Source organism: Microcebus murinus, chromosome 2, assembly GCF_040939455.1.
Source record: "Microcebus murinus isolate Inina chromosome 2, M.murinus_Inina_mat1.0, whole genome shotgun sequence".
NCBI classification, from domain to species: Eukaryota; Metazoa; Chordata; class Mammalia; order Primates; family Cheirogaleidae; genus Microcebus; species Microcebus murinus.
In genome coordinates, this window is record NC_134105.1 from 112,636,912 (window position 1) to 112,708,833 (window position 71,922).

The following is a 71,922-nucleotide window of genomic DNA, read 5'->3' on the forward strand; positions in this document are numbered from 1 at the left end:
CGCTATCCAGGTCATGGAAAAGGGGCTCTGCACCTGAAATGGAGAAGAAACACCAGCATGAGGGTCTGGAAGAAGAGACCGATTTCAGCGTGAGAAAATTCAGCTGAATTCAACAAAAGTGTTGCCCGAGCACCCCTCCCCCTCCCCGTGAAACTTTCTACTGGGTTCTGGGAAAAGAGTGGGGGTGGGGTGGAACTGCATAGAAAAGTAGGAGGGGGCACAGTCCCTGCCCACAAAACATCTATAGTCTCTGTAGGGGTCTCACGTCCAAAGTGCAACAAGTTAACACAATATAAACTAGGATATGACACAGTGCTAAATTGAGTGCAGCATAAGCAAATGTCAGAGTGTCTAGACAGGGAATGTGAGGAGCAGGCAGGACATGTCGCCAGGGGCTGGAGGGACAGAGACAGGGCTATGGGACTTGGGCCTCAAACATGGTGCTGGAAGGAGGGAAAGTAAAAAAACAAACATCGGCTCTTGGAGTGAGGCTGATGAAACCTCCCATGATATCATTTGTCTTTTCAAACAGCAAGCAGACACTCAGTGTACGCTGTTCCCCAAATATGCACTGCAGAGAAAAGGAGGGCTGGGACCCCACCCTCGACTGATCACAGGCTTGACAGAGAAGTCTGCAGGGGACACCGTGGAGCAGCTCAGGGACTGCTGCAACCTGCATGCTTTGCCCCCACTCAAGTCAAAGCTGGGAGAGGTGACAACTAGAGTTCATGGCACTTGTAATGGGGCTTTAACTATTCGTTTTACTAAAGGACTCATCACAGGCATCCTTTATGTGACAAGACCCCTGAGACCCTGAACATGTGAGAATCTGCGAAACATTCATCTGCTCCGTTTTCCCATAGCTGTGGAGAAAATTGTGATACAGACGTGACCTGTGTCTTCCAAGGAAGCCGAAGGGTGGATGTCACCGGAACGTGCACGTATATGCCTACAACTGTATCAGTGAATGAGGGGGGCCAATGAAGGCCCTGCAGAGGGCCGGATCTTAATAAAGATGTTTGCTTGCATGTGTGGCATGGGGGGGGTACGGGTGATTTTAACAACCGAGTTTTTTTTAATGAAGGCAAGAAAGAAGTCTCGAGACAAAGTCTGTGAGCTGAGGCCTGTAGCTCTGATACTAATGTTTTGAAGGCTTGCTGAATAAAACTTTGTTTTTTAATTATTAGGATAATCTGTCACAGACTACACATAGATCGATGCATTACACGCACCACTGGCCTTTCTCTGTTTAAAAAGGGAGCAGCCTGCATTTGGCGCTGAGGGTGAACTTGAACGTTCACTCCCGAGTTCACCCCACCCCACCTGGCTCTCCTGGCCCCCCAGCCTGTCCATCGGCTGAAGCAGCAAGCTGGGCAAGTGGGAAGGCTCAGCCACCCACACAGCATCCAAATCAACCCCAGTTTGGGTGAGATGGGTATAAGGGAGATACTAACAAGTCAGTTTATGTTTCATGAATTAAATTAGAGCACCTACTAGTATCCATAGTAGGGTAGTCCAGTTAGAAAATTTGTTTTCTATGCTTTTTATGTATTTTCTTTCTTTACATAAATGTTTGCTTAATTAAGGCCTTCTGCCTGTACCAGCCCCGATATTGCTTGCAAATCTGTCAGTGTGGGATCTGGCATGAAACACAAGACTGTGGAATCCAGTGACAACAAACAGGGGCCAGGATGAAAGTGCAATGTTCCATATAAAAGCAAGAGACAAGAAGCTTTGAAAACAAGAATAGACGGAAGCATCACTAACGAATATGCCACGTGGCTCTTCCTTCTGCAGTCACTGGCTAGGACCGCTAGGTGAGTCAGGTGGTATTTCGTGGGGTGCTTATTCTGCTTTGGGGCTTCGGCGCGTACGTGTGCCTGGGAGGAAATGAGAAACCCATTCGTGAGAGGGCCCGTGCGGCTTGGGTCCCTCTTACCATAGGGGTGCATGTGGTCTCCAGGCATCTGGGGCGGGGTGAGACCCTGTCGGAAGGGATCCGAGCTGTAGACGCTCTGCTCGATGGCCAGGATCTGCTGCGGGGTGGGCAGGGCCGTGTAGGGGTTCATGATCCCTTCCATGCCGGCACTGCCGCCACCATTCGTCTGAGCTGTGGGACAGAGAGGAAGGCAGGTCATTCTCAACGTACAGCCCAGCGTGTCACTCCCCTGGGTCCTGGTTTCCTCACTTACGAACTGGAAGGGGATGAGGGGGACATCGGTGGGAGCCAGCCTGTGCCCACCAAAGGCCATCAGGGATCACCTTGGAGGGAAGGATGGGTGCGGGCTGGGCAGCTAAACCCTGAGAACATCCTTGAAACATGCCATTTAAACAAAGGGCTGTGACGCTGTGCACAGGTTTGGCAGCCCCTGGGGCGGATGAATATGAGGATCCTTCCTGCAAGAACCCACTGTGAGCCTACCAGGCAAGTGGAAATCGTGCCGCTGGCCCAGCTGACCTCAACGGCCGATCTGAAGATTCCCTAAGCTCGTGCGGACGGGCTTTGGAACCACACCTTGCTACACTCGCGCACAGAGGGTTATGAGAAAAGGAGGACTGGGTTCTTGCCTCCACATCTTGTTCTGGTCCTCTAAACATGAGGAGAATAGAGACTCTGTTTCCTACCACCCTCTGCTTTCTTGAGTCCACCCTAGTACCTGCTCTTACAGTTCTTTAAATAAAGTCCCAAGCACTGTGAGTTTATGTTCTCAAACACCATGATCCCAGGTAATTTACATGCACGTTAAAATGCGAGAAGCCCTGCTCTGCAAAATAGACCACTCGAGGAATTCTCCTGGATGGCTGAGTTCGGGGGCATATCTTTTTAAGAATGGCATTGCTCTAATATAGTTATTCCTGGTTTTATTTTCCTTTTAACTTCCTTAAAGACTCCCACAACCTGTCCTTCTTCACCCTTCTCCATGATCTTCACACCACCTTTATTTATTTATTTATTTATTTATTTATTTTAAAGGGTCCGCCTGGGTAGAGGTGAGTTAAGGGAGAACAGCCTAGGGGAACACAGAGTCAGAGTTCTAGTCCCGGCCCCATCCCTTACTGATACAGGAATGTATTCGGTCTTGCAGAGCCTTTGTTTGCCCATCTGTGAGGTGGGCATAATAATAACTTCTCCACTCGCCTCAGAAGGCGGGTGCTATAAGAGTAAAGTCAGCATATGTGCTAACACTGTGTGAGCTATAAACGTGCTCCACAAAGGAGGGGAGTATTATTTTGCTATCATTATTTTTGCTATTTTTATATTATTTTTGAAAGGGATACATCATAGCACTGTGTCTTCTTTTTTTTTTTTTTTTAATTCTTTCTAGAGACAGAGTCTCACTCTGTGTTGGAATGCAGTGGTGGGATCAGAGCTCACTGCAGCCTTGAACTCCTGGGCTCAAGGGATCGTCTTGTCTCAACCTTCCAGGTAGCTAGGACGACAGGCACATGCCACCACGCCTGGCTAATTTTTAATTTTCTGTAGAGACGGGGTCCTGCTTTTTGCCCAGGCTGGTTTTGAACTCCCGGCTTCAAGCGATCCTCCCATCTCGGCCTCCCAAAGTGCTAGGATTATAGGCATGAGCCACCGTGCCCAGCCAAGTGATGTCTTCTATTAAACTGATTGGCCTTGAAAAAAAACTGAGCAAGGCAAGAAATTGGACATGTCTATGACTGCACATAGCCCTGACACACTCCCCTGACTCTGTGGTGGGACCCAGGCACAGGGGGCTCCTCCAATCTGCAGTTCTGGGCCTGCAGCCCAGGCGCCCCCAACCCCCTCAGGAGTTCCTCATGGCTCAGTCCTCGCTTGAAGGCCTCATCTCTCCAGTGGGTGTGAACTGGGCTTCTCTGAGTCCAGACATGTCATTCAAAGAGCTGGGTGGTGGGAGACCTGTGGTGGCAGGAGTGGCCTGGACTCCAGCAGGGACCAGCCGGGGAGGAGCTGCCAGCTTACCAGAACTCAGCCTCTGCGTGTTCTGTTGATCTTGCTGCTGCTGCTGCTGCCGCCTGGCCAGCTTCTTCATCTGGTGAGGAGAGGACCACAGGATTAGAAGTCAGGTGACCTGTGGCAGGTGCACGCGGTAAGGGGGAAGCCGGAAGTGACACCTTCCCCATGCGAGGGCTGGTGTGTAAAGCAGAGGGACGATTTCCCTGGCTTTTACTCAGTAAGGGAGCCGCATTTGAGCAGTTCAAGTTTAAGGCATCTCAGCTGACAGCTCCTCTACCTTGGTGGTGCAGCTTATCTTAGCAAGAACAGGGATTTCCTTCCCCCAAGTAAATAAAACTTGCTGCCTGTGCTGTGACAACGTTACATGAGGGAATAAGTGTGTGACTATGGGGTCTGCAGCCCAGCCTAGACTTACAGAGCAAGGGGCTGCCAATAGGGTGTGACTTAGGATACACTAAGAGGCTGTTCCCCTCCCATCTCCTGTCTGCTGGCCCTTGTGTTTGACATGAGCCTACCTAGAGATTCATGCCTCTGCGTAAGGAGCTTTGTCTCCCAAAGCACCCTGTTAACACACAAACTTCCTTGAAGGAACATTCTAACTCAATGTTTCTCAAACTGTGTTCCATGGAACACTAGGGTTCCATGAGATGCTAATTTATATTTTGAGTGTGTGTGTGTGTGTGTCGAAAACATCAGATTTTTCTTAAATTTCTTTATTGCAAGATTTCTCAGAGCTATAAATGTGCTCCTCTGCTGTATGAATCCATAGGCTATAGGGCCTCTCAAATTTATTGCACCATGGAGTCTTTTTCTGGTGGGCTAACACATCAATAGCCCTATTCTGAGGAATTCAGTTGGGGAAATGCTACGTTAGCCAATCATGATAAAATAATGAGATAGTAATTTATCAGCTGTGCTATTGTAAAATATATATATATATATTTTTTTGAGACAGAGTCTCACTTTGTTGTCCAGGCTAGAGTGAGTGCCGTGGTGTCAGCCTAGCTCACAGCAACCTCAAACTCCTGGGCTCGAGTGATCCTTCTGCCTCAGCCTCCCAAGTAGCTGGGACTACAGGCATGTGCCACTATGCCCGGCTAATTTTTTATATATATATATCAGTTGGCCAATTAATTTCTTTCTGTTTATAGTAGAGACAGGGTCTCGCTCTTGCTCAGGCTGGTTTTGAACTCCTGACCTTGAGCAATCCGCCCGCCTCGGCCTCCTAAGAGCTAGGATTACAGGTGTGAGCCATGTAAAATATATATTTGGTCTTTAACCCTGTTTCCTGGCATACAACTCCAAAAGTTTTTGCAATCTCCAAAGTGATATCTTCTTGTATGCTAATGATTGACTGATGGCTGGCAGCCCCGAGATAGCTTAAGGATGGGTGCTGGTCACCAGAAAGATCAAGGCAGGATTAGAGGATTGGAACTTTCAGCCCCACCCCCAGCCTCCAAGGAGGGGAAAGAAGGCTGAAGGTTAAGTTGATCATGAATGGCCAATGGTTTAATTAATCATGTCTATACAATGAATCTTCCATAAAAACCCAAAAGGACAGGGTTCAGAGAGCTTCCAGATAGCTGAATACATGGAAGTTCTGGAGGGTGGTTCACCTGGGGAGGGCATGAAAGCTCTCCACCCCTCCCCCTACTTCTCACTCTATGCATCTTTTCATCATTTCCTTTGTAATGCCCTTTATAATAACCCAGCAAGTGTAAGTAAGTGTTTCCTGAGTTCTGTGAGCAGCTCTATCCAATTAATGGAACCTTAGGAGTGGGTTGTGGGATCCCAATTCATAGCCAGTGGATGAGAAGCACAGGCCACAACCCGGGTCTTGCAAATGCCAATTGGGGTTAGGGGGGACAGTCTTGGGAACTGAGCCCTCAACCTGTTGGATCTGACGCCATCTCTGGGTAGATGGTGTTGGAATTGAACTGAGTTAGAGGAAAGCCAGCTGGTGTCGAAGGCAAAATTGACTGCTTGCCTGGTGTGTGGGGAAAGACCCCCCACCCCCCAATTTGGTCACAGGCGTGTTCTGTGTCGATTGTTGTGTTATGAAAACAGAGTGAAAATAGAGTTTGTTTTTCCTCACATCACCCACTAAAGATCAGAGCCCTAGAGAAATAGGCCACAGGGCACACATAATTTTAGAGGTAGGAAGAAAGATGAGTAAAAATTATAAAACAAAGACTGTGATGCAGGAATACAGCCCGTGGTAGGGGCAAGAGGGCAGTATGACAATTGGCCTAGGGTGGAGAGGGCTGGCCTGGGAGAGATGAGTGAAGGCATTCATTCCACCACCACCAAGTCATAATGTTATCTTAGACCTATCTATGTGTGTGACTTGGGTTTCTCTTTGAAATGAAGAAAAAAAAAAAGAACTTTGATATCTGGATTAAATAAATGTGAATTACAGAACATGCTTTAACCAAAAGACACAGAAAATATTCATACAGATGGCTGGCCAGATTCACAGTCATGGCCACTAGGAAAAAAACAAACAAACAAACAAACATTTAACTAAAACAAATGCCTAGTCTCTCCCCTTCTGCAGGGCTGCTGTGGCTGAAATGATTGTTGATAACAGAATTTTTGAATCAAGAGAACTATTCTATCCAAAGAGTTCAGATTAGAAAACCTGGCAATGAGTACAATGTCCTGCTGCAATGTCCCCAGCAACAAAGGGACAGACAAAAAAGTAATAAGCGGGTTACCTTAGCTCTCTGGTTCTGGAACCACACCTGGACGACGCGGACGCTCAGCCCTGTCTCTGCAGCCAGAGTCTCCCTCACCTTGAAAACATTGAACATTAGAAATATGGAAACATTGCCATCTCAGGGTAGGAGGCAGAACATTTTCTGTATAGTGTACGGGGAGGCCAACAGACTGTGTCTCATGTAGGCGCTGGCTAGTGTTTAATGTCCGGCATAAACTCAAACACAACGATGCTTCCCTTCCAGTAGAGAGCCTTTCACCAGGTAAACAAAAAAAAGAAACGGTCATGGTCATTAATTTAGATGCTCATTACCAAAAGGTGTTTCTAGATTTCTCTTACTCTGGAAATTAGGGAAGTCTATTGCTACGCTTTAGCTATAGGCCACGAATAAACATTAACCTACTTAAGGAAAAATGAGAGTAAAAATCACCTTGCCAAAACAAATGGTTCTCTCTTGCTCTCTTCTCTTTCCTAACTTCATTGACTTATCTTTTTTGGTTCTGTCTCTAGGTGACTTTGGGTGTTTCAGGAATATTCATATTCACTGTTATACTGAGTAAGCCCTGCCCAAGGAGAATAAGACGAGAATAATCCGGAATGTGGCAGAGCCAGGTTGTCAGCTCTGATGCAGACACAGGTACTGGGGCATGCAGAGACGGGACAAGTGCGATCCGGCTAATAAAAAGATGTGTTTAAACATCTGCCCACCATACAGGCGCCTAGTGAGGGGCTGCTAAGGTGTCGAGAAGAGATAGGGCAAGAAGCACAGATTTTCAAAGGGTGGGTCTAAGAGACACTGCCCCCTTTTGATTAGATTCTGGGATGGGATTGAAAGAGCTCCTTGAATAAACACGTGAGCAGAGCAAACCGGAGGCCTTGGGAAATATGTCGCCTTTGTCATGACGCTTGGGCTGAGGCTTAGGAGCAGTGGGATGATTCGAGCAGGTTTTTAAAGCACATCCTTCTGCTAAGCCAACTAAAATAGGAGTGCACACAGGGGCCCGCCTCCACCTGCTGAAACCCTATCCATTCGTCGGAGGCCCAGCTCAAAAGCCACCTGTTCCACAAAGCCTTGCCTGATTCCCCAGACCAAAGTGGCCTTTCCCTTCCCTGCGGCTCCCAGCTGCCCCTCTGCTGTGGTCCTCAGAGCTCTCTCTCTCTCTGGTGTTACAGTAAACGTATGCCCCTGCATCTCCTCCTTGCTGGCTGCCTGGAAGCTTCCTGGAGACGAGCACCCAGCACAAGCCCATGCTGACGCTGAGAGTTCAGTACACATGGAATAAGTAAGCAAGTGATGAAGGCTATAATTTGTCCTGCAGCAAGCCCACCTTGGAGTATTTCACTTTCTGCCAGTACCTTCCTTGGAGCATAGAGAGCTGCAAGCGTGGGGAAGCAAAGAGTTTGCAGGTGAATCTTTTCAAAGGTCAGCAGTTGTGGCAGACTGTACTATTGTTCAACAAGTATCTATCCTTCCCTCCTCTGCTCCATGAAGGGTGTATGTTTCACCACCACACCCACGTCGGGCTAAGCCCATGCCTTGCTCTGGCCCATGTGATACCCAGTGAGAGGTTTCCAGTGGGCCTCCTGCTTTGGCTTGGCCTCCTGCCATCCTCAGGAGAACAGCATGCATCAGGAGGGCGCTGCTCTTGCAGCCTGGACCTTCGAAGGAGAGGCAGGCGGAGGGGCCTGAACCTGAGCCCTGCTGGGCCACAGCCAATGCACAGTCCCAGAGAAGGAAATAAATGTTCGTTGGGAGCCACTAAGACTTTGGGTTGTTTCTTAATCACAGCCAAAGCTGACTACTACAAATAGGGATGCAGACAATGCTAAAAAAATTTTTATAGTGTATTTCCCTTATGAATTTCAATAAAGAATATTCTTTCTCTTCCTTTTATTGTGTAAAAGGTAGTACCCAGCATATGGTAGGCAATCAATAAATGGCAAGTACTCAATAAATGGGCACAGCTATGTGTGGCAGAGACAGCTAATTGTCCCCAATATCCATTCTCTCCTTCCTCCAATCGGCAATTGAATCCCTAAGTATTAGCAGGCCATGTGGTCACCTAGATAGACTCATTTCCCAGCTTCCCTTGCAGGGGTTGTGTCTACAGGATCAAATTTTGGCCAATACATACGAGTGGAAGTGATTTGAGTAGTCCCTGGGTATGTCCTTAAAAATGCAGCTGCACTCCACTTCCTCTTTTCACACCCTGGTGGCTGGAAACATGGTGACAACTAGAGCAGGCCTTTGGACCCATGTGAGGGATGACAGAGCCACCCCACCAGTCTTGACCTGCTCATCTCCCGACTATGACATAAGAGAAGAATAAATTCCCATCTCATTGAGCCACTGTATTTTTTTTTACACAAGTGTTCACAGCAACCCTATTTTTAACAGCCCCAAATGGATACAACCCAAATGCCCATCAATAGGTGAATGGAGAAGCCAACCATGGCATGTCCATACAGCACGATACCATTCAAGAACAAAAAAGGAATGAACCACAACTTGGATGAATCCCTAATTCACTCCACCAAGTGGAACAAGCCAGACAAAAAAAAGAGTACATACTGCAAGCCACTGTACTTTTATAGGCTTTGTTACAGCGTCTTGGTCTACATCATGACTGGTACCTATTATCATTATTACTATTCCCACGGCTCTCCAGGAAATAAAGGTGTGAGCCAGGGCCATCTGGAGTCGGGATACATGCATGAAAAGCATGAGGAGACTCCAGTACATCCCTGGCCATAGATTAACGATCCCTAGAGTCTCCAACGGGGCTCAAGGCCACCTGCACAGGCTCCGTCTGAACAGCCCTCCTTACTTCTCTGACCCCCACATGCCCACTGAGATCCCAGAGGAGAAGTGGACCCAGTTCTCCTTCCTCCCCTCTTCCCTCCTGTACCTTCCTGCAGGGCTTGGAGGACACTTCAAACGAGGCCTTGAAAGCTCTCCTCTGCTGGGTTGTCAAGATGGTCCTGGGACGTTTGGGGCGTTTGTGGTCCTTGCCATCCTCAGTAGCTCCTTTCCCTGCCCCATGGGCTGACTTGCAAAGACTTTCTTCATCGTCACTTTTACCTAAAAGGAGCAAAAAGCAATGCTGTGAATCCCAAAATCCACTTCCTAGAGCTATATGTTATTCCATAACAAGGCTCTTGGGTCCACATTCCTGGGATGGCTTTATGTAAGAGTACAACAACCTGGCCGGGCGTGGTAGCTCACGCCTGTAATCCTAGCACTCTGGGAGGCCAAGGTGGGAGGATTGCTCGAGGTCAGGAGTTTGAAGCCAGCCTGAGCAAGAGCGAGACCCCGTCTCTACTAAAAATAGAAAGAAACTAATTGGCCAACTAATATATATAGAGAAAAAATTAGCCGGGCATGGTGGCGCATGCCTGTAGTCCCAGCTACTTGGGAGGCTGAGGCAGGAGGATTGCTTGAGCCCAGGAGTTTGAGGTTGCTGTGAGCTAGGCTGACGCCACGGCACCAGCTCTGGCCTGGGCAACAAAGCGAGACTCTGTCTCAAAAAAAACAAAAGAGTGCAACAACCTATGTGCACTGATTTGGAAGCTTCCAGGAAGGCTCTTAGAATAAGCTTCTAAAACCCAAAGGCAGGAACCAGAACACCTACGTTACACCTCAGGACTTCAACACAGTATGACATCCTAGTTCAGAGGTCCTCAAACTTTTTAAACAGGGGGCCAGTTCACTGTCTCTCAGATCGTTGGAGGGCCGTTGGAGAGTGCGGCACACATTTCACACATGCGCACTGTGGGCCCAGGACGAGTTGGCTGCTAAACAGGACAGGCAGTGGCAGCAAAAACACCCAGCAGGCCTGATAAATGTCCTCGGCGGGCCGCATATGGCCCGCGGGCCATAGTTTGAGGACACCTGTCCTAGCTCCACTTTAACCAGCTGTGTGGCCTTGAGCAAGTTACTTAATTCTCTGACTCACTTTACTCATCTGCAAAATAGTGACATAGGACAACCCACTCCATTGGAGTTGTTGTGAGGATTGAATGAGTTTATACCAATAAGACACTCACAGTGCTGCTTTGCTTATAGTGAGTTCTCAGTAAGTATTGGTTATTAATATTATTTCTTAGATTATCATTTTTCAAGACTAGGCCTGGAGAAGTTACTTGTAACTTCCTAGATACTACGTCTGAAATTCTGGCCACTGGCAGGTGGTAGAAAATGCTACTGTTTAAAAGGCCACAGAGAACAAGCATTAGAGCACCTACAGGTGCAGACAACTGAGTAGGGACAGATAACTCTAATAATTAGTCAAAATTTCTTATCTGTAAAGTAAATAACTCTCTGTTAAAGTGACTACAATTATGTGAATTACTTCAACTCTATAAGCAGTAAACAGTGTCAGGGGTAACTTCTAAAGGAAATGAAGCCCCCAGTAGGCACCACCTTCTTTTCCAGGGTACCTTGTGCAGCCCACAGACGTCTCACCCATGAGGAGGAGCTTCTAGGGTCTGGGAAACACCCTACTGAGAGAGACTTCTTTTTCCCTTTGGCGTTAAAAGCCGTAGGTAGTTGTATGCCCAAGTGATCCTAAGAAGACCCTCATTTATCTCTGGATCCTCACAGAGCTCAGCTGTCCTCCTTCCTCCAGTGAAAACCTTCGCCCAAGAGCTTTCCCTGTGCCAGCCCCGCCCGGCCACCTCGAGAAAGCCAAGATGAGGGACCCACTGCGTGTGAGCTACGCATCCTTTTCCTTCACTCCCGCCCTGCTCGGTAAAAGATGCTCATTTGCACGTGCTGTTTTAGTTTCGACATTAGCTGAGTTCTCATTTCTGGCTCCACCAGAGCCCCAAAGCTTATTTTTATCTGAAAGGACAATGGCTTCTTCTTTCTAGGAACATTTAAACATACAAGTTTGAAAGTGAAAGGAACACCACACTGTGAGTTCTTGAGGACATGACTGTTTTAATGTAATTGAAAATGGGCTGAGGTTTGCAGACCTGGGTTTCCATTCCAGTTCTGCCCCCTCGTTATAAGTACAGCCCCATGCAAGTCACGTCATGTCACTGACCCCCCCCCTCACCTGCATGAAGAAGACAAGAACACCCAGCCCGTGGGTGTCACAGAAGTAGTGCTGTTATATGGGTCCCTCATCTTGGCTTTCTCGAAAAGCAGCTAGCATGGTCCTGGCACATGGACAGCTTGCAATTGAGGTTGGGAAAAGGATGTCTTTTCCCTCTACCCCATCCTTCTCAATAGCACAGATTAAAAAAAACCCAAAAGATTAAAGAAGAGAGTAAACAAGAGTCCTCATGATGAGGCATGGCTACTCTGGCATCTCACTCTGAGGTTGCCTTTTTCCAGGGGTGATGCAATAAGAGGATCTCAGTCTCACCTGGGCAGCAAGGGTTGCAAAATCTTTCTGGAAGGAGGTTTTCCAGAATGGCCAGGAAAAAACAAGCACTTAAGAACTAAAAGCCTCAGGAAAATAAGAAGATCTCACAAGAGGATAAAAGGTAGAAAAAAGAAAGCCACGGGTAGGCCCTTAGTAGGCCCACCCATCCCACTAGTGGGAGACTCCCCAAATCCCAGTGTGAGGCCAAGAATTCTCAGGAAGGTGGACTCCCCAGAGTGAAAAGGATGTTCCTTTGGCCCTGGTGATGCCTTCAGTGACATTTCTGAGGAAATAGGGCTAACACCCCACCCTGAGGATCATGCGGATCTCCAGCGAGGCAGGTGATGCAAAGAGACTGAATAGCAAGTGAGGGCTGAGCAATGCCCAGTGTAGAACACACTTGCAATGTAAAACATAAAGTGCAATTTTATTATCTGCAAAAACCTCATGTCTTTTGCTGGTTTTGTCAACAAAATGGTACTTGCAAATGTCTCAGGAAGTCAGTCTGATTCTTTTACAGTCATTCCTCCAATAGTTTGACGCCAATGTATAGGCATAAGTGGGGATAATGTAACTAATGAAAATGTAAAGTCTAATATAATGATCATGGTTTGGATGTGTTGACACCATCTAGGAAAGCAATGTGACATGGCACATACAAGCGTGAGTTTGGAGTCATATAAACTCAAGTTTAAATTCTGGTTCTAACAGTTAATATGTGTGATTTAGAACACATTCTCAAAACTCAATTTTCCCATCAGGGAAATTAACAGTGTTATTGGAATTATTAAATGAAATGATGTATGTAAAGGGTTTGGCACCATCCAGAAGAGACTGGTGCTCAATAAATAACAATCATCATCACTATTATTATTCCAACATAAAAGATGTATTCTTGGTCCTAGACACACGTTTTCAGTTAATGGCAATCTCCTATCAATGGAGGATCTGAGTTAAGTTTTAACACTACAAGTGTTCATTTCCCTGTCTTGCAGAAATAACCCTGGCCAATACAGAGAGCCAGTGCAATGTGAGTGTGTGAGTGCTTGTGAGAAGACAGAGAAAGAGAGGGAGCTAGGGCTTGTTCTAGAAGGAAGGTATGATTTCTGCAGTTTGTTCGGAGCCCCAGAGGCAGGATGGCTGAGGGCCAACTGGGGTCCTCCTGCTGCTGTAGCTGTACTCGGCCTTGCCCGGGACGTGTGTGCATCTCCAAAGAGCTGCTGTCCCATCATGAGCCGATGGAGAAGTGGGAAGGAGAACCACTTTCTAGGCTCACCATCGGTGCCCAGTTTTGGAGGACATAGAGAGCTGCTTCTTCATCCTCTCCACACCCTTGTGAGAAGAGAGAGAGGAAAGTGTATTTGTTTTTAGAAGGAGGAGCAGGAGGAGGGGAGGGAAAGAAGAAGGGGAAGGAGAAAGAAAAGAAGGAGGAAGAGAAAGAGAAGTGGTAGCTGTAGTGGTTCGTTTGTGGAGCGTTTCTGACAGTTTCATGGTACATTTTCTCCCTCTGATTCCTCCTTTCTGCTGTTCAATATCTCATGCTCTCTTCTATTTCTTCAGGACCCCCATTTTGCATTCTAAGAAGCACTTCATGCTCTATAGCAGGAGCCTACAAATTTGCTCTGTAAAATGCCAGAGAGTTAATAGTTTAGTCCTTGCAAGCCTTATGGTCTGTAGTGCAACTACTCCACTCTGCCATTGTAGCACAAAAGCAGCCGCCGCAGACAATATGAATGGGCATGGCTGTGTTCCAATAAAACTATATTTCAAACACAGGCACCAAGCCAGATTTGGCCTGCATACCATAGTGCGCTCACCCCTGCCCTAGACCTCTCCTGACCTCCTGCTCTCCATCAAAACTCACACAATCCCAAGTCCCATTCTTTCCGGCTCTGACTGCAGGCAGGAAGCACTGCTCCTCTGATGCACTGCGGAGCCCGTGGTTAGAACGGTCTGATGTGTTCTCTCCCACGGTCAATAACATATAAACATTTAATAGGAAATGCATCTACCCTAATAGTCACCAACGTGGAATTTCAGGTGTCCTGGCTCATCCTAGCAAGAGAGACTCTGAAGATAGAGGGATGGGAGAGCCTCTTGGCACCTCTCAAAGTACAGACAGCTGCCACTAGCCAGCTGCCACCAGGCATGCGGACCGTCACCGACCATCACCCAGCTTCTGTCCACTGCGTTGTCAACATCGTGGGCATAATGGCATGCTCTGCCTCTCTTGGGGAATTTCCAAGCTGCTCCTGGAGTGTTCAGGCTCCCGTCTTCTCTTTCGGCAGGGGCAGGCCCTGCCTGGCTTGGATCCCGACTTCTGCTTGAAAACACGCAGACCCTAAGATATGCACTTATCAATTTGCCCAAGAGAAAGGAACATTCTAAAAGAGCTGGGAGATTTCTCTCAGAATCAGCAGGAGAACTGGAGGGACGGGGGAAAAAAAACTTACAAGAGCAGAGATGCACAGCGGAGGGAGGGAGCGGCCCCTCTGCTGCGGAGACTCCCACACCCAGATGCAGGCCGCAGCGATCCCTCATAATTTAAGCTGACACCCCTCAGCGGAGATGAAAGGAACACCACTCGCTGCTCTCTGACAACAAATGTCAGCATCCCTGGAGGCCATTTAGGCACAGACGCGGCATAAATCTGACTCCTAGCGGGGAAGTCCAGAGATCAAGTCTCCACGCACAGCCTACCAGAGTGAAATGAATTTGCTTGGTGCAAAGTTTGGACATGTTTCTTAGGGCCTTTTTCCCCCCTTTCTTGTAAAAAAAAAAAAAAGAAAAGAAAAATCTGGAATGGTTCAGGGCTGTTGCTCTCCCCTCGCTGTTCCTCCCACTCGTTTATGACATAAGCAATCGCAGATGAAAGACCCAGCCGTGGTTTATGGCTTGGAGATGGAGCTGCACTACCTGTGGGGCCTTGGAGATTCATCTCAGGTTGTTGGAAAAGTCCCAACGGCCCATAAACAGGGCAAGAGATAGCTGAGCTTGGCCCAGGAGGCGATGGTGAGAGAGGGGGACGAGAGACCCTCATGCTAGGGAAGGGAGAGGCAGGAATGGGCCTCAGATGCTTCCCCAGTGACGAGGCTCGTAAATGTCTTTCAGATTCGGGGAGCAGAGGAAGGATCTGGGATTTGTTGTGGGTGGAGGGAGGAAGGAAAGATACAAGGGAGGAATTTGTGAAGACAGGATGTATAGGAAGCTGTTTCAGCCACTGCCCTGCATGCACTACAGGACTGGAATTCATTCTCCCTGAGAAGAGCAGTGGTCAGCTCCGGACACAGTGAACTCAAAGCAGCATTGAAAATCCAAGGGGCAGTAAGTGCAGTTCTTTAGAAAAGCAAAGTCCATGCGGCTACCGTTTTGAAACTGTCTTATGCATAGTACTTCAAGGAGATCTCAACTCAGACCAAAAACAGTTTCCAGTAAAAGATCGGACTTGGAACCTGTTCACCGAATCTTGCACTCAATAAATATTTATTCTACAGGCTCTTGGGTGGGGCACTGCACAAGGACAGTCCTGGGGTCCCGAGATGATGAAGATGCAGCCTCTACTCTCACAGAGATCTCAGACTAGCAGAGAAAGATCCAGCAACAAAATAATGATAATAATAATGATGATAATAATGAATAGAGGAGTCAGGGGAGGAGACTAAGGGAGGGCACACAGCACCAGATGTCCCCTGGGCTAAAAAGGAATAACACAAAAGATGAGCAGAAGTTGCCAGGTAGAAAAGGAGAGAAGAGTATTTTATGCCAAGAGCCCAGGACATTTATGGCATGGGAGCAAGAGACCAACCTAGGAAGGCGGGCTCCTCAAATATAAACACTCCCTGCATGCCACTAAACACTCAGCACTGTCCTGTACACTGTGAGGGGATCATAAAGAAGAACCCCTTGCTCTTAAGGAACAGAAAACAGAGTTAGAGAGAGGTAGCATTTAGGAGGCAATAAAGAATATAAAATAGTTAAGTTCTTCGGGCATGGTAAAAACTGAATATAAAAATATGAGCATTTAGAAAAGAGGAGTATCAATTAGCCAAAGAAGTTAGTGAACGAAGGGGCTTACAGGTAAGGGATGAGTGGATTTGGAAAGCCGGAGGGGAGGAAGCAGGTGTTGCAAAGGGCTCAGCCCACCTGTGGACTGGAGGGAAGGCAAGAGAGTGCATGCATCAGCAAATGACAGTCACCTGTGTATGCCCTGGCCCAGCTGTGGGGAAAATGAGATGCTCTGTCTCCCAACAACCACTGAGGGATCATTCTTTATATGGGAAGGGCATTTGGATGGAGTGGTAGAAAGTAACTTTGACCACAAAATAGGAGACTTGGATTCTATCCCTAGTTTTTTTTACTAAACTGTGTACCCTTGAATAAAACTCACATCTCTAAGACTCAATTTCTTCATCTACAAGATGATATAAATATTCCTTATACTTGCCTAATACTTGGCATGGCATCATTTTACAATTGCATTATTTCACTGTTTCTACTACAACCCTATAATGCAGGAAATGCATTGCTATCATTTTTTTGTTTTTTACAGATGAGTAAACTGAGGCCCAGGAAGAAAGTGAGGTGATCTTTTGCCCAAAGGCACACAGCTGGGATACTCTTTCTTCTACCCCCACTCCTCCTGTGCCTGCCTGACCTGCCTGGCAGGGTTGTGAAGATCCAAGGATACCTGGTGCTTGCAAAACAGCAGGTGCTATCCAACTGTGGTGGTGTTGTTATTAAACAGTGAGGAAAGAAGGGGAAGGGGAAGGGGAAGGGGGGGTATGAAACATCTAACTTGAGTGCCTGCTGGAAAAGCCATTCTTTTCAGTCCAAAAGGGACAAAGCTTAGTTTAAATCCCCATATGTCTCCAGACCCTCCCTTCTCCCCTCCCTCCCCACACTAGCCTGGGCTGCCACTGCAGGCTCCACCAGGGCAAGCTCAGGGAAGGTCTCCGATCACTGTGCACTAAGCATGTCGAGAGTGGAGCGGCCAGAAGCCAAGCTGCACTCCTGAGTCAGGCCGCAGGTAAAGTGTCCCAAGAAAGACACCTTTGTTCAGAGATGTCCACTGCAGATGCCGGTTTCTGTGCCATGCAGAGGGAGGGGCCAGGCAGGTCAGAGGCAGGGCGTTCCAGCTCAGGCGCCCAGGCAGGCCCCAAAGGGGAGCCCTGTGTCTCCACTCTGCAAGTGCTGGCAGCCAGCCACAGCCTGGGTGCCTCTTTCTTCGCTTTCCTCAGCTGGCTGGTGCTCGAGAAGGAAGACCTTGTGCTTGCGAGGCATGCCGGGGGAAACAGGACGGGATTGGTGCTGATTGGTGGAATTGCTATTGCATTGCATCGGTTTCAGGCCTTCTCACTTTGACTAGATCTTAAGCTAACACCTATCCTGCCTCTCTCCCTCCCCCTCTACACACACACACACACACACACACACACACACACACACACACACACATTCTCTCTCTGTCTAATAAAAGCACAGCCACATGTGGTCCAACTGATAAGTGCAGGTATAAATGCTGAGTGTGCCTATGAGGAGACTGTCATACACTGCAAACACTGACAATTGGAACAGCAGAAGATTCCTCTACAGCCACATCACTGCACTCAAATCAATCATGGCTAAATATACTACATGAGAAGCCTATCGTGTTCTGTTTTGCTTTGCCTCCCTCTGAGAGGGAGCCTGTGAAGTTCATAACAAGCTGATTCAGACATTTGGGGCTCGGAGCCCAGTCTAGATAAAAGTTCATTAATCCTGCTGCCCTATAGTTCTCCAGGCCTGGGGTATTACATGCACGGCATTGTATTAGGTTTATATTAACAAGGTTTGACTGTGTGTGCTCCCATTTAGGAAGTGACTTGAGTGGGTCGAATACCCTCTCCCTTTAGTCCAATTTTGCTGTATTAATTACTAGTCTTTTTGAGGTTAAATCATCTGAGAAAATTAAATTGTTTCTAGGCAGAATTGGAAGACAAAGGGTGAATTATCCCTCAATATTGAAAAAACCAGGATAACAAGCCTCTAGGTGGCTAGGGAGTTGGGGTGATTGGCCAGCACTCTAAATGTTCTCATTGCAAAAGTGAATCCTCCCTGGTCAAATTCACTGTGGCCATAATTATAGAGAGAAGTTGCCTGGATGCCCACAGCTGATCAGATTGCCTGAGCTCTTGGCCTGGTTCTAAACAGGCCTTCTTGCTGGTTTGGAGAGGTAAACTGAGGCCAATACCCAGCTGGGTCAATGCCTTCACACTCCACCCAGTCCGTTCTACAAACCACTGACAGGCAATCTGAAAAGAGCAGGGAGAAGTGGGGTCAGACACCTAGCTTTTGTTCTTACCTCCACTACTCACCAGCTGTGTGATCTAAGGCAAATGACCTAACCTCTCTGAGCCCTACCTTCCTAATTTGTAAAATCAGGGTAATAAAGACCTGCCAAGCTACCCTGATAGGACTGTTATGAATTCAATACAGATAGTGCAGTTTAAAACAATTTGAAAAACATTATAATGAAAATATAATATATTTTATATATTTTGATTATGCTTCTTGGATGTCCAGAAACTTACCACATCTCCTCATTGTCTATAAAACTCAAACTGCTCATGTGGAAAATGTCATCATTCAACAACTCCATGTAGAGTGCACCTACTGTGTGCAGCTGCCCTTCCAGACACAGGATAAGGAGAGGACAAGATCGGTAAAGTCTCTGCCTTCCTACCTCCAGTAGGAGAAGACAGTGAATAAATAAAGAAAAACATAGTTTAGTCTTTGACAACGTTAAATGCCAGGAAGAAATGAAACAGAGCCATGGGCTAAAGACTGACTGACTGGGGCAGTGAGGAAGCCTTATTTGCGTTCATAATTCTGTGCTAACACAAAGGTCCAACTCTACCTTCTGCTTGAAGCCTTCCGCAGCTCCCTTTCCAAATACACGTGAGTGGATTAATAAAATGTGGCATATGTATACCATGGAGTACTACTCAGCTATAAGAAACAACAGTGACATAGCACCTCTTGTATTTTCCTGGATAGAGCTGGAGCCCATTCTACTTAGTGAAGTGTCCCAAGAATGGAAAAACAAGCACCACATGTACTCACTAGGAAATTGGTTTCACTGATCAACACCTAAGTGGACATATAGGAATAACATTTATTGGACGTCAGGCAGATGGGAGGGGGGAGGAGGGGATGGGAATATACATACATAAAGAGTGCGACACACACAGTCTGGAGGATGGTCACGCTTGAAGCTCTGACTCGGGGTAGGGGGGCAAGGCAATATACGTAACCTAAACATTTGTGCCCCCATAATATGCAGAAATAATAAAAATAAAATAAAATAAAAACAAATACAGCACACAATTGGCTAATGTTTGCCTATCTCAAATACTTTAGTTATTCAAGTACCTTAAAATTAGAAGATGATTTTATATGTTGTCTTCTTAACTTATTCTCCTAACATTTCAGAAGAAAACAATATTATAAGCTCTAATGTACATTAAAAAAAATAATGCACTAGACTAATATAAAGATTCTGTTATGACATACTACTGGACTACAGCAGAGTGATTACAAGTAGTACTTTGGACTCAAATATTTGGCCGCATTATTTACTAGCTAGTGATCTTGACCAAGTTCCCTCTGCATTGAGTCTTGATGTCCCCATCTTTAAAAGGGGTTGAAAGCACCTACCCAACAAGATAATGATAAGAATTAAACGAGACAATTTGCACAGTGTTTATGGTACCTAGGGCTCATGGTAAGAACTTCAATGCTGCTGAATTATTGTCATTATTATAATTTTATCTATCTTCTATATAACTAGAATGAGCTTCTAGAAAACAGAAATCAAATCTAAATTATCTTTTTACCCTCCACAACACAGCACCATACTGAGCACTCAGGAGATTAATAATTAGCTATTAAATAGTTTAGGTTCAATTAATATCGAACAAACAGAAATAAGCCAAAGGTCACAAGCTGCAAACACACTGGTCACAAGGTCGCAAGCACACTGCAGAGTCCTGTCGTTCCATTTTTTTCATGAATTTATTCACCAACACCAACTGACTTCTTATGATTATAGAAATTACTGAAGAATTATTGGCTACCTCCACAGCTGGGGCTCAGCTGGAATGAAATTTATTTCCCTTAAACTCCAATCTGAATTTCTCTTCCACACGGATATTGATCCTACCGATAGTCCACTGCCTCATTAGTCCAGTTACATTTCAATAGGAAGATAGGGGAGCAGGTTATGCAAATAGAGAAACCGCAAATTGTGATAATTAGGGTTAGAGAGAGGAAGGAGGAAGACGGGAGAGAAGAAAATGGAAACTGGGGCAGAGAGGGAGGACAGCCCCATGGAGCACGTGCAATGGACAATTTGTTGTCAGTCCTCCCATGACTGGAACACGTGGTCTCCAAGGACAGACAGCCTGCAGGAAAGAAGCAGGGGAGCAATTGGCCAGGGAGCCTGAGCCCTGGCAGGCTGGGCTGCCCCCATCACAGAGAGATCTTCGGTAGACATTCCCACGGCCACGCTTCTCCACGGGTGAGAACACAAGATTAGGCAAGGAAGCATGAATGTCTTTCGTAAAGGGAGCTTGCTGTAAATTAACTATAAACTGAGTATAATTGTGTGCAGTGAACTCCATTACGACCATTCGGAAAGTACTTATGGTTATTACCCTTAATTGAAATTGGGTGTCCCAAGATGATCTTGATGTTGATGAAATCACTGCTAACAGTGCCATCTCAAACATTTCATGTAATATGTTAGCCTTGAATTTCTAACACTAAAGACTCTTTTTCCCAATCCTGTCCTTACTTGAATAGAGTTTATTGTTGAAATAGGAGTTGGAGGAAAAATATTGTTACTCTGAACATGAGACCACTGTAATTACAGTCTAGACCCTAAAGCAGTGGTTCTTAAATTAAGCATGCCCCCAAATCACCCGGAGGGCTAGTTAAAGCACAGATTGCTGGGCCCACCCCGAGAGCTTCTGATTCCGTGGGTCTGGGAAGGGGTCTGTTGCTTCCCGTTTCTAATAATCTCCCAGGTGATGCTGATGCTGCTGGTCCAGGAACCACATTTTGTGATAACTGGTCCAAAATGTTCCCCCCTCTCTCTTTCCCCACCCCCAGCCCTGCAGGCACACACAAGGAGGTCTGTGAGAGCTCCTGAAGAGGCATGAACAATCGTAGCACAGTCTTGCTTTCACTCAACAGAGAACTTCATACCTTTTCAACTATTTCAAACAAATCTTCAGATTGACTCCTGCTAGTTTTGATAATTAGGGGAGAGTGGAAAGTATGTTTAAAAACCATGTTTTCCTCTTTAAAAATTATGGCAAGGGCTGGGTACAGTGGCTCACACCTATAATCCCAGCACTCTGGGAGGCTGAAGTTGGAGGACTGCTTGAGGTCAGGAGTTCAAGATCAGCCTGAGCAAGAGCGAGACCCCATCTCTATCAAAAATAGAAAAAATTAGCTGGGCGTTGTAGTATGCATCTGTAGTGTCTGTCCCAGCTCCTTGGGAGGCTGGGGCAAGAGGACCACTTGAGCCCAGGATTTTGAGGTTGCAGTGAGCTGTTATGATGCCACTGCACTCTAGCCTGGGCGACAGAGTAAGACCCTGTCTCAAAAAAAGAAAAAAAAAATCGTGGTATGACTTGAGGGAAATGTGAGAATAAGTACACGGTGACCTAAGGCAGTCATGAACAGGGCTGGCCCTTGATGTGCATTGTGGTGAAGTACACCACCCAGCTCCTGAGTTCTCCTTCCTTTGTCAGGTGTAACAGCTACTAGGCACCAGAGCCATGGGTACCCAAGCTGGTAAGTGAGCCCCCCTGCAAGGACTCTGCATCCTGATTCATCCCCGATTCATCCCTCCTGTACCGTCATGCTCAAGTTGCTCTCTTCCACCTCTATTCATTATCACCTCTTCCAGGATTGAGGCAAAGTGCTGAGCAGTCCTTCTGCTGCAAGACTCAGATGACTTCAAAGCCATGCATCTTTCACGAAGCACAAATGTCATCAAATGCACCTGCTTAGCTTAGCATCCTAGATCAAGTCTTTAAATGAGTCCTCCCTCACGGTCCGCTGTGTCATTTCCACCTATGCCAGTGAAAGCTGGAGCGAGAAGTTATCGGGAACCTTGGCAAAGGAAAAAGAACTTGCTGTTGCAGGTGCCACAGAGCTTTGGGAACTGTAGGTGGCTAATGTGATATGACAGCAGCTGCTCAAGAGGGGTTAGGTGTGACTTTGCTATCGGGTTCTAAGTAGATACAGCTTCTCTTTGCATCAAATGCCTTGCTCTGTAGAACAGATGTGCACCTGAGAAGTTGTACATAGACCAAACTTCTGTGAAGCTGAATTTCATTTTCCCATTGAAGGAGTTCTTGCTTTTACAGATGCTTTATTTTCAGGGATAAATACATATTTTGCAGTATACATAAGGTTCTCATACTTCCATCATTCACGTATTCACCTACAAATATTTATTTTGCAAAGTGTTTAATATACATCCATGAACAAGACAGAGTACCTGCCTCAGAGAATTTACAGTCTAGTGGAGGAGATGACAGGTGAGTGGGCCTTTACAAACCAGGCTGAGAAGTGTTTTGATAAAGGACAGGTTGCTAGAAGAACACCATGGAGGGGCATCTTGTGTGGTCACAGATAGTACATCAGGGAAGGCCTCCTCAAGAAGACTTGTAGAAAGAATAGAGTGGATTTAGGAAAAATAAATTTAAAGGATGAAGCAAAAATATTCTAGCACAAGATAGCACACAGGAGTGTGGATGGTGAAGGAGGGGTAAGCAGAGATGACAAGCAAGGGTTTTGTGTTTTAGTTTTCTAAAACCCAGAGCCAACAGAGTGAAATGGTTAAGAGCAGGCTAGGGTTTGGGAGCTGAAGAGACCTGGATTCAATGCTGGTTCTTTGGGGAACAAATTGCTTAATTTCCCCAAATCTGTTTCCTGGGCACACAGTAAACACTCAGGAAATTCAAACCATTAGTATTCTTAGTCACAAGTAAATAATATCACACACCCTATCAAAGAGGGTCTTATTAACATTAGAAATAGCCAAAAATTTTTGTTTCCATTTTTTTTTGAAAAGGAATAAATGAAAGGGGGGAAATGGCCACAAGCTAGGGAGATAGTCACACAAGCAGATGCCTATCATATCATTTAAAGGTGTTCTTTCAGCCACGGCTTCCACAAACATTTACTGACCTCACAAAATGTTGCAGCAATTGCTGTTCTAGGTATTGGAAACACAGTGGTGGATAAAACAGAAAAGACCCTTAGTCTTCTGGAACTTACCTTTCTTTGGGGAAGATCAATAAGTAAAGAATGGTCTTGGTCATTTTAGACCCTAAACAAAATTGCAACAGTGAAAAGTGATAAGCAGAGATTGAAAGCAGTAAGAGTGATAGAGAAATCTGTAGTGAGGATGTTGTTTTAGATAGATGGTGCTATGGTTTGGATATGTTTGCTTGCATTCACCAAAGGTCTGTTGAGATTCCGTCCCCAGTGTGGTGGTGCTGGGGGTGGGGCCTGGTGGGAGGTGTGTGAGTCACAGGTGTGGATCCGCATGAATGGCTTGGTGCCGTGCTCGTGGTCGTGAGTGAGTTCTCCAGGAGTAGTTCTCTCAAGAATGGATTAGTTCCCACGAGAGTGAGTTGTTATAAAGACAGGATGCTCCTCAGGTTTACCTCTCTTCAAACGTGCCTGCTGCCCCATTGACCTTCACCACCTCCTGTGACACAGCACAGCACGAAAGCCTCTGCCAGAGGCCAGGGCCACACCCTTGAACATCTCATCCTGCAGAACTGCATGCTAAATAAACGTTTTCTTTGTAAATTACCCAGTCTCAGGTATTCTTTTATAGCAACACAAAATGGACTAAGACAAATGATCACACCTCTCAGGGATCAAGACCCTCTGGAGAAGGTGACATTTGAAGGTGACAAGAAAGAGCAAGCCAAGTGAAGGGCTCAGGGCCGACTGTCCTAGGCAGAGGGAACAGGAATGTGCTTGGTGTGCTCAGCCATTACATCCAGGTCACAGACCATGAAGGGAAGAAAGGTACGAAAGGAGGTGAGGGGGCAGGTGCCAGATCATGGTAGGGCACACAGGCCAGGACAGGGACTTTGGATTTAGTCTAAGTACAAAGGGAGGCCACAGCCAGTGAGTGGCAGAGATCGGAGTAGAAGCCTAGTCCCAATCCCTTACTGCCTAGTGTGGGCTTTCTTCTACACTTTGCCCCCTCCCACTCTAGAAGGCCTGCTCTCTGTGCAAAAAAGAGGCCCCAACTTTTCTGAACAGATGTTGATTTTTAATTCTCTTTCCACCATTTTAGACGCCTCTACTTTTCTTCCTCGTCTATTGTATGGGTTTCTGAGAATAGGTGCCATTCTCTTAGATGTACTCCTTCCCTTCTCTTTGTCTCCTTGAGTTACCCAGCAGCTGACCCTTGCAGGCTGATGCATCTGTCTGGGTTCAGCCAATGAGAGGCATTTACAAAGAAGTCAGAGGAAAGGGAGAATCCAAGGTATTTCCCGGTCTCTGTCTGCCTTGTGAGATGTCTCTGGCAGCTGTTGCATCTCCTCCACGGCTCCAACTCACACCTGACAGGGCCACTTCAGCTGGGGACCAGATGTCCCCAGAAGTTACATCACCTCCTCACTCTGTCCCTCAGCTTAGGGATAATAGCAGCTTCCCTTTGTTGCTAATGTATACATTGTCTTACCTTATCTGTTTGCATCTCAACAATCTCAACAGCTGTGTAGTTCATTCTCTGTACTAAACTGGTTCTGTTTTAAATGTTGACAGTTGTTTCTCCTACCCAGGTTGTCCCCTGGCTGATTAAGTTCTTGAGAGTGACAACAAATTTCATAGGTTTGGCAATCGTCCCTTCACTTGCCAGGTAAGCATTCCCACACTCTCCACTTCACTAGCCATACTGAAAACTAAGTTAGCTCAAACCATTTTCTCACTTCCTTTGTTAATGTTCTTGGAACTAGCTTATACCAGAGTAGTAGTTGGGCGATGAGACATGGCAAACATTTACCCCAGAATATAGACATTAGGTCCAGAATTTGTTGGAAATTAATACTAATGGTCTATGAGCAGTCAGCACCATGGCCAGATCCAAGAGGCCACAGACAAAAACCATAGGCCAGAAAGGACTTTAAAGGAAACTTATTCCATAGACCACAGAGAGAAACTGGACAGCTTATCATTTTGCTTGTGGAGCTCCTCTTCAATTTGTCTCCAGTATCTGTACTGCTGTGACATATACAGACCAAACAATTAAAAATACAGATTTTTATCACATGCAACGTCACCTCTAGGAATAGATAAAATTGGAATGAACCCTGCAGCCTTTCCTGGATATGATCTATCAGATTTCATCAAATATAAGCTACCCTTAATTGTAAAACATGTCATTATTTCATGGACCACCAAGAAAGAAAGAATTGCAGCCAATTAAACTTTGATACAATGCTTTCTCATCACATCAACTGTGACTCAGATACCAATTTTGGATATGTTAAATTATAACCCAAAAAAGTGTCTTAGAATATGAAATATGGCATCATCTCTTCTGTAGGCACCCAAGTCCTCTTAAACCATATAAACTGTTTAAAGAGCTGCTCATTCTAGAAAACCCCAAGGTTCAGGACCCTGGGGAGGACATCCATTAATAGGCATCCTAGGTGGCCCCCCATGTTTCCATTATTAGTCACAACTCCTTCACATGTTCCCAAATAACTCTTTGGTCATGTTTATATGACACCAAAAGAGGTAGCACAAGAGTCCTATGTGGGTGGGGAAAAGCCTGTTATTACCACTAACAATAACATGGCCTTGGATGAGGCACTTAACCTCAGTTTCCTCAACTATACAATAAGGGAGTTGTGATAGACGATGTCTTAGACAACTTTCAACACAATCTTCTATATCTGGAAATGAAAGGGGACAATATTAACAAATCCACTGTCTGGACTTGTTGACTATTGGTTCTCAATTGGGAATGTTCTGTTTCCCAGGGGCATTTGCAAATGGATGAAGGCTCTTTTTCTAGTTGTTAGTGGATGGGGCCATAAATGCAAAATAGCAAATTTCCCCACCAAAAAAGCTAATGGTGCTCATTTTGAGAAATGTTGATTGAGACTGTTATAGACTACATATTTGTATTCCCTCCAAATCCGTATGTTGAAATCCTAAGCCCCAAAGTGATGGTCTTAACAGGTAAGGCCTTATGAGTGGTCATTAGATCATTAGGGGGCAGGTGTTATAAATGGAATTAGCACCCTTTGAGAGGAACCCCAGAGAGCTCTCACTCTCTTTAAATCATGTGAGGATACAATGAAAAGTCAGCAGTCCGCAACCTAGAAAAGAGCCCTCACCAGAACTCAACCAAGGTGTCCTGATCTCAGACTTCCAGCCACCAGAACTCAGAGAAATAAATGTCTGTTACTTATAAATCACCCCATTTGTGGTATTTTGTTATGGCAGCCTGAGCAGACTAAGACAGGAATCTTCTGAGTTGGTGTTTATGATGGTGAACCAAAATCTCTAAGCTTACACTCTGATTCCATAATGATTTTTTTCTAATTTAATTTTTATTATAACGATTTAATGTGAATAGCTTGAGAAGCTATCACTTAGGCAATGCCTAAGGAAATCCCCAAATTTGCTGTCTAGATGGCAATCTGAGTCCTAACATTCTCCCATGAACTTCTCAAGTTTCTTTTTTCCTGATGGCAGGACCAGCCCTACATATACATAATAACTTTCTCTATGGTCTAAGTGAAACCAGCAGATTTCCACTGCTCTGTCCCATGGCTCCCAGATCATCACATGAATGTAGACTTATGACTTACCCTCCAGTGGCCCCTTGGTGAAATATGCTGGGAAACAGCACCAAGGGTAAGCACCAAGAATAAAGAAACTTGGAGAACTTCTAGACGAATGACTCAATTCACATTTCCTCAGATGGGGAAACTGAGTCCCAGACAGGTAAAGTAGCTTATTTAAGACCATATCCCTGCTTAGTAGCTCCAAATCTAGGGTCCAAGTCTCTTGGCTCAGATCCAGTGCTCTTGCACCACGCCAAGTGTCCGTCACAGGTGGCAGGAGGGGAAGGCCTTTGGCAATTCAGATTCAGGCTCCTCATGGGCAGAATGGTGAACACTCCCCACTGCCCGGGGAACGCGCTATCCTCAAAAACTCCACAAACTCAATCCAAGGGGTTGAGCACCAACACTCTTAACATTTGTTGATAAAAAGTTTTCTAAAGTAAATTACTCCATCTTCCCGGCTCGCTACCTAGAGCTTATCGACATAAGTAGTCCTTTTGCGTGTGTGATGGTTCTTGATCTTTTGACCAGTCCTGAGGGGTACTGTCTGAAATGTAAGCAATTGTTTGTACAACTGCACATGCAGAAAGTATAGGAGATTGGGCAGAGGGGACTAACACTGGAAAACACTTCCTCAAGGTTGTCGCTTGAAAGAAATATTTGATACCAGCTTACTTTCTGATTAATTCTTTCTTTATACAATTGGCTCTTGAACAACATGGGTTTGAACTTCGCTGGTCCGCTTATATGGGATTTTTTTCAACCAACTGCAGATGGAAAACACAGTATTCACCGGATGGGAACCGTGTGTGTACAGAGGGCTGAATTTCTGAATAGACTGGCTTCCCAGGGCTGCAGTACTTGAGTATGACCAGATTTTGGAACCAGTCCCCCAAGTATACCGAGGGACAACTATACTAAAGAAGGCTTTCTTCTGATTTATTGAAAGTTCTAGTTAATTGGTTAATTGGGTTTCCATGAACCAGGGTTTGTTGCAAAACCACAAGTGTTGTTATTTCTGAATTACCCTTTTCCTCCTGCTCAAACTGTTTTAAACAGGCTTTTTTTTTTTTTCTGAAAAAAAAAAAAAAAAAAGTTCCATGCTTATAATTTGAGACTTGTAACCCTTGAGATGGTCTGAGACAAGTTTCTTCCAACTTTCTGGAACCTTAATGATTACAAATCTGTTATTACTAGAAATTGTCCTACACAGACCGTCCAAATGCACTGAAGGCATGACAGTGACTAAAATCAGTATGTTTTATGTGTCTGACAAAGCATGCTCAAGGGGGTTCTCTCAGACACAGAGAAGGAAAAACCTCTGTCCACTGTCCCACAAGAATGCATCATGTTCCCTGGGTACACCCAAAGAAAATGAACTGGGGGATAGGGACACCCAGGTCCATGTGTGGGGAGCGCCAGGGGGTATGCCCGTGTGCTGGAGCACCAAATGGCCCCAGATGAAGGTAATTGAGGCCCAAGGGCACCATGCCACTTTGGAGGAGATCTGTAGCTCTGTCCTGAGCCCTTCTCATTCATTTCGAGTTACCATGTCTGGGCTCAGAGACACAGAGCTCATCAAAGAGAGGGAGGCATTTTCCATTGCTTTTCTCAAACTTTGGAAAAGCATCAGAAATGCCAACGCATGGTTCTACCAGCCTCTGGAGGGGAAAACTAAGTCTCAATGGACCTCCCTTAGAGGCAATGGGGCGTGAGTAGGCTCACAGTGTCCTGCAGAGCCATGAGACACTAGGCAAGGGAAGGAGTCGGGGAGGGGGGACATTTTCTGTACTTATTTTTCCATTGCCTTGTCTGCTTTTAGGAAGGATGAAGCCCTTCCCAAGTTGCAGGTGGTGGTTTAAGAAGAAAATAAACACACAACTCAAACTAAACTGACTGCTTCATATTCACAACACAAACCATTTCTTGGGGAAATTGCTTAGAGCTAATGTCACATTCCCCGCGGCACATTCCACTTTGCAGAGATGGTGTCTGGTGTCCTTTGTCCCTCCTTCAAGAACCAAAATTCCCTCTGGTCACACCCCAGCTATTAGATTAGGTAATGCCAGCTGTGGCTCCTTGTGTCACTGTCAAGCAGCCTCATATGCAACTTCCCAACCATCTGAAAAGGGCACTTTGGTGAGTCAGGAAGATGTCCTTGGAGTGTCTGTCACCACTTCTTGGATTTCCTCACTCTCCTTAGCCAGTGTATACATAGGGTATCGAAAGGACCAGCAGAAGTACCCCATGCTTATGTATAATAATGAATTCCCTTCACTGAGCATTTACTTTGCACCCAGTACCATGAAAAACATTCTTTATATATACTGTCTTACACAAGCCTCACAAGTTTGGTTGTTTGTTTGTTTTCTCATAGCCAGAAGACTCAGACAATTGCATCATTGGAGACACTGGTTGAAAAGTACCCAGTTTTTAAAACCTTCGGGTTTTCTGCGATTCTCAAATCCACCTCTGATCTCTCTCCTGAACCCCCAGATCCTTGTGTTCAACTGCCCACCAGACGTCCACATCCACATGGCCTCCAAAATTTACCTTCAAACTCACCATGCCATGCCCACCTGAATTCATTATCTAGATCCGTCTTTCTTTCCTGAACTTTCTATCTCTTCTGTGACATCGCTATTCATACAATTTAGAAACCTCAAGGTCTTCCTCAATTTCAACCTCTCTTCTTATATTTCACAGTCATTTACACTCTAGAATTTAAGCTCTCTGCTGGCAGGTGGTTGGCCTGTTTTGCTCACCACTGTATCCCCAGCACTTAGAATGATGCCTGTCACATAGCAAGAGTCACTGAGTACTGAAGGAATAAGATGAATGAATGCATTCTCTGAAACCTCTAACTTGTGAAGGTCCAAACTTCACCTCTCACTCGGAAGGAACACAGCAGTAGCTTCCCGCTCACCTTCCCAGCCTGTGATGTTACCCAACTTCCATCCATCTCCCTACTTCACTTTTGGAAAAAAAAAAAAAAAAAAAACAACAGATCGAGTAACACCATAACCCTGTTTACAAATTTCTGATCAGACTTTCCATAACCATCAGAATATATTCAAATAAGATATGCAAAACCCTTCACATTTTGGCATAAATCTCACCACTCCCTTACACCAGGATCTCAGCGCCCCAGAGGAACTCTACAATGAAGCCCGTTCTCCCATGCCTGGATACAATCCCACTCGGCAACTCAGCACAGGCTAAGCTATACCATTTTTCTAACAACATACTCATCTGCCTTTCGTCGCCTACAAATTACCCACTCTGTCAAGTCCTAGCTACAATGTCATATCCATTGATAAGCACTTTCCAAATAGTTTCAGGTCCTCTGCCCTAATACACATATCCAAACCCGAAGGGAGAGTATTGCTCCCATCTCTATGATCCCGTAGCACTTTGTGTCTCTGCTATAACAATCATGCATATTATATTTTATTGCAATTATTTTTTTATAGGAGTTTCCTACCCACTGAAGAACCTGAGTGCCTAGAACACAAAGGTAGTTTCCCTTCCTCTTGTAATCATCAGTGTCTAACCCAGTGTCTGACAGATACAGATAGGCCTTCACAATGTTTGCTGAACTGGCCTCAATTTAATTTAGTTAACATCAATCAGAGAGTAAGGAATAAACAAACAGTCATGGACTTAGTGAGACTAATTCTCTGAGGTCTTCACCGCCAAGGCCAAACTAAAAACTAAAGTAATTACTTGGGTAGATAATTCATGAAAGAAGGAAAATCATTTGCATTTGAATGATCTAGCCAGGATTTTCTGCTTATTGATGTTTCTGGAATTTTTCAGATAATGGCTTCAATTCTTTGATTCTTTCATGGTATAGAGAGCAGGCCAGAAAGTTAATCTAACAATCACGCTCCCATCTGAAACCAGGCAACTTTCAACCGGTTCTGCTGAACAGAAAACATCCATAGAAACCACGTTTTTAGAATGCCATAATGCAGAGGTCGAAGGGCCTGCAATGTTCAGATTCAGCACTCTTCGGCACTCCAAAAAGCTCCTAGAGAATGCCAGGAGGTGTTGCACTCCTGATATTTAAACAACCTCACGTCTGGCCACCATTTATTTATGCCCTTAGAATTCTCCAGGTCGGGGCAAGAAGGAGAGAGAGTGAGCAGCGTGGGGAGACCATGCAGTGAGTGGTATCTGTGGCACGGGGAGCTAAAAACCAAACCAGGACTCAGCTCAGGCTCTGGGAACCCAAAGGCAGGCAGGGTCCAGGTGGCACGTCTGTGCGTCTCTCTCTTCCAGGGCATGCGCGAGGGCGGGGGCGAGAGCCAGACTGGGGAAAGCGAGATCCCGGGCTGCAAACAACCGACGAGCCCTCCCTTTGCGCGCGCGCGCGCCCACCCGGACACACACGGGCGCACACGGGCGCGCGCGCAAATCCCCAGCACCTGCTTCGGAAAGCCACCTCTCGCAGGCCGGCCCGGAGGCGCGGCTCCGCCAGCGGAGAGCCGGCGGATTTACCGTGGCATTACTTTTAATTAACTCCGCGGCGCGGCGCGGGGAGCGCGGGGAGGGCCCTAATCCCGGGCCCGCCTGACGTCACCTGGGAACGCGCGGCGGCGCGGGGCGGCGCGGACCGGCGGCGACCTCCCCGCGACCCGGCCGCGCCTCCGCCCGCGCGGGGCTTTGCTCCGCGGGAATTAGGGGAAGGAGAAATGTTAGTACACTTTTAATTGGAAACCGAGTTCTTCTTTCAGAGCGGCTTGTTTACTCAGGACTGGGCATTAGAACTCAGGGGAGGCTCTAATTGAAGTGACGGCTTTGGAGATTATGGGGAACATATGGCCCTACCGCCGGGCTCTTTATCTGCATTTTCTCATAAAACTGCCGTCCGTGTGTGCTTCTGCGGCCGGCCTCTTGCATTTCTAAGAGGCCTTTGAAGAGCTGGCCGAAAGCGCGCGCGCGGGGGAACGCGGCGCCCCGGGGCTCCGGGCCCCGCACTGCGCGCCCGGCCGCCCGCGCGTCCCGGAGCCCGGCCCGGGCTCGACTGGCACCGACCCTGCCTGCGGTCTGAGCGCGGAGACGGAGGATGAGGGCTGGAAAGAGAAAACTCGGACCGGTGACTCCTGGCAGGGGTATAATTCAAACTGTTGTGAGCAGACGGCAGGAGGGAGTTGCCAAGGCAACGGGAGACTCCCTCCCGCCGCCCCTTCCTCTAAGGCCCCGGAGAGGGAAGCCTCCGTGCGCCGTGTCGGGGCCAAGCCCGCGCACAGAAGGGAAATGCTAACACGGGTGTCTTGCACAGAATTACATTTTCCCCCCAGCAGTCAATCAATAAATCAGACATGGAGCCATACGCGCTTGCAGGCTCCAGCACCCATCGCCACCCTGTGGGTTCTCTCAGCCCTACCCCTGCTAGATTATCTATGTTTCTAGAACAGCAGGACCAAACATGGGGCACCTAGTTGAATATGCAATTCCGATAAACAATCATTTTTATATTGCCTGAGACATTCATACAAAAATGATTCACTGTTTGCCCGAAATTCAAATTTATCCGTACCCCATGAGTTTTTGTTTGCTTTATCCCACAACCCTAACTACATCCTCTCCCTCTAAGGAAACCACTGCTTTCTGTTTTAGCTCCAGAATCTCCTTGGGTGAGCACCAAAGCCCTGCAACTGAAAAAACAGCCCATTGAAGCGCCCCAACTCCATCCCTCTGAGCTTCACTTTCTGGGGCGATGGTTCTCACCCAGGCTGAGATGGATAGAGACAAAATGTCAGCACTACCCTTGAAAAACAAACCTGAGTTCATTTCACCTGACAGTGGGATTATAACAGATGGTAGGACATCGCAGGTCAGTTTGTAGAAGACTGTTAGAAGAAGTTCTGACGTTTACCAATTTATTCCATTGTCACATACTTTTATTCATTTAACAAATGAGGGCCATGGTTTGCACAGTTGATACCTCTCATCTGGACAAAAAAGGTCAACAGTTTTTCCTGCTACCATCAAATAAGCCACAGTAGCAGAAGAACCAGAAGTTTGTTGAGTAACTGTATAATAACAAAACAGACCAAACCAAAAAACCAGTAATAGAACCTTATGTGCACTTTTAAAGGACTTCCTCATTCACACACCATATTGTCTTTGGATCCTTCAAAGCCTCCTACTGCCTTCTAAGAGGTGCCCATGAGAAGTATAGTGATGGTGATTAATGTTTAAAGAGGAACTGGAGGTTAGAACAGAAGGTGAACTTGTGACTGATTTTGAAAGGGAGTGTAAACTCAGTTCAAATCACTTTGTTTTCATTGCTTTAATTATATATGAAAAGTTTCTCCAGTTGGGGTCTCTCAGGTAATAAGTCCTACTGAGTACCTGGAGCACTGCCATAGCCAGACAGGAAGAGCTGTCAGTGAAACATGAGAACAAAATGCAAGGTCCATTTTCATTCACATGCAGATTTTAACAACTAGGCAACACAACATGATGCTTACATGATACAGGTTCTGGAGCTAGACAGGGTTTGAATTCTGGCCTTGCAATTACTAGCTGTAGGACCTTAAGCCAATTACCAATTTTTCCATGTTCAGCTTCCTCATCTGTAGAATGGGAATAATCATAACATTGTCTTGTGGCTCAATAATTGTTAACATCATTATCAGCAGCAGCGGCATGCAAAAATCACAATGATCAATTGTCCATTGGGCCAATTTTTATTTTTTACGAAGGTTGTGCAGGAGAAATGAATGCATACAGGCAGCACACTATGATAGATTAAATATGCTGTGAAGCAACTGCAGTCATTTTAAAGTATGCTTTTTATTATTCATTTCAATCAAAATGTTTGTGTGAACACATTTCCAAAATTAAATTACAGTCAATGGAAAAGAGATAATGTATTTTCTGGATCTGTATATTGCCTGTCATTTTTTAAGCACCAAAGATAAACTTTACCCAACTCACAATTATAGTGAGGGCTGAGTGCCTCTGTTTCAGTATCAAGTGTCCTGACTTGGTAATTGGTAGAATTAAGTTCTTATTCTGGCTTATCCCTGACTCAAGTATCCTGTGTCTTTATTTTTCCATCTACATTATGAAGACAAAACAAATACACTAGAAGGCAAAGGTTCAGTACAGAAAAGAAGTTCTGGGCCTCAGACTGAAGGCAACAGATAACTCTGGTAGTCAATTTTATGGCTGTGATTTCGTGTTGGAGGCAAAATTGTTGATTTTGAAAACAACCCGAAAGGCTCAGGCAATCACAACTGCCTCTTGCCAACCATCCAGAGATGCCAGACTAATAAATCAGAAAATGTCCATGAAGACCCTTTATGCTAGTCACAATACAAATAATACATGTGCTCTTTGTGTCTCTTCAATAAGCATAACAGCAATAAAAAGAGATAAGTTACTACATGTTTACTGTGTGCAAGATACTACACCGAGACTTTGGGCCAAGAGATGATATCTTTTGTCTTCTTCTCAGCATCTGACACAGCACGTATGATTAAGACATATTTATTGGCTTGAAATTTAAGTTCTTTATGCCAATTCCAAAACCTGGGTATAGGTTTGTAATTGTGCTTTGAAGCAGTTCTTTTCGAAATCCAGGCCATGGTCCATCAGTAGCTTATGAAATTAATACAGTGGGCTAAGACTAGAATTTAAAAAAATAAATACAATAGAAAATATCATCACATAGGGAAGCAGTCAGTCTAAGTGTTGAAATTAATTTCATACACACACAGAAATGTGTATCTAGGTCATGATAAAAAATGTATTTTTTATAGAGCTGCAGTTAAACTTTTCTGAAAAGTGCTGATGTAGAGGAGAGTCTTTTGAAAACACTGCTTTAGGGGGAAATATAAAATATGATTTAAATACATTTATAAATGTATTTAAACACAAATATAATGCTTATCGGAGTACTTTTAATACCTACTCAAGGTTGTTTTTTTTTTTTTTTTTCCAAGTCACTCACTTCTTTGCTTCTTAAAGGTAAGGATGGCAAGATTGATTTCCAAGTTATGTCCTTTTTTCCATCTGTCAGCCCCTTTATATCACAAAGTTGTCCTGCTATTTTCTTGACATTAGGATGTTGGCTTAGAGATGTTTTTCTCAGGTGTGCTGCTGAGTATTCACTAATTCCTCTGCCTTTCTTTTTCTGCAACTAAAACACAGTGTTTACCACAGAGCCTGACACCGTGGAGGTGACTGTAAGAAATATTTGTTGAATTAAAAGGTTGGTAAGGTGCCTGCCTGCAAGGACAGGTGGATTATGACATATGACAGAGCAGTGCTAGCAGGCCTATTCAGGAATAGAAAGCGTAACTTTGGCCTTAGCTGTACTGTGCATCCGCTAACGGGTAACTGTCAGGTTCAGTGTCCTTTCTGCACTCAAAGACTTTTGTCGCAGGAGGGGAGTCTAATCTGCTCTAAAAGCAACTCATTCAAAGATGGGAGACATACCACCACCTCCAGACCAAGAGGCACAGAAAGTCCCACCCCCAGGATAACTACATGACAGGAAATGTTACGTTCAGGAATAAGAAGGTACTTGGGCATTCAAAACAGCTCAAATCATGACCACTCTAAGCCTCAGTTTCCTGGTCTATAAAAGAATGGTAAATCCATAAAATTCCTATTAAGTCCTGGAAACAACCACAAGACTGTTTCCCCCTGGTCTTCTGCATTGACTGTGCAGAATGCAATGCTAACTAGACTATTCAGAAACGTGAAAGTACACCTGAGACACACAGGCCCCTGGTGCGAATCAGCTCATCTCCAGTTCATGCATTCTAGCCACCCAAAATGACAGTCCCTCTGTCTGTACCCCGAGAAGCAGAGGGTCAGCTATCCAGAGGCATCTAAAACAAAAGAGCAAAGACAGAAGAGGAGATGTTTGTGAAATGATGGATCTTTGGTGAAATAAGCTTATGAGCCATGAGCTACCCAGAAGTAGACTAGCCCCTGCATGATGAGATAATAATGAGAACTGTCATTTACTAGGAACCAGCCCAGTTTCAAACCCTTGATTTACATGACCTCTTTTCATTCTTATAGCAACCCACAGAAAAGGTACTGTAACCCCCTTTTTGCTGATTAGGAAAAGGAGTCCTGGAGAGGAGAAGGGGTTTACCCAAGGTCTCACTGCTTGTGAGTGTAGGGCAAGAATCAAACTCAGACCTGTCTAACTTTAGATTCCTAACCACCACAATATGGAGAATGAGACTTCCCCATAACTCCTGCTGACATTTTTTTTTTATAACTTGTGTTGTCATATTCAGGACTATGAACCGACGAGGATAATCCCAAAGTACAGTCAGGCATTTTCCAGAATTCATAAGGTAACCACTGCCTCTCTAGTCTAATTTATTGGAGAACAAGAAGAGTTGCAAGATAGGTTGAAAGGAATACTTCTATAATGAATCCCCTCTCCCCAAAAAATCAGTTCCAAGGTTGTAGAAGGAAAAAATAAGACTAGTGTCTAAATACAGTGATGATGAGTGTGACTCAGAAGAGGAGAAAGATATGTATTAAACGGTGAGAGCAGCAAGAGAGGCATCTGAATCTTCCAAAGCAGTGACATCTCATATGCCAAAGAAAATTAGAAGGATGAAGAAAGAAGGATTCACAGACTCCAGTATGTGTGAAGAGTCTTTTGGGGGGCTCCAGTGAGAAGAAAAGTCATACTGGAGGTTGGTGCTTCTTTGCCAAGGACCTCAGAGGCTAATATGAACAGGACAAAGTTCCTTTTATTCACACAATAAGCAAACACTTACTGAGTGCCTATTGTATGCCGAGCACCATGCTAGGGCCAGGTGAGTGCAGAACACAAGGAGAGAAGCAGCATAAGCCTCATGGTGCAGTTCAGACCACCCCATAAACAGAGGCCATGGCATTGCTGCCTTAATCCAAATAATAAAACATTCTTTGCAGAAAGAGGCCCTCATGATGGGGACTTCACAACCCAAACTTCCTCTGGGAAAATCCCTTTACAAAAGCAGAGCATCTAAAAGAGCTCTGCCTTAGCCAAGGAATAAATCCTGGGCATAATCTATTTTTTTCTTTTCCTTTTTTTTTTTTTTTTTTAATTTTTAAACTTGGCCAGGTACTGAAGTAGGCATAATCTAAAATACAAACTGGTTTTCAGGAATAACAAGTTTTTAATGGTAAACAAACAAACCCCAATAAACAAGCAAAAAACACAGTTCGATCCCATGGTGAGAGATGCTAAAAGGAAATGAAATGCAAAAGATATTGCTGGGGAGAGGAGCAAAAAATGAAATTCTGACTAAACACTCTTCAGTGATCCCAAAAATGAAGAAAAAAGGAAGGCAATTTTTAACATAAAAATAACATAAAACTAAATGCAGCATGGTGTACCGGATTAGATCCTGGGATGGATAAAGATTAGTGATAAATCTCATGAAACTGAATAAAGCCTATAGTAATAGTGCTATGCCAATGTTAATTTCTTAGTTTTGATAAATGTACCATGGTTATATAAAATGTTAGCATTAAGGAAAGCTCAATGAAGGTATATGGGAACTTGTGTACTATTTTGCAACTGTTCTGTAAATCTAAAATTTTATTTCAAAAGTTAAAAAACATTTTACTTTAAAAAGTTTTTTAAAACTGCTGTACTGTTACAGCAAGTGTTAACAGCGGATGGTCCCAAGAACAAACAGAGTGGCACACAGAGAGTCAGAGAATCAAAGTTTATTTGCCTGCGGGCTCAGAGGGGCCTCGCCACCAAATTCTGAACCCCATCTACCCGATTTTTCCCACTTTTATTAAGTTGGGGTAGTCTGAGGGGTGGGGTATCAGGTGTAGGTTAGCTGATGTGTCAGGTAACAGGTTAATATTATGGTGATGCACCAGGCAATAGATTTAATGTTATGCTGATGCCAGGCAATAGACTAGTTGATGGGCCAGGAAACAGGTTAGTCTTATGCTGATGTGGTTCGTCTATGACTGGTGGGGCAATCCAATGACTGATGTCCAAGTAATAGATGGGGGTTTCCCTTATCGGTACCAGACAATCTCAGATGACCTCCGATTTTAAAAGAAAATGTGAAGATAAGAAGGGTAGATAATTAAGAAATGCAACAATGCAACATGGACCAGACAGAAACCGTAAGTGCCTTCTGCATCCAGGGGCACTCTAGGAGGTCGGAGGAGGGCGGATTGCTCAAGGTCAGGAGTTTGAAACCAGCCTGAGCAAAAGCGAGAACCCGTCTCTACTATAAATAGAAAGAAATTAATTGGCCAACTAATATATATAGGAAAAAATTAGCCAGGCATGGTGGCACAGGCCTGTAGTCCCAGCTACTCGGGAGGCTGAGGCAGGAGGATCGCTTGAGCCCAGGAGATTGAGGTTGCTGTGAGCTAGGCTGACACCACGGCACTCACTCTAGCCTGGGCAACAAAGCGAGACTCTGTCTCAGAAAAAAAAAAAAAAAAAAAAAGCTAATGAAATCATGGACTACATGAATAGAATAAGATATTCAGGACAAGTAGTAATAGCGACACTGCTAGTTCAGACCACATATGGAAAACTGTATTCCCTGCTTGCTGGTATCATCTCTTAAAGAGACTGTAGTATTTTCACAGAACAAAAAGTCTCTTACAAGCGCTGGTTGGAAGAATGGGGAAGAACTAGAAAGGAAAAAAAGAAGCCTTAGAAAGTCTCTTAGATCTTAGGAAGGATTTCAGTCCTCAACTTGAGGAGCTGCAACATGTAGGGGAGATTGGCTTCTTCTGTGAGTTCCTCCAAGTAGAACTAAGACCAAGGTCTGAGGGTACACATGGAGACAGACTTTGGAGCTTGATACAGCAATTCTGACAATTCACATTCAGGATTGAGGTCAAGAGCTCCTGTGATATTGTGAAATATGTATGTGGTCTTCATTTTGGCTTCCTGGCAAAAAGCTCCTAAAACCCTTAGGAAATCCATAGTGGTAAGAATGTCTTTTGTATGCTAATGAGATGATTGGTATGTCACCAGAAAGACCAAGGCATGATTAGGGAGCCGGGACTTTCATCCCCACGCCCCAAATCTCCGAGGAGGGGAGAGGGGCTGGAGGTCAAATTGATCACCAGTGGCCAATGATGTAATCAACAGTCCCTATGCAATGAAGCCTCCATGAAAACCCACAAGGGCAGGGTTCAGGGAGCTTCCAGATAGCTGAACACATGGACTGGCCCTCCTACAGGGCGGGGCACCCAGAGAGGACATGGAAGCTCCAGCCTCTTCCCACATACCTTGCCTCATGCATCTCTTCATCTGGCTGTTCATTTCTATTCGTTAAAACATGCTCCGTAATACATGCGTAAACATAAGTGAAGTGTTCCCCTGAGTCCTGTAAGTTGCTCTAGCAAATTAATTGAGCCCAAGGAGAGGGTTTTAAGAACCTCGGTTGATAGCCAGCAGGTCAGAGGTACAGGTGACGACCCACTACTACTTACATCTGAAGAGGGAGGTGGGCCAGTCCTGCAGGATTGAGTCCTTCACCTGTGGATCTGATGTCATCTCCGGGTAGATAGTGTCAGAATGGAATTGAATTAGAGGACACCCAGCTGGTGCCCACTGGGGAACTGCCTGGAGTATGGGGGGAGACCCACACACATCTAGTGTCAGTAATGCTTGCTGAGTGGAGAATAGAAGAAAGGGAAAGCGCTTTGGTATTTCCCCCCTTGTATCTCTTGAGTTCCCCATACTGGAAGATACTCGGGCGGAAGCTGGGGGGTGTATCTGCTGGAAGTCTGGACTGGATGAGCTCCGATGTTCCTACCAATTGCAAGCCCCTGATTCTCGGGTGAAGGAGATGAGCGCAGGCGGGAATGTTGCGGGGTCTCTCCTGGAGACCTGGGGCATCCAGGTTGCCCACGGGGCCCCAAGAGAACTGACTCTGGCTACAAATTCCATTCATCTGCTTAGGAGGCTGTCTCAAGGCCACTAGCAAAGCAGGGATCAGGACAAAAAAGTTGAGCCACATCAGAAAAGAGCCTCCAGCAGCCGAAGATCTCCTGAGTTTGGTGTCCCACGTGGTTGTGAACACGTCAGGTGCTTCTGTGTAAGTCAGATTAGTCAGCAGCATCCAACCGTAGATTCTAGAATCCTAGATTTAAGCAGCCCTGGAGGTCATCGGAGCGGTCTTCTACCAACTGTGATTAAAATGCGAAGGGACAAGCAAGTTCACTCCCCACAAAGGCAGTTCAGTCTGCACCCTTGTTGGACACAGTGCCACCCTATATGGGACTGAAACCTGTCACTTGTCCCCTAGTACATGAGTCTATGACCTTGAGTGTGACTCTCATATATTCCTTAGCCTTGTTTTTACAAAGCTAAATACGCTGAGTTTCTTTAGTTATTTATTATTAACAAGCTAATCACTCTTCTTACGACTCTCTAGGTACTCAGTGACCTCCTAAAATGAATCATTTAAAATTAGCCCAGGGCCAGGAACAGACTGGGAGGCCAAGGTGGGTGGATGGCTCAAGGTCAGGAGTTGGAAACCAGCCTGAGCAAGAGCAAGACCCAGTCTCTACTAAAAACAGAAAGAAATTAATTGGACAACTAAAAATATATAGAAAAAAATTAGCCGGGCATGGTGGCACACGCCTGTAGTCCCAGCTACTTGGGAGGCTGAGGCAGGAGGATTACTTGAGCCCAGGAGTTTGAGGTTGCTGTGAGCTAGGCTGACGCCACGGCACTCTAGCCTGGGCTACAAAAGTGGGACTCTGTCTCAAAAAAAATAAAATAAAATAAAATTAGCCCAAATATTATAAATGTGCTCTGACTAATGCAAAAAATATAAATAAATAACAGAACTATAATTACATTTTAGGGGCACTATAGTTCTATTAATGCAGCATGTGTCTTCTTAGCCTTTATTGACCTTATCAACTACAACCCCACATGGAATTCCACCAAAACAGGCCCCATTTCACGCAATTACAATTGAATTTTCGAGCCTGATGGTTAGATTTCATCTCGCCAACTTTGTGCTGATCTGTTAGCTCGTCAAAATGTTTCTGAACCTTGAGAGTATCAGCTGCCACACCAGCGTTCCCTGCCAGGTTTGTGTCATCTGCAAATTGAATAAGCCTGCCTTGTGTGTCTTCATCCAAATCATTGATAAAAACGTTAAAGATGATAGGTCAATCATTCGCTCAACAAATATTTATCAAACATCTACAATATATACGTATGGTGCTCAAGACAGAAACCAGAGGGGAAATTGTATTTGTACTGGGACAGAACCTAATATGGTTTGCTTTCTGTAAACCTATAATATGAGGAAGACTTCACTCCTTGAAGATTTAATTCAACTCATTAGGTACTTATTGATCACTTACTTTCCTCTTGGCCTCATGTTAAGCTTTGTTAAGGGAACAAAGGAATGAAAAGCTGCAACCCTGCTGTCTGGAAGTTTGTCCTCTCATCAGAGAAGGAAGCTTTGATACACAGAACATTTTACGATGCAAGACAGGAAGCATTTATATAATTGACAAAATCGGCGATCCAAATGAGATATTTGATTCTAGTTGAGACTTGAATGTCATTTCATTTAAAACCACAAAAATAATTATTGATTTTTAGAGTTGAGAGGGATAACAGAGATCTAGAACTACCGTCCCCTCTCGCACCACTACTATTACTTTCAACAAATGGGGGATAATAATCTCTTGAATAGTCTTACTCTTTGTGAGACCTAATAATTACAATGACATTCCAACATTCTCTGTGTTGAGCTGAAAAGTGTTTCCCTGCACGCCTTTCTATCTATAGTGAAGGTACTCAATGATTGCATTGAATAATTAAATTAATGAATTTTAATCCTGCTCTCTGAACTTAAGAAAAAAATCAGTCTGATGCAACCATTTGAAGGCAACAATTATGTCCTTATTTAGTCTTTACTTTTCTAGCCTGGACAACTCCTTCCTTGGACATGCTTTTGAGACCCCCGTACTCCCACACCGTTCTTATCATTCATGTGGTGAGACTGTGCCTGGTGTAAAGTGAGCATTCAAGATACACCTACTGAATACATGAATGAATCAACTGGAAAGCTCCAATTTGTCTATATCAGCCTCAAAGAGAAATTCCCAGAACTGGACATATTGCTGAAAATGCGGCCAGAAAAGTGAACCTGTTGCAGTTCCTTCATTCTGAACATTATAATTCTATTAATCTATTAATGCTGCTCAGATCCAGATTTCTCTTATTGCTTTTGTTTTTTTGTTTTATTGCAGGGGTGGGAGGACGGGGACAATACACTAATGCCACACGTTAATGTTGCAGTCAAGGAAAATCTGTAAACTTTTAGCACAGAGGCCAATTGGATAACTTAATGATCAAGCCCCACACACAATTATGTACCAAGAAAAGCTACAGCACGGCATTTATGTCCATGTGAGAAAGAATGGCAGGTTCCCCGGAGTGTGCACGTCTTTCTGTGGTCATGCTGATATACTGATGACTATAGCACCTAAGCCCATTGGGAATTTGAAAATTTTGCAATATTCTGGGGAGGAGACCTAAGTGGGTGGGCACAGCAAGACACCTGGGGGAAATGACAGGGTGAGCTGGCCTTGTGATTCCAAGTGGGGGCCATTAGAACAGGCCCAACTACCCCTGAAGAAGGTATTCAGTATGTCAGCACCAGTGTTCCTGACTAGGAGAAGTTTCTCTCAAATTAGAATAAATCCAGGAAAACTTAAGACCAACAAGCCCAGTAGGAGTTGGGATTGTCCTAGTGTCACCTGTCTTAAGGCTGCAAGCAGGGTCAGACAAGAAGAACCAACTAACTGGCAGGTAAAGGAAGCGAAATGCAACACTATGAAGATGCTAACACCAGCCAGCAGGTGTTAAGCACCAGCATTTATTGAGCACCAGGATTTTATATGCATTATCTTTTGTATTTCCCTATTAGGTAGGCTTGATTATCACTGTTTTGCAGTTGTAGAAATGGAGGCTTAGAGGGGTTCAGAATTTTGCCCAAAGTCACATAGATGTAAGTGGTACAGCCTGCATAAAGCACCCACCTGTCTGTCTCCAGAGCTTCTGTACTTCGGCACCACACCATGATGCTTTCATCTCGTGTGTTTATTCTTTAGCAAAGAGTTTATGGAGCACCCTCAGTGTTCCGGGCTTGTGCTAAGCCCTGAGGGCGCCATGGTAAATAAGACTCATACCGTCCCGCATGGAGTTTAGCACTCTGAACACACTGAGAAACAACCAAACGTAACCACAGTAAGGAGGGATAAATGTCCCAGCAGGGGAAGTTACGGGTAAACTCTCCCAGCATCGGGGAATAAGAGTCTTCCTGATGAAGTAGGCGTTAGAGGGAAGCTTGAGGGATAAGCTAGCAAGATAAAGAGGGAGGGAGGGGGGCAGAGAGGGAAGAGACACTGATGGGTGCTGGTGTCCCCAAGGCTGGAGTGTAGAGTGAGAGAGATCAGAGGTGACCCTGGTCAGCATGTTACAGGGCCTGGAAATGGACCAGGATGGGCAATGGCAAGAACTGGTAAGGTCACGTGAATGTTATCTCATGGATCTCACAGATTCTTCTGAGAAAGACAAATGTTGCCCAATGGGGTCTAATACCCCAAAAAGGCACTCTAGGTTTAATGTAGGCAGTTTTCATTTAAGGCAATTTCTTTGATTTTGTGAAACCTGCTCTGTAAAAATCTCTGAACCTCTCCTTTCTCCTCTCCCCCCCTCAAGGCAATTGGGGGAAACGTCAGGTGGGTGAGGAGGAGAAGGAACACAGTTCTATTTCCTTTCTTTCTGTGACTCACCAAGCCTTAGATAGACTCCATCCTTCCCCCTTGACAGATGAGGAAACAAAAGCCTAGGGCAGTTCAGTGACTGTGGTAGACTGAATCATTGGTTCCAATTCATCATTCTCTTTAATAAGGATTAGGTGTCTATACCCCGCCAGGGCTTTGTGGTGCATGGAGTGTATTTCCTCTCCACTTGACTTTGAGTTTGAAACTGACGTTTGCTTTAGCCAATGGGATACTAGCAGATACACTGTGCACACAGGCTTGCAATGTGCTCGTGTGGCACTTTTAGCACTGCCAGGAAATCATGCCCTGTAGCTGCTTCCCCGCAAACCTGGACCTCAGAATCAGTCGCACAGAGCAGACCTAAAGCTGGTCTACAGCCTGAAGCTCAGCTCAGCTGAGATCAGCAGACAGCAGCTACCTGGAAGCCTTCAGCCTGCTGCAAGGTCACTCCAGTTAACTCAGAGACTTGTGCGTGCGTGAGATGTTTATGGCTGTATACCACGGAGTTGTGGGGTAATTTGTTACACACCATTGTCATGGTAGTAGCTGACTGATAAGAGATGACTCTGAGTTTATAAAGAATGTTCCTGTAGGCCGGGTGCGGTGGCTCACACCTGTAATCCTAGCACTCTGGGAGGCCAAGGCGGGAGGATTGCTCGAGGTCAAGAGTTCGAAACCAGCCTGAGCAAGAGCGAGACCCCGTCTCTACTATAAATAGAAAGAAATTAATTGGCCAACTAATATATATAGAAAAAATTAGCCAGGCATGGTGGCTCATGCCTGTAGTCCCAGCTACTTGGGAGGCTGAGGCAGGAGGATTGCTTGAGCCCAGGAGATTGAGGTTGCTGTGAGCTAGGCTGATGCCACGGCACTTGCTCTAGCCTGGGCAACAAAGTGAGACTCTGTCTCAAAAAAAAAAAAAAAAAGAAAGAAAGTTCCTGTAATACACAGAACTGCCTTGCCATGGAGCTAGGCTGCCCTAGTGGCTGGTCTTCTAGGCAGGAAGCAACGCAGATGGCCACCCCACCCCACTCTACCCACCCCGTCCCGGCCCTGCCTACCACCTGGCTGGCACTCACCTGAGTCTGAGGCTGCCGGGCTCACCAGGCTGAGCAGCTCCCGCTCCTTCTCGTAGTCCCCTTTGCAGAGCAGCTGCCCCTCCTTCAGGACAAACTCGTCGCCCTTCTGAAGTTGCCGCTCGCAGACACAGCAGCAGAAGCAGCTCAGGTGGTAGACGCTCTTCTGGGCCCGCATCACAAACTCATTGGGTGCGATGGCTTCGAAGCAGCCCCCACATTTGACAGCAAACAGCCTGGCGGCAGGGGAGAGAGGGAGGACACGCACCGTGAGGAAGGGCTGGCTTGGGCCTCGGTCTCCCCCGAAGTCCACAGCAAAAGGAACTTCAAGAACTGGGATGAGGATGCTCAGGATGGAGTAGACTCTGAATCCAGGTTACTTATTTCCCTGAGGAGGCTGAACTAAAGCATCCTGTTGAGTCACTCTTTCAAAGGCTTAAGGAAAGAAGGGCTAAAGACGCTGGAGGAAGGATGCCTGAGCTAATAATGCCCAGGGTCTCATTCAGTGTGGTCCATGACACAGTGTCCCCAAGGGTGGGTCTCCAGACTGGCGCCAGGCTGTCCAGAATCCCAGAGGGAGCTGATTATTTAAACCAACAACTACAACTATAGCAAAAATGTCCAGGCCCACTCCGAGCAGCATGTGAAGGGTATGCCCCAGAATGTAAATGTTTAACGAGCTCCCCAGATGCAGTTTAGCTCCTAGATGTGTCATCCAGTTTTTGAGAGATAAATTGCATCCCAAATTCCCAGCCTGATATTCAATGTGTTCAGCCCATCTCTCGGTACTTAACTCTTATTTCATTTATTTTCACTTAGAAAACACTTAGAGAGTGTCTATTTCATATTCAAAGCCAAAAGCAGTAAGTGCTAGTGATGTGAAGGTGAATAAAAGAAAATCCCTTCCAGAAATGAGTTCGGGCTAATGGAAGAGACAGACGATATCCAAACAATTAAAGGAGAGGACTACAGGAGTGCAGAGGAGAAAACAACTAACTGGCAGGGAGTGAGGAGGGGGGTTTGCATTTTATTATGTGTTTAATAAATCTTGAGCAAACGAAAGCTAGGAAGGAGGGCAGGCTGGCAGGCATGAAGGGGCAGAGGAGGGGCATTCCCAGTCCAAGGAACAGCCTGTGCCCAGGCCTGAAATTGTGGACGTGAGGTTGTGGGGTGAACCCTACCAGGTTGGGGGCAGGTGCCACAGGAGGGGTGGCAGGTGATGACAAGATGCTCAGTCTCTTGTATTCAACGTTGCTGATCCCCTACCTCTGGGCCTGTTTATACCATTCCACCCTCCTGGAAAGCCCTTCCTACTCTGTTTAATCCACTGAATCCAAGCCACCCTTCAGCTCCCACCTTCGCCCCTAAATCCTGCCCTGATCTGCCCTACTCCAGCCTGAAGTGACTGTCCCTCCCTTCAACTCCTGTACCACGAACCCTCTGTGCTGGCCATTCAGCCGTTATCTGGAGATGTCTCAGGACTTTAATACAAACAGCAGTGGGATCTGGAGGCCCGGCTTCTGCTGCCGGCTCTGCAGATACCTGTGTGCAAAACCTCCACCTGGCTCTCCCTCCCCTTCGCACCTCCTTTTCTCTGGCTGTTGTCAAAGATGTTAGGCCAGACCATCTCTGCTAGCTCCAAAAGTCCTACAGTCTTTGCTTCCTCTTGCTGGCTCACAATATTATCTTAATCTTGCCCTATTATTTAACTTTTTCCAAGTCTATGGCTTATCTCGTCAACAGCTCGTATTTCAAGAATAAGGGCTATGGAATATTTATGTACTCCCCAACCTCTTGCACATGGTGGGTACTCAATAAAAGTTAATTTGATTGGACCCACGGATCTCATTTGTTCTCCCTTTTTTCTGAAATAACATGCGTAAAGAGCCTAGCATAGCAGCCAACACATAATAGGTAAAGCTGTCCCTTCCCTTCCTTGTCACTCCAGTTAAATAACAGTTCTGGGTAGCCTATGAAAGACCCCAAATTTAAAGCAGATCTCTCTGTTTCTTTTTTCCTTTTTTAAAAATTGCTTGATAATACCATAATTGCATTTGTCAAAACTTTGGCGTAAGCACAGAGATAATATACCCTAAAAATATCTCTGAGATTCATTCGCCATAGCACACATTTTACTATTTCCAAAATACAGAGTTGTTTTCTTTTTTTAAAGCAGTAGCACAATGGGGGGAGGGGAGGGGAAGGTTCTCACAAACACTCTCTCCGTGTGTCCCCACATACCAAAGGAGCCAATAGACGTGGGCAAGTCAGATGGTATAAGGGAGAGAACGGCAAGGAGAGGTAGAAGGGCCGGAGCGAAGAGATAAAGCTACGCGCCCACTCGGCTCTTCACAAAGACAGGCGGGAGCGGGCGCGGAGGAGACCCAGGGAGCCAACGCCAGCTTGCTCGACGAATGAGCTCACCTTGGCAGCAGCTAAGAAAATGTGAACCACTGAAAAGCGTTTTCCCATAGACAGGCCAACTACCATAATGGCCTAACGGTGGCCAATCCCATCTCAAACGCTCAAACAGGCATTCATGCAATCATTTATTCTTTTCATTCATTCTTTCTTTGTTCAGAAGTGTCCACTGTGTACCCTGCAATACACCACACACTTTGTGCCTTAATAGGAAGAAGCAGGAAAACAGCATTCTTGTACATAAACAAGTGTATGTTGTGTGTCTGTTGTGAGTCGGGCATCGTTGCAGGCTCAGGAGGATACACAACACACCCCTGACCTCACGGAGCTCCCATGCTTGTAGAAGAGACAGTAAACTAACAAACAAACGAACAAACAAACAAAGATCTCCCCTTAGGGATTTACCTTTAGGAAACAGAACATATTTATCAATAATAACGGTACAAAGCAATGTCCCATGAATACGAAATAGAATGACATAAAGCTATAGCATATATATAAGTAATTATAATATTTAATTACCTCCCAACTCTAAAAGTGTACTGGTTTGTGACTCTAAATTAATTAATACATGTGCACTGGGCGTTTATCTTGGAAGCTTCCTAGAAGGAGGGAGGAGTTTTGAGGGTGGAGAAAAGAGGAAGCCAAGGGGGAGCTCCCACCACACACAGACCGCACAAGAAAGAGGGAGCCGTTCAAACTCCTCGGAGTGGAGGAAGCGAAGGCAGGAGGCAGAGGCCGAAGCCACCTCCCACGGATCCCCAAGGGAACAGCCTCCCCACAGAGGCCATTCTGCAGACTGGAAGTGCAAAGGCTGTCTCCCTTTCAACACACACCAACATGAGGCACTACCCCAACCCTGCCTGCCCTTGGCCTTCGGGACCACCTAGAAATATCTACCCTGATGTGCCTCTCAGCTTCAGGGAGAAATTGGGTATGCTAGAGCCCACCAGCCAGAACTCCAGCCCTTCCCCTGCCCTGCCCCTTCCTCTGGCTGCCAGTATGGTTTCCTCTCTCTGCGTCTGAACCTCTGGACACGCCAGCCCCTTGAATATTTGTCTACACTCCCTCCCCCGATGGTGGACGCTGTGCACTCGGCAGCAAATCCACCCGGTTCATCCTTGGGCCCCAAGTCCCCAGCCACTGTTTGCCAACCTGAGCAAACTAATCAGTGCTTTTCCAGGAGCTGGTCAAAGGCCCTTTGTCTCCAGGCCCTCCTTCTCCTCCCCTTCCCCCGGAATGAACTGTTAAACAGACTCAAGGCAAACGAGTCCAGGGAGTCAACAAGCACTTGAGAATCTGCAGCAGCAGGTGGTAGCATCTGTGCTTGTCTAACTTCCACCCTGTTAATCTCCTCCTCTTTTTCTCCCCTTCTTAATTTCATCCCCCCACTCCACAAATTTCCCCCGAGTTGGAGAAGGGAGGGCTGGGATGAGCTTGATAAAGAAAGCCCACCATGTTGACTCGGGGGTGGCTGGAAGAAGTGGCGGGAGTGGTCTGGAATGGCCATGGTCACTGGAGATCGGGGACAAGAAAGAGCGGGCCGGTCCTGTTTCCCTCCACTCTCTCCATCCGCCTTCTCCCTCTGAACCTCACCGAACTACCTTGACTCTTGCTACCTTCACTCACCCCAGAGCAATTCAAGGGGAAAAGGCGCATGCTGCCCACCACCTGCGTGCCAGATGTGTGCACAGCTGTGCGGGCACCACTGTGGACCCAGCTGCCGACTGTACACCTCCCGCAAGTTGTTTTCTCTAAGGCTCAGACAAGCAGAGAAAAGGATTTGCTCAAAAGTCTAGGTCATAATTAAAACACAGCCTGTCTCTTCCTAATGCTCTGGATGGCATCCCCCCATGGCTCTTCCCCTCTGCATGCTAACGAGACCTCACTCTGGGTTCAGAGCCCGGCAGCCCGGCCGTGCTCTGGAAGTGCCCGTCTGGGCACTCATAAGCACACTCAACTTTCCTCCCTGCTGTTAATTCTCCTCCCCCACCCCAAAGCTCTTCGAATGATTCCTTACCTCCTCTTTGCATCTCATTCTCTCACCTACAAAATGGGAATGGTGGTATCTGCCTCCTGGGAAAGCATCCAGGGTGGTGCCTGCCCCAGAGAGTCAGCACTCAGAGCCCTCTGTCCTCTACTGATGGCTCTCTGAAGGGACAGGCGCTGGGGATGCCATGACAAATACAGCTGCCCCTGTCCTTAGGGGGCTCACATTCTCCAGCAAGCTGCAGGCTCCAAACGAATGACCAGAGTGGGGTGTGTTTTGGGTATGCAGAGAGACACAGCTGGGAATGGCACAAAGGAGAGCCCCATCCACTTGGCTTAGGCTAGGGGGTCACAGAATCTTTTGTCTTCTCCTTTCTCTTCCTTTCCTCTCCCCCTCCCCCACCCCTTCTCCTGCTCCCTTTCCACTCACTCTGCCAGGCAGGGAAGTAGAGGCTGGCTGAAGTGCCATTCCACGCCTTGCTGACATCTTTTCCTGTACAGCCACAAGCTACAGGACGCACAGCTTTCAGTCTTGGTGAGAGAGCCTGGGTTCGCAGGCTCTGGCACTTCCGAGTGGTGTGACCTGGAGCACATCACTTCCTCTCCTGCAGCCCCCGTTTGCCTGGATGTAAAAGGCAATGATGATGCCTGGACCCCTGGATTAGTGAGGATTGAACAAGAACACATATGTGGAGTGCTTTGTGACCTATAACGTGTAGCACAGTCTTTAGCTGTTTTTATTTGCCCTGCTTTTGTCTTTTAAACCTTGTGGATTTTTCTTTTTTGCCCCAGATGTGGTTGGTGCTTAAGGGTTTTGTGAGCCCCAGCCTAAGAGAACACTTCCTCTTTAGCACATGAACCAGTGCACTGACTCCTCCCAGCTTTGACAAGGGCATGGCTTCACCTCCAGCGTGCACGCCTACCCGGGAGATGACGCAGGAGGCTCAGCACTCCATGTGCTGCAGGTGCTCTGGGCAGAGTACCCCACTCACACCGAGCTCTGCACCCACGCCCCACCAGGGGCCAAGACCTCCTGAGCGGCGCAATACTTCTTGTGACCAACCTTGGCCACCCTGCCCTGTGCAAAGAGGAAAAGGAAAAGTGACCTGATTCAAGGAAAGAGCCTGGGACTTGGAGTGGGAAGATCTGGGTTCAAGGGTTCTGACTTTTCCAAGGGATCTCACAAAAGCCACCACCTTTGCCCAGGCCTCAGTTTTCTTATATTCCCTTACCTAATGGAAAAGTTCTACCCTAGATCAGTGCTGTCACGAATTTAGAGGCGGGGGAGGCAGTATGTCTCTATTCCCTAGGTCTCCCACACTTTCAACCAGAGAAACCCACCCTGCCCGCACCTAAATCCAGGCCCCCAGATAGCGTTTTGGCATGACAATGCCTCGCTATGGTAATTCTTGGACAAAATCTTTTCCAGAAGCATATCATGCAAATACCTATAAATATAAAACAGCTAAGGCCAAAAGATACTGTTGGAAGATAGCATTTTGCTCCTAAGGCATGTTTAAAACCCACCAGGCTGAATAATTTCTTAATTCACTCCCATTTTTACATTTCATGCTTTTGTTACAGGGGTTGGGAAGCCTCCTCTGTAACCAAGGAGACATGAATGTTTCAAACGCAGATATGAAGGCTTGACGCCTGAGAAACTACCAGGGAACAAGTCTAAGGCAATCAACAAACAGGCACAGGACTTCAGAAAGCAACAGCCCACCCCGGTACTGCAGGAATTACAGTAGCAAGATGGTGACGTGTCAAGACACCATATGGACACCCGGATTTGGGTGCCTGTTGTGTGATCTTGGGAAAATCAATCCACCATCCTGAATGCCGGGCGCCTCATAGTTAGGATATATTTCAGCTCTCAAAATTGTATTCCTGCAAAGGAAAAGAAGCTTGTGGAGATGGTGAACTACCACCTCTTATATTATCCTGCGTGGAGCTAGAGCCTGTCTTTGAAGTGAAGTATCGTGAGAATGGAAAAGCAAGCACCATGTGTACTCACCATCAAATTGGTACTAACTGATGAGCACTTAGGTGCTCACATGGAAGTAATATTCACGGGTGCCGGGCAGGTGGGTGCACTCACAACTAATGGGTGTGGAGCACACTGTATGGGGGATGGGCACGCTAGTTGCTCTGGCTTGGGTGAGGCAAAGGCATTATATGTAACCAAAATGTTTGTACCCCCATAAGATTCTGAAATTTAAAAAAAAAAGAAAATGAATAAATACATTGGAAAAAAAGAAGCTTGTGGAGGACAGGAAAATGAGAATTAATCTTTATGGAATACCCCACTCAGTGCCAGGAATTTCTGTGTTCCATTATCTCACTAACCTTGGGGGGGAGGAGTAAACAGAACTATCTTACGAACTCAAAGAGACTCACTGTCTTTCAGCTCAGCTTGGTTCGTGATGCCTTATCATCCTATGAATGTGGGTTAGGAACAAATAGTGTGTGGGCACCTTCTTTGAGCCAACGCCACCATCCAAGACTCTACTCTGACTCTGAAACAATTGGGAAACAAGACAATTCTTGGCTGAAACCCCATTCACTGGGTAACATGGTAGGTCACTGTTTTCAAGGCATAAGCAATGGGAAATGGGGTTGGCTCCAGAAAGAACAAAGGAAGCCCACCCAGAAAGAGGCTGAGTTATAAAAATTGTAGCACAAGGAGGCAATATGATGAAATCTAATAAACTTAGGTTCAAGCCCCTACTCTCTCCCACTTACTAGCTATGTGACTTTGGTCGTGATGTGGAAGTCTTAGTTTACTCATCTATAAAATGGGAATAATAAAAGGCCCTACTTCATAGAGTCCCAGTGAGAATGAACTGCACTAATGTATTAAGACTGCTTAGCATAGTGCTTGGCACATGGCAAATCCTCAACAAAATGGTAACTATTCCAATGTTGGTGATGACGGTAGACAGAAAGATCTGAATGTGGAATAAGAGAGGAAAGATGAGGAATGATAAAGTCAGCAGCTAAGAGAATAAGGATCAGAGAAATGGGCATGGGAAGAGAAGGACTGGGGCAAGGAGTTCAGGATCGAGGCCATGAGCAATGCAAGAATGTCAGAGACCAACTTTCGGGTGGTGCTCGCCTGGGTTTGGAAGCCAGACCTGACCTGCCAGGTCTGAGTTCCCACCTACAGTGATGGGCTCAGGGCAGGGTTTGTGTGCAGCCTGTCTGCACAGAACTTATCTGGATTTACCCCACTGGTGATGGTTAATTTTAGGTGTCAACTTGACCAAGTTAAAAGATACCTAGAAAGCTGGTAAAGCATTACTTCTGGGTATGTATGTGAGGATGTTTCTGGAAGAGAGTGGCATTTGAACCAGGGGACTGAGGAAGGAAGATCCACCCTCACCCAGTATGGGCAGGCACCAGCCAATCAGTGGAGGGCCCCGGGTGGGACAAAAAGAAGGCAGAGGAAAGAAGAATTTGTCCTCTTTTCTGGAGCTGGTATGTCCTTCTTCTCCTGTCTTTGGACATCAGAACTCCAAGTTCTCAGGCCTCCAGCCTGGGACAGAGTTACATCATTAGCTTTCCTGGTTCTCCAGCTCACAGACAGCATTATCGTGGGACTTCTCAGCCTCCATAATCCAACTGGCATGGGCCAATTACAATTAAAAAAATCCCCTCTCATAGATCTCTATCTGCATCTATATACATCCTATTGGTTCTGTTCCTCTGGAGAACCCTGATTAATACACTGTACTGAAAGTTCTGGCATGGTTGGATGAAATGGCTTCTTGCTCTGTGTATCAAAGTAAAAACCAAGCAGTGAACCGAGGCTTCATTTTCTTAGCATTGATATGCCTGAGCTTTTCACCCATGAATTTCCAGGACTTCCTCCATCTTCCACCAGACACCAGCTGCTTTGCCATCCCCCACCCACTCTCCAGGCTAATGACACGAGTGCCCACACACAGGAACACTGCAGACTGTGGCAGCCTCGTGCACACTCAGGGCTCTCCCAGGGCCAGGGCTGTGAGACCCATGAGGACTGAGCAGGAAGACAAGGACAGCCCCATCCAGACAGTTCCTGAACCAAGGGTGGGTTTGGAAAGACCAAGATCTACATCAGTCTCGACCCAGAGTCCTGCAGACCTCAAGAAGAGCTTCTCTAAGGCTCCACCCCACAGATAAACAAGTAGAAGGATGGAGGACAAAACAAACACGTGGAAAATCCTGATTCCAATTTAAGCCAATTGTTAGGTACTGTTTTTGCCCCACTAAAATAAGAAATCCGAGCCACCTTTAACCTTCAACAGTGGGCTACTACAGATCATGCTGCCTTCCCACAGGTACCCCTCACTGCAACTAGTTTTGATCAAAGGGTATATGAGCCCTTTGGTTTAGAAAGTGGGTGAGGGTCTTGGGCAGCTCTATAACAAGGCAGGAATCCGGGCGCCGCTCAGTTTCCACCCTGTCCACCAGGGGGCAGCATAGCAGCATTCATTCGGTGCCATGTTGACTTGGTAACTGAGGTCATCCAGGCAGAGACAGGGATTGGCCATGCGCCAGAACTGTCTGCCGGAAAATCTGCTGCTGGGAGTCTGGGAGACCATGTGGCTAAACTGAAGGAGAGATGATGAGAGAAGAGTATTCAAAAGTATTGGGAACCAAAAGCATGGCTTGTGGCCTTAGAAGTAGTGACACAAGCAACCTTGTCAGCTGGCTCAAGGTCTCTGTCCTTGAGGCTGAGCCAACACCACCACAATGAGCAACTGAGCACGTGGTCCCGGGGCGGTGGGAAAGTCTGCAGGGACAATAGAAGTGGCAGGATCATCTATAGGAGACAGTCTCAAGACTCTGCTGCGGTGAGAAAATGGGAAACAATGAGTGGCTGGCAGAGCCAATCAGGGTCTCTGTCTCCCCGAGGCTCCTGGGGAGCCGTGCGCAGGACCATACAATGGGATGGACGAGTGGGAGAGAGAGCCGCTAAGTGTGGTGTCTGCACGTCCCGGAGGCTCTGTGAGCCGCTGGCCCCACCAACAAGAGCGGGGTAACACACACCCATCACAAACGTTGCTGGCAATGGCTTCTTCTACCTTGAAATGGTAGACTAAGCACTTTTCTTGTTCCCACAAAGCATCTGTTAGCCAGAGGTCGGCAGGACGCTCTGGGAAGAGCTTGGCTTTTGAAGTCTGACAAAACCTGGATTCAAATCTTGGCTCCACCTTTAAGCACGTGAGCAAGTTACAGACTCTCTTGGAGTCTCAGCTTTTTCGCCTCCACAACTGAGGTCATGACTACGTTAGGAGATATTTTAGACATTAAATAAGATAATGTATTTGAAGTATCTGCCACTTATTAGCTGCTCACAATGAGTAGTAGCTATTAACTCCCTTTATTGAAATCAATTTAACATATCTGCCCGTGTAAATATTTGCGTAAGGTGATTTATTTCGAGACAGCTGACTGAGCCAAAAATAGAACTTCATATGGGTCTCGAGGCTCTGTTCTTCATCATCATAACAAATTAAATTAAGCTTCAACAAGCCTTTCATATGTTACTAGAGAAGAGACCAACAAACAAATATAAAAGGCCAAACACTTGAGAGGAAACTGAAGGTCTACCTCACTCCGGCAACCATGGCTATGGTCTACCCTAACCCAAGGTCAATATTGACATTAGCCACCCAGTGTTGACCAACACCACATTCATTGCCTAACACCCAGCATATGTTCAGGAAGTCACCAGCTCCGTGCGCAGCCGACCAGAGCCAGCAGTTGCTATTTGGTTAATGCTGACATTATCTGGCAAATATTTGGACCAGACCCTTTCTCCGTGTCATTTCAGTCCTCAGGTGACTGCCTCTTTCTGAGGCTGCCGACCACCGTGGGGACCTGCACTGAGACGTTCTTGCCTTGCTCCCCTAGCTGTCTTCCCCCGCACCCGAGAGATCAGCCAACCTCTTCTATCATCTTACAAATAGAAAGAAACCAAGGGCCAGGAAGGAGCAGTGACCTACCCCAGACCATAAAGAAAGCTGAGATAATTGTGAGGGCCAGCCAGAGCCTGGGGCCCAGTCAATGATCAAGAGACAAAAAGAGGCCCAACTAGTGATGGAAATAAATCCCTCCAGGCCCCTAAGCAGTGCCCTGACCGAGTGGATGGATGACATCTGTCCAGATGAATGAGTGCACAGCGTGGGGGACAGTGAGTCTCTCCCACTTGGAAGCTTTCTTTTCCCTCCTGCTCTTCTTCATTGCTGAACCTGAAAAGCTGCCTGTGAGTCAAGCCCCAGAGCAAAAGACGGCGGTGAAAGTGTGGATCTGAATAACTCAAGCCACGGCGGCATGACTTATATTATAGACTTTCCATATTGTTACGCACACATGCGAAAACAGCAAGAAACATAAAGCAGACATACGGAAAATATATGTTTTCTTTTTAGAGAGTTAAAGGTTTGGTTTCCTTTGAAAATGTCAGTTTTACTTTCCCTTCATCCTCATTAGCCTCCTGGGACGCTCTTAAACATACCCCGCAAACAACAGAGCAGGAGGAATGAGGTATTTTTAGCTGATATTCTGGGCACGGATTCCTATTGTTCCATAATTTTTTGGCTTGGCTGGATGGCACGTGGCCAATACAATGTATACTCTTACAAAGAATGTATGTTTCCCGGGCTCTGTGAGTGTGGGTGTCATAATAGGAAGGACAAGGACATTATTGATGGTGCTTTGATGGGAAAGATTCTGGGATCCCAGCGGGGGCAACACTGAGCTCTCTACAGATCCTATCTGCCTTGGTCACCATCGCTTTTCACTCTTGATTACCATTGTGCTATACGTCCAAACAAAAAAGAAAAAAAAAAAGGCTATATTGTCACATTCAAGATCTCCTATATTAGGAACCATATCAGGAACTAGATGTATTATTTTGCAGAGCAATGGTTATATTCCTAAATCATCTGGTGCACTGCCTGGCACGTGACAATGTTCAAAACAGTGATGACGACTGCTGTCTTCCTCCTCCTCACCACACATAACACCTGCTCTCAAAGGACACCCTGTCTTCTAGGGGAGACAAACAAGAAGAGAGAAACATCTACATATAATCTGAGAAAAAATATCTCCCGCCATGGCATAAAAGCCACAGGGAGCTGCTGGGGGACTTTCCCTTTCTAAGCGAGGGGTGGAAAATATCTCCAGATTATTTGAATTTCCAGGATGCCTTTAGTTCAAGGATCTCAAGACATGTGCATTCTTGTACAACATCTCAGCTTTGAAGTAAACAAGAAGGGAGATCGAATTCTATTATCAGATGCTATCATCTTTATCATCCAGAGGAAAAGATTGGCATCACAGTAGAGTGACACTTTATCACACTCCCCAAATCCACCAGCGGTGGAGACTGGTACAGAATCCCAGAGCCCTGGATCTCCAGTGCAGCCTCTTTCCCATGAGACTGTGTTGCCTTCCTTTGAGTTAGACCTCAGGTGTCTCAAGAACTCCATAGAGCAGGGGTGGGGAACCATCTCATGTTGGAAGGATGCATTAATTTAGCTGTAATCAAACAAGGCCACATTCATTAGATATACTTAAGGATGTACATTATTTTGTAAAGATCTAACCACTATATACTTAATAATTTCGAAAACTAAAAACTATTTGTTGATTTTAAAGTTAACTAACCTTTTAATGATTTCTCTGTGTCTGCTTTTTTGCTGTAAAGTATTTGAATATTTGGTTGCAGCATGGAGGTCTGCAGTTCCAGCTGATCCTCTAGATGGGTATCTGTCACTTGTGACCTTAAGGGCATCTTGATTTGGGTTAGGTAGGAGAATGTAGATTCGCAGCAATAAGTGGTTGAAAACCAAGACAGCATTTTTTGGGCATGTTGCCAAAGGTGTGGGTATTCTCCTGCATTTTTCACATTTCAACTGGATCTTTCTTTTTATTTATTTATTTTTTTGAGACAGAGTCTCACTTTGTTGCCCAGGTAAGAGTTAGTGCCCTGGTGTCAGCCTAGCTCACAGCAACCTCAATCTCTTGGGCTCAAGAGACCCTATTGCTTCAGCCTCCCTAGTAGCTGGGACTACAGGCATGTGCCACCATGCCTGGCTAATTTTTTGTATATATATTTGGTCAATTAATTTCTTTCTATTTTTCCAGTAGAGACAGGGTCTCACTCTTGCTCAGGCTGGTCTCAAACTCCTGACCTCGAGCGATCAGCCTGCCTCGGCCTCCCAGAGTGCTAGGATTACAGGTGTGAGCCACCGTGCCCGGCCTTATTTATTTATTTACTTATTTATTTATTGAGACAGAGTCTCACTCTGTTGCTCAGGCAAGAGTTAGTGCCCTGGTGTCAGCCTAGCTCACAGCAACCTCAATCCCTTGGGCTCAAGAGACCCTACTGCCTCAGCCTCCCGAGTAGCTGGGACTACAGGCATGCTCCACCACGCCCAGCTAATTTTTCCTATATATTTTTAGTTGTCTGGCTAATTTATTTCTACTTTTAGTAGAGACGGGGTCTTGCTCTTGCTCAGGCTGGTAAACAATGTCTTTAAAATGCCATCTACTGAGAGCTCAATCAATTCCATCTGTAGTTCTTTAGGTGCCTTGGTGATATCAACTAGGTGAGGCTGAAATGCTAAATTAAGTGAGATGTCATGATTCTCAAAATCAGTGAACCTTCATTGATCGTATTCTTCAATTAATAGGTCCAAAACAGCTGGGTATTCTTCAAATAATTCACACATATCATCCTGTTCATCAATGACCTTTGCTAATTGGGGAAAATGATCATCTGAAATTTCCTTTTGAAGAAGAAGTATCTTGAAAAATGATAGCTTTTTTTTTTTAAATGCTTGGATTCTTTTTGCCACATATTATACATAGACTTAGTTTTACCTTGCAAAGACATATTCAAATGTCATGTTGCAACATGACATTTGGTTTGACATGGTATCACACAGAAATGCTGCATTCATACATACATCTTTCAATAATTCACATTGCTGATTCTGTTCTTCATGAAATTTATCTGTTCTCACAGAGATAAAATGTTGGCTAACACCTGTCCCTATAATAGCCAACGCACTTTAGAATGATATGGTAAATCCACACTGAATACCTCATCCTTCAACTTTAGCTTGTTATGAAACTGATGATGCCATGTTGCATTTGCTCAAATATGTTAAATGGTTAACAATACTTATATGTTGCAAAGTGTCACTTAAAATAGTAGCTTTAGCACAGAGATTTTGCTGATGTAAGACACAGTGAAAAGAAATAAGAGGATCAGGATCTGTTAATACTTTTTTTCTATTTGTGCAATTAAACCCTTCATGTTTTCCTGTCATGGAAGGTGCACTGGCTGTACATACATTCACTAAATTTATCAAATTCAGTCCAAATTCACATTTATCTTGAAAGTTGTTGAAGATGTATGTCTATTCACTGTGTTCTATTGGCAATAGTGCCTAAAGTGAGTAACTCTTAGTAGCAAAGAAAATTTTCTGTTATGACCCAAATGAAGACTAAAACCTGTGCCAAGTCAGTAGTATCAGTTGATTCATCCAAAGCAATTGTATAATATATATTTCCCTTTTGAAGTATTGCATGAACTTGTTCTGTTAAGTTGAAAGTTAATTCATGCTGCCAGTTATGGTTCTCCTTTAAAAAGAACTTATTAACATTAGTCACTAAAGTTGGTATACAACCCCCCACTGCTAAATTCAACAGGCTTATTAAAAAAAAAAAAAGAGGCAGTTGTTTGTACTTCAAAATGTTATCAGGGTCTAAGCATCCTACAACCTCAACAATGCATTCTTTCACAATTTCTACATTACTGAATGGCATCCCCTATTTCCCCAAGTATATAAGCTACTTTATAAGTTGCTTCAGTGGCATAATTTCTGGGTCTTATTGCTGCTTAAAAGAATTCTCTTTGCTTTTGATTTTCATCTTTTAATTGCTACGATACAACCTTTCACGCCTCTCCCTCTAATTTAAAATATTTGTGGTCCTTGTGAGTGTTATGCTGCTGATGAGCACTGAATTTCCTTAATGTTGATGCTGCAGTATCACAAAGCAAGCAAATCATCTTATCTTTAGCAGAAACAAGATACTACTGCCATTCCCAATCCTCATTAAAAAATCTGTTTTCTTCCTTCTATGTTCTCTCGGTCTTCATTTACACTATGGGCTGTTAAGCAGGCAGAATTCAAAAATACTGATGAGCTGTGCAACTATTCACAAATTCCACTTCAAACAGAAACAGAGTGCACTGCTGTCAAAAGCTGATAACTGACTGGGGTGCTCGACCCCCATAAACTCTCGCCAACCGGCCTCATGTGGTAGTTGGTGCCAGTCACGTGGGGGAAGTTAGAACTAAATCATGAGTGCTGCAGCCATCAATTTAGTCCTCATGGCTTACTAATATTCTAATTGTGCCAGTCAATCTGGGAGGATCATTTCATTGAAACTTATTTTATTCTTTGGTCATTTAAACATGTTCACAGTAAAAATAAAATAAAAAATATAAACAAAATGTATTAATAAAAATAAAAGGATTTGTTCTGTAAAATTTGGATTCGGTCAAAAGGTCACACTTAAGGACCTGGAAGACCACATGTGGCCTTAAGGCTGCAGGGTCCCCAGCCCTGCCATAGAGATTTCGGTGAAGCTCAACCCAGTGGAGATGACACAGTTCTTGTTCCTTGATTTTTAAAAATTTTTACCCTTCATTTTTTTTACCCTTCATTTTTTTTACTCTTTTTAATCCTTCAACTCTCTCCCCACCCATCCATTTCAATTCTCCCTCTACCCATTAAAAACCAGAGGGCACCACACTCCTTAGCATGGCTACTACCAAAAAGATAGAAAACAACAAGTGTTGGGTAGTGAGAAAATGGAACCCCGTGCACTGTTTGTTAGTAGGAATGTAAAACGATGCAGTGCTGTGGAATACTGTATGGGGGTTCCTCAAAAAAATTAAAAATAAAGTGACCATGTGATCCAGCAATCTACTTCTGCACACACACCCAAAATAACTGAAAGCAGGAGCTCAGTCAGAGCAGCATCATTCGCAACAGCCAAAAGGTGAAAGCAACTCAGGTGTCATCAGCAGATGAACAGATGAACAACATGTGGTATCAATCTGCAATGGAATATCATTCAGCCTTAAAAAGGAAAGAAATTCTGACACATGCTACAACATGATGAGGATTTTATACTAAGTGAAATAAGCCAGTTGCAAAGAACAAACACTGTACGATTCCACTTATATGATGCTCCTGGAGTAATCAGATTCATGTAGATGAAAGTAGAATGGTTGTTGCCAGGAGAAGGGAATGAAGAGTTATTATTTAGGGTGCAGAGTTTCAGCTTTGCACAATGAGGAGTTCTATGGATGGAGGGTGGTGATGTTAGCACTACACTGTGAAAGTACTCAGTGCCAAAGAACTGTACATTTAATAATGGTTGAGAAGGCAAACTTTACATTACATATTTTACCACATTTTTTTTAAATTAAAAAAAAGTGTTTTTTAAATACTGGAAGTTACAGTGATCATTCATGTCTACATTCTATAACCAAAATCTAGGTGATTGTGTTCCCAGTTGAAAATCTCCCCTACCCCCCCCCCCGAAACTAGGAGTAGCCATGTGAGGAAGCACATGGCATTTTATTGGGTGGAGGAAGTTCTGGAAAAGCTATGGTTCTCTTGATAAAATGAGGCAGTCTGAGCTGGTGCAAGCATTTTGTTCTTTACCTTTTTCTCTTTCTTCTGCCTGGAATTAAAACATAATACCTAGAGATGAAACAGCAATCTTGGGACTAAGAGAATGCAAGCTACCTGTTAAGCATACAGAGAAAGAAGAAAGAAGCCTAAATTCTTGAAAACTTTCTTGAGCAGTTGCACCATCCTTGGACTTCCTACTTCTTGACTCCCTTTTAGTGAGAAAAATAAAAGCTCTCTTTGATTAACCCACTGTAGTCGGGATACAGTTACGCGAAACCAAATGCAACCCTGCTCTAGGCTCTTAGATGCTGACTCAGGGACTTCCCTTCCTAGTCGGCGTCTGGTGCGTCCTGCACTCCTATCTTAGGAGGAGGAGGAAGAGGCAAACTCCTCCACTTAGGCACCAGACTTTATCACTTCCCACTTACTTAACACCTATATCATGTATTCTCCCTCTTTGCAAGTATGTTTTTACATTATATATTATATATATATATACATACATATATATATATATATATATATATATATATAGTGTTGTATGTTTTTTCTTATTTCTCTCATTTGGAAAAAAAAAATACCATTCTCTTGATTCTATTTCCTCTACTTCCTCATTTATCTGACAGCCTTTGTAGAAAAAATACTTTTAAAAATTACTTCTATTTAGTATCTCCAGGTTCTCTCTTGTCAGGCCAGTCCAACCAGGCACTTGTCCCACCCTTTCCCACAAAGCCATCCTGTGGAGGTCACTAAGGACACCGCCATATTGTTCAGTCTTCATCGCACTGGGCCCATCAGCAGGATTTGGCTTCTAGGACCGCTCACTCCTGGTTGTCCTCCTGCCTCACTGGGCACTCCTGCTTGCTCCTCCCCCCTACTAGCTCCTCCTCATCTCCCAGACGGAGATCTGTTTAGTCCTTTTCTCTATCTACGCTCACTCCTCATGGTGGTCTTTCCCAGTCTCACGACTTTGAATTGCATGCACATGCTGAATGATTTTGACATTTCTATCTCCACCCCAACATGCTTTATTAAATCTAACTTGTATGTCCAACTGCCTACTTGTATTTCTAACCAAGATCTGAAACTTAACAAAAGCCAAGATAAAATTCCTGATCTTTTCCCACCCACCATATTCTGGCTCAAATCTGCACCCATCCCAACCTCCCCCTTTCTGCTGATGAGTGGCACCCACATCTTTCCTGTTGCTCAGGACAAACATGCCAGAATCATTCTTGACTCCTCCCCCCCACACACACCTCATATCCAATCTGACAACAGGCCATTTCTGTTCTACCTTCAAAGCGTAACCAGGATCTGATCACTTCTCATCTCTCTCTCCCACTACAAGCCATGCCTCCATCATATCTTCCCTGGATCACCTCTATGGCCTACTCACAGGCCACCTGCTTCCTTGTGCCACCTGCCACGTTGATTTTCAACACAGCAGTCAGGATGATCCTTCTAAGAACTGCATCAGATCATGTCACTCATCTGCTCAAAACTCATTGCCATTTTACAGATGAGAAAATGAAGACTTATGAAGGCTTAAGTATAATAACTTGCTCAGCTTTAGTCTGCCACTATATCGCTGCCTGACATGGCTCTGAGGGTCTTCCTCATCAAACAGTAGCTTGGCACTTTGCAAATTAAAAGCTCTATGCGAATACAAGGTAACGCAACCACCACTATCAACCCAAGCCACTGATAATGTGGAGGTGAATGAATGAGGTTATCAACTAAGTTAAAATATTTTACCTAGAAAGGAAAGGCCAGAGGCTGCCCTCCACTTCTTGAAAGAAAGCCCAGACTGATATTAACAACCCAGGTTGGGTTTAACCCAGGAGAGCAATAGCCTTGGAACTTGTGCTGAAACACACAAGCAGAGCCTGGGTGAAGATGGAAAAATCAGGAAGAACGGGGACAAGTGTGCAGTGGCAGCCAGCACACAGCCCCCACCTGCCCAACCACGGCAGTCGTGCGCAAGTCTGCAATATAATTTTCATCTTGGATGCCTTTCACATCGCTCTGCTTCCCAAACTCAGCTCCATTCAAAAGGATTAGAGAACAGTGACAGACATGAGGAACTACAGAACCACAAAAATCTCTGTTGAAACAGGATTCCTGGTTTGGAATCACAGTGTAAGTTCTGTGTACAGACGTGCATACAAACACGTGCACACAACAACATGCGCAAGCTCACACACGCTGCCTTAGATTGGGGATATACAGTTTGGTTTCAGAGCAGGCTACAGCAAAAAGTTTGGGGGAAAAAAATTTATAGCGATCCCTTCCCATCATGGACATAAATAATGACAAGCTAGGGTAGCTTCAACCAGAGGAAGTCATGAAGACAGTATGAGTTTTAGGGATGTCTGCATTCTGCCCGGGGCAGTGGGCGCCCACATTCTGCAAGGTGAGACACAGGAAAAGGATCCCTAGGGGTCTGCCACTTCCCTGCTTGGACCTCCAGGTTCCAATTTCAAGAACAATTAGGAAATTGCAGACCTGTTCTTCCAAGTCAAAACATAAGGCCAGAGGCTCCTCTTGCTGATTCCGGTAGAAATGGCTTGCCTTCATCACCCAGTGGCTGGCGGACTACCCACAGCCAGAAACAAAGGCAGGGAGCCGTTTCCCTGTTGGCATACGAGGAGGCAGCAGAGCTTTTGTGGAGCTCTCAAAAGGCCGGTAGACACGGCCCTAGTTAGCCCTGAAAAGGAGACTTCTCTGGCACTCAACCATGAGCGCCTCTCTGAGCCCTGCACATGCCTCCACTGTGACAAAGGAGCCGTATGCACTGACATCCCAGATGTGCCAATAAGAACCACCCTGGAGGAACATCTGGTCATTGCTATTGTCACTAAAACGTACTGCTATCTCGACTACAGTCATGGCCTGAATCCCCCCAAGAACAGGTCAGTACTTTACCTCCATGAAGAAAAATATTTTTTCCCAAAACGGCAGTCACGAGAGGGGCAGAGAGAAAAAGGGTAGACAAATTCCACAACACGCCTGCACCCACCTGACAACAACTTAAAGGTCATGACCAACTTATTTATAGGCATATTTGGGGGTAAAATATGAATTTCGTAGCATCTTTCACAAAGGGACATGAAGGTTCTTAAAACTAGCAAATATCCAAAAGGAATTCGGGAAACCCAAATTATAGATATTTTATGGAAAGGATTTTATTCCTACATACGGTAAATATTTATCGGATGCCTAGTAGTGTAGCTTCTAATATTGAGGCACTGTTTGGGTTCTAAGAACATAACAGTGAACAAGCCAGGCAAAAATCCCTGCCCTTGGAGTTTGTATTTGATTGAAAACAAACAGGTACCCAATACAACGTGAGATGAGTGCAAGGGATGAAAATGAAGGAGCCAAGGAGGATAAGAAGTGTGAGGGGTGGGGAGTTATAATTTTCACAGAACAGCTCATGTGTGAGCACAGACCTGCAGGAGCTGGTAGGGAGTGAGCTTACCAGCATCTGAGGCAAGAGCTTTGCAGGCAGAGAACACAGCAGGAGCAGAGGCCCTGCGGGAGGGAGGAGCGGGGCCAGCACACTGGAGAAAGAGCAGAGCCCAGCATGGCTGCAACAGACGGGGCAAAGGGGAGAGCGGTAAGAGCCGAGATCAGAGAATTCACAGGGCAAAGGCTGGATTGGCCACACGGCACCTACAGATCACAGGGAGGACTTTTCAGCTTTTCCTCTGGAAGCTGGGGGAGCATGTTGCAGGGAGTGACATGCTGGATGAACTTACTTTCTTTCCTTTTCTAATGTTCAAGGTGAAAGTCACATAACATATTTTAAAGGGAACGATTATGTGTCATTCAGTACATTGGCAATGTTGTACAGCTACCATCTCTACCGTCCCTAGTTCTAAAACATTTTCACCATTCCAAAATAAAATCTCTTGCTCCCATTTCTCTACCATCCTCAAATTTGAGTTCTATACATATGAAATAGCCAGAATAAGTCCCTATTGATATACCTGATATTGATATATATATTGATATTGATATATATATCAATATACATATATTGATATAATCATATAATATGTGACCTTCTGTGTCCAGCTTCTTTCACCTAGCATGACATTTTCTGGCTTCATTGCATTCAGTAGCATGTATCCAGGAACATGTATGCAGCAGCGTATGTAAGGACTCCATTACTTATGGCTAAATAGTCCTTTCTTGTATGATATACCACATTTTGTTTGCCCATTCATCCATTCATCAACATGTGTGCTGTTCCCACCTGTTGTCTGTCATGAATAGTGCTGCTATGAACATGTATGTGCATGTACTTATCTGAGTACCTGTTTCAATTTAAGGGGGGGGGGTATATACCTAGGATGAAGTTTTCATGGGATTCCCATCACCGCCGTGTTAAGAGGTATCTGTGGGAGGACAAGGAGGAAGGAGGAAAACCAGTTAGGAGGTGACTGGAATACACCAGGTAAGAGGTGACAGAGACTGAGAAGAAGAGACCAGGGAGACAGGAGAGAGAAGAGGAAGGTGGAGCGAAAACCAAGGGAAGTGAGTATTTCAGGGGAACAGGAATAATGAGCCCACCAAATACTGCAGACAGATGAAGGAAGACGAGGACTGAGCATTGGCACAGGATTCAGCCACGCAGAGTCCGGCAAGGGTGACACAGTTGGGGAGACAGTCTCAGTGCAGAGAGATGACATGAAAGCACACGCATAAACACCTCTTTCAAAGAGTTTAGGCCGGGCGCTGTGGCTCGCGCCTGTAATCCTAGCACCTGGGAGGCCAAGGAGGGAGGATTGCTCAAGGTCAGGAGTTCGAAACCAGCCTGAGCAAGGGTGAGACGCTGTCTCTACTATAAATAGAAAGAAATTAATTGGCCAACTAATATTTATAGAAAAAATTAGCTGGGCATGGTGGCGCATGCCTGTAGTCCCAGCTACTCGGGAGGCTGAGGCAGCAGGATTGCTTGAGCCCAGGAGTTTGAGGTTGCTGCAAGCTAGGCTGACGCCAGGGCACTCACTCTAGCCTGGGCAACAAAGCAAGACTCTGTCTCAAAAAAAAAAAAAAAAAAAAAAAAACAAAGAGTTTTACAAAGGGGCACAGAGAAACGGAGTGATAGGCGAGAGGGAATCCAGGGTCAAAAGACTTGTTTTAACAGGAGTAACTATAGGAAGTTTGCTGATAAAGAATGATCTGTTGTAAGAGAGATCTTCGGGGTAGGAGAGAGGTGAGTGAGAAAGCTGGAGTGGCATCCGCAGGTAAATGGGAGGGGGCCAGCGGGAAACTCTGCACTCGTGGAGCGAGTGTCAGCCTCAACTTAGAGCAAGTAACGCCTCCTGGATGTTCTAGGTAAACTCTCAGAAACTCATATTGCAGGGAGCCTAAGTCTGGGCCACTCTGGATTATTTGATCTAATAACAACGGAAGCCAAGCTTAAGCCAAAATATTGCATAAACTAAAGTGCTAATATGTGGCTGTGTAATATACCAAATAATTTTGCAATGCCTCAGGTTCACCCATCTCGTGATGTTCCTGGGCTCATGTTAAAGCCGTGACCGTGAACTGAGGAGCAGATGGGTCAGGAGTAAGCAGGCGGACTGGATAAACCAAGCCCTGCACCCCAAACGACACGCACAGTGCTGAGGGCTTCAGAATGGCGTGGAGAGATGTTGTCACTGTCTTGGTAGGATCACTAGTAAGGATTTTCACATCTACTGCCAAAATGTACAAATAGAAAGTAAAGTAAACGGTATGTTAAAAGTGATTTTTTCTAACATCAGATAAGGGACAGCTACAGAATGGCAGAAAGAACACCGGGTTCAAGTCCCCACTCTTCCACTTACTAGCTGTGTGACCTCAGTCAAGATGATGGACCCCTCTGAGCCTGAACTGCTTCAACTGTCAAATGGGGCTCAGCAGCAAATGAGGAGATAGCTCTAAAAACGGTTTATAGAATAGTCCGTGGTTATCCAGAGCACTAGGCTTTAACCTAGGTGTGCTTCACGATTTTTGTCAGTTTTTGAAAGCCATTGCAAGGCAACGTAAGAATCCCAGCAAGGGGAGTTTTACTTTGTATGCACTGGACCCAAAGCCAAGGAGCAGGACAGACAGAAATCCCCAGCAGCCTGGGTGTGTGGCTAGAGTCTAGGGCTCATTACCTTATCCCAGATAAGCCTCCACAGGCTCGCCAAGAGCTACCCAGAAACGGATTTCCTGTTTCATCACTTACTCCCATCATCTGGCCAAGCACACTTCAGTCCCTTGGAGGTTCTGAGACAAAAGAGGGTGAGATAGTGAGTCTAGAAGACTCTCCATTTGGGCATGACCTCCAGAGGGTGTTCTTTCTCCCAGTGCTGAGAGCAGAGCTGCTTCGAATCTCCTGCTGAGAACCAGCTTCCCTGAGGCCTGTCTGCATCGTCTGCGTTTCCATCCTCATAATAGACATCCCTGGGTCAGACTTCAGTGAACTGACAGAATAAACCCAGGAATTGTGCCTGCACCAAAGCATGCCAGGATTTCAGCCCCACTAGACGCCTCCCTGGTGATCCTCTAGATCAGCCCCGTCCAACAGAACGTTCTGCGACGATGGAAACGTCCTCTATCTGTGCGGTCCAATATGGTGGCTACCAGCCCAGGTTACACGCTCCTGAGAAAGAGTGCTGAGATGCTGAAGGTGCAGCAAACGTCGGAAAGTGCAGACCCTGGTGCATTCAGATCCTGCCCCAGCCACCTGGCATGGTTCTGTCCTCCCCACCCATCCAACTCCCCCCAGCCTTCGAGGGTCCCTCAAGCCTTGTACCCCCATAAGGTGTGTGCTCATCCAGCCCTCTCTGCGGCTCGCGGGGGAACACTGATAACAAGGGCTACAGAAATTCGAAGGTGGGGGACTGGGGGCAACTTCCTGTTGCGGCAATGGAGGAAGTATTCTCCGGGGAAGTGCTGACTTAAAGGAGAGCCTTGAATAGTAAGAATCTGAACAGGCTGAGTTATGGGGTCAGACATGCCAAATGGAGACTCTAGAGAGAGCAAGGGTGTAGAGGCAAAAAGTCCAAGGTGTGTTAGGCAGAGAGAAAATAGGCCAGCTTGACTGATACCTGCTTTGCACACCGGTGAGCACAGGGAGATAACACAGGAAATGCGTGTTTCCTGCCAGATGCGAGGTCGGCTTGAGCAGGATGGAGGAGAGCCAGACTCCAACCTCTCTTTCATAGGAAATGGAGGGTCTCGACATGCTTTTGAGCAGAGGGGTCCCTTGAGGAAAGAGCAGGGCAGGAAGAATACTCCGTTAGGGACAGAACCCAGGACAGATGTGACAGTCGCCTGGATAAGCGTGGACCACTCGGATCCCACAACCCACCCCCTTCTGCTTCCCAGCGGTGACTTCTCCCCTCCAGCAGTTTTGAGCATCCAGTGACCATTGCCTCCTCCAGCAGTGGAGGGCCCACCACAGGGGACACAGCTGGCCGCCTTCCCAACTGCCACGTCCCAGTCACCCCTTCTTGCCTGGCTCAGAGAACCCTGACTTTTGCTGGGCAGCCATGGGCCCCAACCCAGGAATGAGTCGTGATGTATCTAACCCAGGCCAACTAATCTCTTTCCCCTTTGCCAGTGACCAGCCTTGGTGCAGACATGCGGGGTCTAGTTATGGCCAAAGAGAAACAAGGAGAAATCTACTGAGAAAGATTTTTTTTCCTCTGTGAGTAAGAAGTGAACAATGAAGAAGCCCCTGGTCCTACCTCTTTCCTCCACACTTTGGACCTTGCTGTGTGAGGAAGGGTGTCATCCTGCAGGTATGGGGCAGCAAGCCACATGGTAAAGCCAAGACCCTGAAGACAGGCGGTGGGAACTGAAAGAGGCTGGGCCCTTGATGACAGTGTTGAACTGCCAAAGAAATGCAGCAACACATGCTCCAGACTTCGGGTTTAGTGAAGTAGTTCTCCTATTGCTCTAAGCCCCAATTCATGCAGTTGTGTATTAGTTGCAGCCCAATACCTATTGAACTCATATAGTTCACCCAGGATTTTGTCATTATAGAGCTGATCTATAATTCCTGTTGATACGGCCAGTCAATGGATCCCACAGGACGCCCTTCTGGTGGAAGGCACAGTGTACCAAGAGCACAGGACCTGGGCAGGGGCCGAGACTGAGAAGCAAGAGTCACCAAGGCCAGAGGCCACTGACCTCCATCGTATAAGGAAGGGAGCACGCTCCACCCTTGCTGCTGCACAGGTAGAAACACCTGGCAGGGAGAGGATGTGCCGGGCCAGACCGCAGGCTGGAGCCCCCGCTGACTCATCTGTGGCCACTTCGTTCACCAAGAGCCTCAGTGCTCCATCTGAGTGGAAAGATCCTCCCACCGGCTAAGCCCGGGGCGTGACAAGCTGGATGCAGTCCCTGCCAGATCCTCACTGCCTATCATGCTTTACGGACACAAAAACAAATTCCACCATATGTTAAAGTTAATTGCAAACATTTGCTGCCGAAGAGAGCTCCATTTTTCAAGAGCCCGCAGAGATCTGGTTACACTGGTGGCTAAAGCATCAACTACCCTCAGTCACTCATTGAAAGCAGCAGGGCCAACTAGAGGGTGGCGACCACGCTGTGGGAGGGACCCTCACTCACTGCTCCCTTCCCTCCTTTCCCCTCCATTCTGCCCCCACCTCCACTGGGTCCGAACAAGCCCATGCCCCTGGCCCAAGAGCGTGCGACCCCTCCATCAACACAGAACAGGGAACCATCGTGGAGGAACTGGGAGGACGAGGAGTTGGGGGCGGGGAGAGATGATGGCAGGGAAGGCTGGGAGGAAGGGGCTGGACTGAGAACCAGCTGGCTGTGTTCCACTGTCCGGTGGATGCTGAAATAAGAGGCGCAGAGAAACCCGGCAGCCCCAGAGGACGCAGAGCAGACAGGCTGGTTTGCTAGGGGTCTGTGTGGGGTCTCTGGGCAATAGTTACTGATAGTGTCATTTAGGAAGATGCCAGTGAGGGCGAACTTGGGGCTGGCAAGGCCCTCAGCTTAGAAGGCAGCCTGGCGAAGTCCCCAAACAGTGTGGATGGCTGGGAGGAAGACAGGACTTAGAACTCCCGTGAACATTCTTCCAGGGGCCACAGAGAGGAATTTATAAGCACATCCCTGGCGGCATGAAAGGGAAGCAGAAGCCTATCATTGCACCCACATTCCCACACACCCTAGGAGAAGCTCTTTGCGGTTTGGATGTGCAATGACTCAGCTGGAGACGCGAGCTGGGAGGAGCCACAACACTAAGTGCTTGAGCTCAGGTAAGAGCCAGACAACTGCGGTTGTCTCTGCAGCAATTCCTTGCACCAGCTAATGGGCAAGGCCAGATGCATCGTGTCTGACTGACAGAGAACTCTTTCTGAGCACGCTCTTACGGGAGGGAGGAATGTAGGAAGCCAGCATGGTCCCTGGACGACCCGTCATACCTCAGGACTCACTCCCTAGGTCTTTCCAAAAAAGCGAGTACTATGCGTGATCTATAGCAGCGGTCCCCAACCATTGGGCAGCAGGGACCAGCTTCATGGAAGATAGTTTTTCCGCAGACAGCTGGGGGTGGGGGGGAGAGAGGCAGAGCGCAGGCGGTGATGTGAGCAATGGGGAGCAGCTCTTCGCCTGCTGGACCGCTGCTCACCGCCTGCTGCACACCTCCCCTGCTTCCTAAGTTTCATGTAAGACAATTTTTCCACTGACCAGGGGCGGAGAAGCTCTGCAGCCCAGTGTCCCTAACATGCCGTGGGCTGCGGTACTGGGGGTTGGAGATTGCAGGTCTATAGGGCTTGTTTGGCCAGCTTCACAGAGAACCCCGTACCACCAGCGGGTGCCTCCTAACAGCAAGTCCCGAGTCACCACGCCTGCATCCATACGAAGCCCATTCATCCATCCGATTCGAATACGCAGTCAACTCAAAGGAGAAAAAAAGATCAAGAAAGCCAGGTCGACCAATCAGGGGCCTGTCCACTGAGGCAGACCGCACCTTCCCACCTGGGCTCCTGTCTGTGCATGGAGCATTTACCTACCTAACCCTCTTGTTTGGTTTCTGGTGCTGTGAATGTTGCCCCCTCCCCCAAATAAACACATTTCAGCACCTTGTTACATACTATCTTATTTGCAGGAAACAAATTATTTATGAAGCACCCACTGTATTAAGTTCTCTCATGCTATGGGTATCACAAAAGCACATAATGGCACTCACCAAGGGAAGTCTAACATCTAGTTGGAGGTTCAGAGCATATACACGAAAACAGCTAAGTGACGATACAAGAGTTAAGCGAGAGTTCAAGACGAGGGTGCGAGAGAACATTCACTGAAGTGCCCACCGCAAATCAGGCATGATTTGGGGGAGCATGCAGGACCCCGGGGGCTGCCACAGGTAGTGCCAAAGGAAGACAGGAGACATGGTCACTGTCATGCTCACTGGACATGCCCAAGACACTAGATTACATCATTCATTCCTCATAACTACCCTATGAGTCAAACACAATTATCACCCCCATTTTACAGATTAGGAGATTGGGTACCATGGAGCTTAAGTGACACAATGTGTCTTGACTGTAATGTGTCTGCCCTGGGTCCCAGGCAAGAGCACACCTGCCTGGGTTCCTGAAATGACTTTTTCTCTCTTCTCTACCTTTCGGGCCCAATGACGGCTTTCCTTGGCCATCCCTCCATTCTCATCCTCAGCACTTCTACACACAAATGTCTGTGCTTTCATCTTTGCGTTCTAGGAATATTTTACACACCCACTCTGACTTGTGTGACACTATTTATAAATACTGGTTTATATCTGTCACCCTCACTGCGCTGTGTCTCTAGAGAAACACATTCATTTTTGTATTTCCAGAACATAGCATAGACTCCTCACATAGTAGGTTCTTAATAAACGTGGGTCGGATTGAATTATGTTGAATCTAATTGAACTAATTTGGGGTTTAGGCTTGGGGGCATGGAATTCGGGACTTACTGCTGACTCTAAGAGCTGAGGAATGACCAAACTGCCC

General features: G+C 45.9%; 2 protein-coding genes across 2 annotated transcripts in view; both read right to left on the reverse strand.

The window, feature by feature from the left end:
* The window catches only part of LOC105868050 (LIM homeobox transcription factor 1-alpha), an 8,826-nt gene extending 2,085 nt beyond the window's left edge, over positions 1 to 6,741 (reverse strand). Inside the window, exons 1-4 of the mRNA XM_020285435.2 lie at positions 6,667 to 6,741; positions 3,956 to 4,025; positions 1,940 to 2,110; positions 1 to 33 (exon numbers count right to left, since the gene is read on the reverse strand). The exon at positions 1 to 33 is cut by the window's left edge and continues 2,085 nt beyond it. Of these exons, the coding sequence (XP_020141024.2) occupies positions 1 to 33; positions 1,940 to 2,110; positions 3,956 to 4,025 (274 nt within the window). The 5' untranslated portion in view covers positions 6,667 to 6,741. The remainder of the gene's footprint in view (positions 34 to 1,939; positions 2,111 to 3,955; positions 4,026 to 6,666) is intronic.
* Positions 6,742 to 9,424: 2,683 nt separating this feature from the next.
* LOC142876315 (LIM homeobox transcription factor 1-alpha-like) lies at positions 9,425 to 48,714 on the reverse strand. Its single transcript, XM_076010432.1, has 3 exons — positions 48,660 to 48,714; positions 44,787 to 45,116; positions 9,425 to 9,750 (listed from the first exon to the last, which is right to left on the reverse strand). The coding sequence occupies exons 1-3, from the start codon at positions 48,712 to 48,714 to the stop codon at positions 9,425 to 9,427; spliced, it is 711 nt and encodes a 236-aa protein (XP_075866547.1).
* Between the last annotated feature and the right edge of the window lie 23,208 nt (positions 48,715 to 71,922).

Bases quoted from the DNA above. Each gene is read 5' to 3' on its own strand.
- LOC142876315 (XM_076010432.1), bottom strand. From the start codon at position 48,714: ATGGCCATTCCAGACCACTCCCGCCACTTCTTCCAGCCACCCCCGAGT. The intron at 45,117-48,659 runs GTGGGCTTTCTT...TCCTCATCCCAG, and splicing joins GCCACCCCCGAGTCAACATG to TTCTTGAAGTTCCTTTTGCT. The intron at 9,751-44,786 runs GTGAGTGCCAGC...TGCTCCTTTTAG, and splicing joins CCCGGCAGCCTCAGACTCAG to GTAAAAGTGACGATGAAGAA.